This window comes from Cornus florida, unplaced genomic scaffold (genome assembly GCF_030987335.1).
Source record: "Cornus florida cultivar Cherokee Brave unplaced genomic scaffold, ASM3098733v1 CherokeeBrave_3.0.0_Hap2_Chr01, whole genome shotgun sequence".
NCBI classification, from domain to species: domain Eukaryota; kingdom Viridiplantae; phylum Streptophyta; class Magnoliopsida; order Cornales; family Cornaceae; genus Cornus; species Cornus florida.
In genome coordinates this window covers 100,295,982-100,368,070 of record NW_026775571.1, presented here as the reverse complement: position 1 = coordinate 100,368,070, position 72,089 = coordinate 100,295,982, and the positions used below count along the sequence as shown (strand labels likewise).

The 72,089-nt window shown below is 33.5% G+C and overlaps 4 protein-coding genes across 6 annotated transcripts in view; 2 read left to right on the top strand and 2 right to left on the bottom strand.

The window, feature by feature from the left end:
* Positions 1-2,075: 2,075 nt before the first annotated feature.
* LOC132309084 (U-box domain-containing protein 4) lies at positions 2,076-5,099 on the bottom strand. Its single transcript, XM_059807438.1, has 2 exons — positions 3,600-5,099; positions 2,076-2,627 (listed from the first exon to the last, which is right to left on the bottom strand). The coding sequence occupies exons 1-2, from the start codon at positions 4,887-4,889 to the stop codon at positions 2,565-2,567; spliced, it is 1,353 nt and encodes a 450-aa protein (XP_059663421.1). The 5' UTR covers positions 4,890-5,099; the 3' UTR covers positions 2,076-2,564.
* Positions 5,100-23,020: 17,921 nt separating this feature from the next.
* LOC132278820 (uncharacterized) lies at positions 23,021-26,584 on the bottom strand. Its single transcript, XM_059780721.1, has 9 exons — positions 26,300-26,584; positions 25,575-26,168; positions 25,354-25,448; positions 25,129-25,268; positions 25,016-25,080; positions 24,674-24,913; positions 24,127-24,508; positions 23,777-24,024; positions 23,021-23,563 (listed from the first exon to the last, which is right to left on the bottom strand). Exons 1-9 carry the CDS (start codon positions 26,582-26,584, stop codon positions 23,021-23,023), a joined length of 2,592 nt encoding a protein of 863 aa, XP_059636704.1.
* Positions 26,585-53,523: 26,939 nt separating this feature from the next.
* Positions 53,524-57,283, top strand: LOC132309073 (tonoplast dicarboxylate transporter). The gene is made up of 6 exons (XM_059807429.1): positions 53,524-54,130; positions 55,037-55,514; positions 55,776-55,819; positions 55,911-56,006; positions 56,280-56,793; positions 56,907-57,283. The coding sequence occupies exons 1-6, from the start codon at positions 53,699-53,701 to the stop codon at positions 56,942-56,944; spliced, it is 1,602 nt and encodes a 533-aa protein (XP_059663412.1). The 5' UTR covers positions 53,524-53,698; the 3' UTR covers positions 56,945-57,283.
* Positions 57,284-59,360: 2,077 nt separating this feature from the next.
* The window catches only part of LOC132309058 (uncharacterized), a 13,585-nt gene continuing 856 nt past the window's right edge, over positions 59,361-72,089 (top strand). The window contains exons 1-4 of one of the 3 annotated variants that reach the window (XM_059807424.1): positions 59,361-59,740; positions 59,899-60,039; positions 60,133-60,323; positions 68,579-68,746. In XM_059807424.1, coding sequence (XP_059663407.1) covers positions 59,447-59,740; positions 59,899-60,039; positions 60,133-60,321 — 624 coding nt within the window. In that variant the 5' untranslated portion in view covers positions 59,361-59,446 and the 3' untranslated portion in view covers positions 60,322-60,323; positions 68,579-68,746. Of the gene's footprint in view, positions 59,741-59,898; positions 60,040-60,132; positions 61,214-68,578; positions 68,747-72,089 lie in introns of those variants that run through there. The other 2 variants (XM_059807412.1, XM_059807417.1) reach the window with 2 other exon arrangements.

The window sequence follows — 72,089 nt, the reverse complement described above, 5'->3', positions numbered from 1 at the left end:
ACTTAGTGTTCCTATCACAACGTAATATCATCATTTTAGCTACATGGATGGATTGTGTTTGTATTTTTCTCAATTTCCAACACTCTGTTCTATTCAACATTGCCAAATCGTTCTAAAATTTTTGTTTTAGTTTATTTGATACTCCGTATTTATTTGTCACCAAGGAATCATGTTACACTAATATTTGTTTCCGTATCAGTGAAATTGTGTGTTGCGCTAGTTTGTGTCTGTATCGGTGATTCCTAGCAGTCCGTAAGTTTGTATCGGTATCAGTAATTCCTAATCTTAATTCTTATATATCAACTCATCTCCTAAATGTCCGTATCAATAATTCATAGTCTTAATTCTTATATATCAACTCATCCGTTTCTTTGTCCGTATCAGTGATTCATAGTCTTAATTTTTATATATCAACTCATTCATTTCTTTGTCCATATCCGTAATTCACAGTCTTATATGTCAACTCATCAGTTTCTGTGTTTATATCGTGTTGTACCAATTAGTCTTACATATCAACTCATCAACTTCTGTGTTTATACCGTGTCGTTCCAATTTTTTGTATTTATATCGTATCGTGTTGTACCAATTTTCTGTAATTATATAGTGTTGCCGCTGTCCGTATCGATGATTCGTAGCCATGTATCAAACCTTGATGGAGAAAGAAGGAGCACCGACACTCCCTCTCTAAGGAAAGTTCAAAAAAAAAAAATTGTTGCACAGTGGATAACTGGTGTATAGTTAGAATCATAGAAAGCAACCATGACCATCCAAATAGCAGGACAAGGCATACCTGCTCTGCCAGCTATTGCCACCAATAATAGAACCACGGGCAAAAATTTAAACAAAGATCCATTCATCAACTACCATAAATATTTGGTGGGGTTGGTAGGACCATTTGAAAATAATTATTAGATCATCTTACCCTACAGTTACGTGGACATTCTTTCACTAGAAAAAAAAAAATTAGTCTACACGAGCCCTCCCGCAAAGTTTGAAAATAATTAAATGTATACAATCCTATCTTTAAAAGTTTATTTTCTTATTTGGAACCACAATCTTATCTTTAAAAGTCTATTTTCTTATTTGGAACCACGACCTCCAATCTAATCATTTCTCTGCTACCGACTGTGTGCATGTATATGCATGCGGCTGCAGGTGGCGATGGGACTGGACGAGGTTCCACCGCCCACACCCGCCCGCTGGAACCCTTTACACCAACACTTTGCTTGTCAAGGGACCCTTACCATGCCATTATTATTATTATCTTTATTTATTGCTACTTTCAAATTAATAGTATATAACTATGCAAGAACTTTTAGTTTGAACTTTGAATATGAACCCACCCATCTTTCACAAGGGTCAGATATGAAATGGTTGGACCCTACTTCTAATTCTTGAAACATACATTTTGGACACATGCCACAAATATTCTGGAAGACATATCCTGCAGACTCTAACATGGTCAGCCTTGCACTGCTGCATTAAAAACAACTCGGATTCACAATTACTCCTTTATTATTTTCTAGAGTAAAAGAACAGTCAAAATAAACACAAAATCAGTTCACCAAACTCCTGCTTGCAATTGTACGGTTTGGTTTGGTTTGGATCAATGTATACAGTCTTACCTTCCAATGTAAGTCCTGCCATTGCAATTACAAATTGTAAGGTTTGGATCAAAAGCAAGCAGTCTCACCTCCCAATGACTGTTTCCCGGTCTTACCTCCCAATGTAGTCCTGTTGCAATTGCAATTGTAATCGTAACGTTCGAATCAGATGTACGCAATCTTATCTCCCAATGTAGGAAGACTGTATTCTTGTTTCGAAGGAGTCACAATATGGAGCAACCTTACTCTTACGCCAATCCCACACTCAAAAATCCAGTCAAAATTTTGGAATTTCTCAACACATTTCTCAACACGTTGACGAAGTATCTCAAGTTCAATATGCCAAATGGCCAAGGTTACACAAATTTGGAATCCATCTCCACCTGCCAACTTGTTTGGCTGATGAATGCTACTGCTTGCTAATCAAAAAAAATATCTTGGACGAATAAAAATATAACTACTATAGAGACAGAAAAGAAAGAGAACCTCTTGCTACATAATAATACACATAACAAACCTACCATTTCCTCTGTAATCACAAAGCATACAAAACCAAATCTAATAAACTACACAGGATTTCTCTGTTTTCACAAGGTAAAACCAGACAATTAGTACCCCTTTTAACATACATAATTTGGACCAGCCAAACAAAGCATAAGCAAGAAAATCCAAATCTTCACCAATCTAAAACCCCGCTAGGCAAAACAAGTATCCCTCCTCCACAAAAACAAAGGTTTAAGTGGAAAGTAAAAGCCCTCAAAACCCTAGTCAACAACCATACATCTAAAGGTCATATGCTTCTCACTAGTTTCTACAATTTTTTTTTTTCTTCACTACTACATAAGAATCTCTCAAGGTTCTCAAAGACTCTGTACAAACCATCTAACACACTTCCTATATACAGTCAACAACCAACCACTCAGCCTTACAATATAATAATCTAATAATACAGATACCTCTCTATGGACTAGAAGTGGAAGCTTCTTGCCTTGGTTCTCTCAAATACCCAAGAAGTGTTTCAGCCTGCAAAGCCAGAAAGAAAACCAAGCAAACACCATTAAAAGCCAGACCCACATAGACACCATAACTGGTGAACATAACATGCAAGTTTTTATGTATGCATATAAAATACAGGCAGTCAATACATCATAGTCAATGAAAGTTACACTGAGCAATATTTGCATCATCAATTATGTATAATCAAACTTCAAGTCAAAAACAATAATGTAATTGTCATTACAATATATGCATAATAAACGATCCAAGACAGTGTTGACTGTCAATCCTTTAGATTTTTCACCCAGGTATTATAAACTAAACAATTACTTCAACAAAATTAGTCAAACAATGTGTCCAATGTGCACAATTTATGTAGTTCATAAAAGTCAACACAGTGATTTGGTATTTTATATAAGTACATATAACTCAATTGGTAAAACTTAATCAAACAATGTGTCCAATGTGCACAATTTGTAGATCATAAAAGTCAACACAGTGATTTGATATGTTATACAAGTACATAACTCAATGCGTAAAACAGAACAAATCAAACAATGTGTTCACACTGCACAATTCGTAGTTCGTAGTTCATAAAAGTCAAAAAATTGACTGGGTATGTTATACAACTACATAACTCAATTGGGTAAAACAGTGTTACTTAATCAAACAATGTGTACACCAGTTGAAGTTCATAAAAGTCAACAAAGTGATTTGGTAGGTTAAACAAGTACATAACTCAATGGTAAGAGTCTACACTGATTTACTATGTTATACAAGTACATAATAGGTATGTATCTGACTTCATTCACTAGTCACTACAGATGAAATCTCGTTAGACCCACAAATTTAAATGCAAATTAAGATCAATCAATTGCATAATTAGGCCAATTTAACGAAAAATTATATCCATTAATCATTCAACTCACCACAGACTATACAAAATTTCACTGAGTAAAAAACTGGACTCATAACCAAAAAAAAAAAAAAAATACTCACCTTGTGTTTGGCTCTAGCAGTCCCAGACTGAGAGAGAGCAACAAGAGGAGGTATTCCACCTTCCCTCACAAGTAATCCTCTGTTCCTCACACTATCAGCACACAGTTGCAACAGAGTCAGCACTGCAAACTCCTTGCCCTTCACCGAACCGTCCTCGATCGCCTCGACAAGCGCCGGAATCCCCCCTTCCTCCACAATCGCCGCCCTCCCCTCATGAATCGCCGCCAAGCTGCTCAAAACCACCATCGCTTTCTCCGCCATTCCCGTACCCTGCTCCGCCACCAGCTCCACCAGCGGCTTCACCGCTCCGGCGCTCACCGCCCTCTCCTTGTTCAGCTTCACGGAACAGAGCTTGTAAAGCGTCGTGAGCGCGTCCTTCTTCCCCCGGTTCGACCCGTTGATTAGCAGCGACACCAGCGGCGGAATTGCGCCACACGCGCCGATCGACATCTTGTTGTCGTCGATCAAAGACAAGCTCAGCAAAGCGCACGCAGCATTTTGCTTCGACGTTTCCGTACCTGTTTTCAGTACATAAACAAGCGATTTTATAGCTCCGGCACCGGTGATCAGACTCTTGTTCTCTTCATGTAGTGAGAGATTGAGGAGAGCAGTCACGGCGTGTTCCTGCGTCCACGGATCGGTACACCGGAGGAGTGGAATCAGTGCCGGAACGGCACCTGATTCACCGATCAGAGCTCGATTATCGGACCGGTTCTTCGCCAGGAGTCGCAGTTTCGCCGCAGCCGATCTCTTTACCGCGATCGACGGCGATTGGAGACTGTCGATGCAAATCTTGACCGTCGGTTGGAGGTCCTCCGGCGATATGCTCTCGATTATCTCCGTCGAGAAGTTCTCGCGTTGGAGAAACCCCTGACAAGGCTCGGGTTCGTTCTCGGGTTTCGGATCGGGACCATTCTCTAACGCCGGAACACTCGCAAGCCTCTGTAACTCGCCGGAGATATCGCTGCTACAAGCCGAAAAGTCGCTGAAAGCTTGAGAGATGTCGAGAAATTCCTCGCCGGAAGTCGAGGACTTCACCGACTTGTTGACCCGAGACGCGAGCTCTCCGAGTCGCAAGTCGACGACCGAATCGGTTAGGTTTTCCGACAGGCATGTCGATTTTTCGACCGTAGAACCGGTAAATGAGCAGCTCAGGTCGGTTTGGTAGATGTTAGAGCGGATCGTCCTCATGGACCGGCCGATAGCCCTCTGAATCTTGGTGGAAGAGACTGAAGACCTTGGAGAATAGAAAGTTTGTGAACTAGTGTGAGAATTTTCCAGTGAGACCATTGCCGAAGTAAAGAGGAAAGCGATAAGCTTTGATGGGTTGTTTGGAAGCTAAGAGATTAGATTTAAGAAAATTTCATGGTGAGATGAGAGAGTGATAACAAAGAGTTTCACGGATTGTGATTTTTAGTGGCTTTATAGTGTAAGGTATCACTGAATAAAGATAGACGGATTGAATGGGTGGATTTGGTCTGTTCGGTGGCTTTGCTTTTGGTTTTGGTTTTGGTTTTGAAGATAAAGTCACAGTCCTCTACTACTTAATCAAGCTCACAGCCAATGTATTGTACGTGTGGGCTTCGTGTGCAGTGGAAGGGACCCTCGAACCAAAAATTATAGTACGGAATTCGACCATTACATGAATAAAATAAATAAATAAAAATAGCATAAAATTAATAATTTTTCTTACAATTCCGTTGTGAATGACCGAAAATTAATGATATCTGGAGAATGTAATTATTTTTTAAATAGTAAAATATAAAGTGGTGGACCTCTCACATTTTTCTCTCTCGCTGTGTAGGATTGCTTAAGAGGGTGTTTTGCAAGTGTCAAAATTTGGGACGGCATGTTTGAGAAGTTGACATGATTCGAATATGGTCAGAAGTGTTTGAAATTTAAATATTTTATTTTTTTTGATCAAAGACATTATGAATATTGTAAGAACATGACAAAGATATGATGAGTGATTTTTGTAATTATTTTTGAAAGAATACAATTTAAAATATATTATAGATTAATTAAAAAGTAATATAAAATTTAATAAAATAAAAATGTTAAAAATCTAACTATAAGTTTCAAATTATTGATTTGATTAATGATTAGTACATAGATAATATAATGTTTTGTATTATTATTATTCTTTTATGTGGTTTGTCTTATTTTATTTTATTTATTTATGGGTAGGGCATGTTATATTTGCAATGTACAGATATTGTATTGGAATTTCGTTATCCGTGCCTAGTAGGCAGTGTGCCCAAGTAAGTAGTGGTGTTGATTGTCTCAAACATAAAGAAAGCTGTCACATTAGCACTTACATTTTGGTGGTATTGGTTGGACCGTCGGCGGTGGAGGTGAACGGTGTCGTACTGTTAGTATTTGGTATAATTGGGGAAGTTACTGAATTGACCTTGATGAGTGGGGGCTTAAAATAAAGTGACCAGCTTGCACTTTGTGTTTTTTATGCAACTGAAAAAAAGTAAAAGGTAAGATTCCAACGAATTGATTTTGATCTTGGGGTTTACGACAAGAGTCGGGTCACAGGTCAGAAATGCAATAGGCAGACACGTGTCTGCAAACTCCCCAGTGTCATAAGCTCGTGACGGATTCATCCAGGAAGTTTCATGCAGCCCTACATTTTGCCGTTGGATCAAAGACATCCAACGGTCATTTGAATTTTGATTCTTGATCGAAAGTCAACTGTTTAGGTTACTTGAGCTGGTTTACCTTTTTTATTAGGAGTATTTATTTATTTATTTTTAATGAGTAAATTCACATTTTTGAGGGGATATTAAAAATTATTTGTCAATTTGGGAATTGAAATTAAAATCGATCAAGCCTTTTTATCATTAGTAAATTTCACATTTTTTAAGCTATTAAAAAATATTTATTAATTTGGAAATGAAATTGAAATCGAGCACAATGGTACTCTTTGCGATATTACGACAATGACTCTCTCGTATAAACTGTGACTCTCGGGATTTCATGACATTGTTATGTCAAAAGTAATGTGAAAAGAGTCGTCAACGGAATGTCATAATGTTCAGAATTCAATATAACATCGTAAGTTAGCGAAATGAGTCTCTCATGACTCCCTCGTATAAACTATGACTCTCGAGACCTCATGACATTGTTATGTCAAAGGTAATGTGGAAAAAGTCCTCAACGCAATGTCACAAAGTTTAGAGTTCAATGTAACATCATAAGTTAACGAAATGAGTCTCTCATGACATTGCTATGTCAAAGATAATGTGAAAGAGTTGTCAACTGAATGTCACAATGTTCAGAGTTCTATATAACATGACAAGTTAACGAAATGAGTCCGTGTAGCTTGAACAAAAAGATTAAAATAAAGTAAATATAAAAAATTGACTAAAACATATAATTTTATTTATCTTTCTTTTGTCTTTGCAAGAAATTTATATTTACTTTGTCCAATAAGAACATCAACTCTATACCTTTTACTCTAAAAAAAAACAGAAAATGCACTAAATTACAAACTTTATGTAATTATGGTAATGTTGTTTGTCAAATGGTCAAAATTTGTACCTAATAAAGGTTCACCTCATTAAATATAAAATAATGAAACTGGGTGAAATTCATGTGAATGTATCTTTATTTTTTATTTTTCATTACTTATTTTAATTTTACCTAACACAGTTCAATAAATGGGAAGATAATAGACTTGACTATGTCAATTCTAGAATAATTTATGTTTGATCAAAACTCCGAAGGAGACTCTCTTATAAATTCTCCATTGTCGGAAAGATGAGGTGAGTCATGACATGTAAAGAATTCCCTTCAATTATTTTATATTTGTGAATAACTCCCTTAAATTTTAAATATTTTTTACATAAATTATAAGATATTTGCAAATAACCTCTTCTTCAACATTTAACTCTGTCAATTACACAAGTAGGCTTAAAAAAAAATTTAATTCAACAAATTAATTTTGAAATTAAAAATTATTCAGAATTGAATTAAGATCCCATAATATTTTATTGCATTTTCCCATCCCAAAAATATATCTCTTCATAATTATTTACACGGGACTAATTTGATTCAAAGAGAAATGCGTATTGATGAAAACATATATCATTTTCCTCAATTTTTAACAAAAATAATAATGATAATGGCAACAACAATTTAGAGCTTTATTCGCCAAATTATAAATTATCCATGAAATTTATTTGCAGATATGAAAAAGTTGGAGTGATTTTTTCATATTTTTTCTAGAAAACAAATTAACATGCATCTTATTTGTACTTTAGGAGTATATGTGGATTAATCTATCCTTATACTCCATCATAACATTTGAAAGACAATAATTGATAGAAGTTTATTGAACAATATTAAATTAAATTCCTTCTTAAGTTTCTAAGATGTCACAACTATGTTTTTTTTTCATACAATATATGAAGACATTTATTGGGAAATATAAAAAAAAAAAAATATATATATATATATATATATATATATATTAGTCATATCAAACTTGGGCTTTATCTTTTAAGTGCAATGTTTTTTCTTTTCCTAATACAACATGCTGAGTTGTTTACCAACTCAATCAAATTTTCTGAAAAATAAATAAACATTTTTTGTGCTAAATTACTAAATATTATAAGATAGTTGGTAAACTGTATGACCAACTGTTTCTTTTATCTTTGACGCAAGTCCTTGAGTTGGTATTAATGCATGTTGTGTCATGTGTTCTGTTGTAGTAAATTATTATTAACTTCATTTAGTCAAAACATTATTATTTACTTATTAAAGATGTGTAACGCTCCTGATTTGCACCAAGTAATCATTTAATTGACTATCCACAATAGATTCCAATAAATGTTTGAAGATTGTTGGTGGTATGGAGGTGGTGATGATGGTCCATTATTGCCATCCAACAGTAGACACACACAAGTGTTAAACAAACACACACACGCATATATATATATATATATATGTACATTCGGAGTATATGTGTGAATATAAATTATGTGTAGGGTTGAAGTTTTAAAAAGAAGATTAGACTTTAATTAGACAGAAATGTAGTTTGTCATCAGTGTAGAAAACAAAGTGGCACTTTAAATCATTTGTAATACATTTCGGACACGCAAAAGTGTCTTCTTTTATATTTTATTATATGTATTAATTACGCTTATTTGATTTATATTAGGCTTTTAATAATTGGTTACTTATAAAGTGTGATTTTATGAGGATAATGATGGCTGCGTAGTAGACTTGCCTTGTTTATGATGACCCTTCTATTAATATTAATAAATGTTGCAAATTGGGGCCACCTATGGGCTGTAAAGCAGCTTCACTTAATTTAAATTATCTGTTTAAATAAAAAAACAGATTTTTTTTTTAATTTAAAAAATCCACAATTTTGATTTTAGGAAATTTCATTGTGTGTGGTGTATATATATAGATTGTGTATTGACCAATGTTGTTAGAAAACTTAGTTATTTATTTATTTTTATCTAATTTATATATATATATATATATATATATATATATATATATATTTGAACTTCTTTTATCCAAATTCACATATTGTCGTGAGCATATTATAGATAGAAGACTTAATTATAAAAAGCAAAATAATCATTCTTTATAACTAAAAAAATGAAAAAGAAATAAGTATATTAAAGAACAATATAACCCATATTATGCAAAGTAATGAGAAGGCTTACCCGATTTCTTGTTAAAAAAACAATATATTATCGTACTCATATTAGCGTCAAATAGTTGTGGAATCAAAGTGGCTCAAAAAAAAATTATAAAAGTATTGTACAAAATACAATTCACAGCTCTTACTTATCACTTATATGAAATCTATTTGTCTTTGTTGAAGACGAATTTCATCTTATTTTCTATTTCATAATTTCTTTTGTTAGCATATTCTTTTTACTTTCTTTTCCTTGTCCTTTGTTAGGCTTTTAGAAAAATGTATAGTATAATTTATAAGAGTTTGAATTCTACTACATCTGAGAATTCACAATAATCACGTGCGCGCGCAAATATACTTCTTACAAAAAGCTCAAACACAAAAAAAGGGTAAGGCCCATAACTCAGAAATGAAGTATGAAAAAAAAAAAAAAAAAGGGCCACAAGCACAAAAATAGGAATTAGACAAGAGACTGTTTATTAGTTTGTTTGTTTTTATCAATTTGAGAATTCTCTCCCATTCTTTTTTTTTTTATTGAAAAAAAAAAAAAAAATTCATAATTTATCACCATTCTTGACTTCATAAAACAATTCATATTTTATCACCCGATACATGTAGTCTCCCGTTTCACCTGCATCGAGTAATTATAAATAAAATTTTCTCAGGCAGTTGCAAGAGGATTCAAATTCCCATTAATTAGACAAGAAAACTGTTGAGCTCACACACACAGACATATATATATATATATATATATATATATATATATATATATATATATATATATATCAAATACTACCTATTAGAGAATTATTTTATATTGAAAATCTTAAAATGTTAATAATCTGGTTTGCTAGTAACTGAGGGTGCAGCCGAAGAGGCAAGCCAAACACCCCTAGTCCCTTAAATTATTTAAGATGGGCTCTTTGGACAATGAAAAATGCTTTACAAGGCCAAGACATCAACAGATGTGTTCATTAAATATAGCCCAGTCTCAATTACAGGCCCATAGTTTGGGGGCAATTTTGTTTTACAAAAAAAGAATTAAGTACTGTTAATATTGGTAGCTGTAATTTGTAAAGCCATAAACGTATCGAAGAAGAAGTTATAAAGAAAATTACAGTGCAGGGGAAGGAATACTATTGACATGAATAAGCCACCCTTTGTCTAAACCCTAGTCGCAACTGTAAGCTTTGAAAACATGGTTGATCTCTCGAACTGAATAACAATATTTATTATTTTGACCTTTTTTTAGATTTTACACATTTACTCAATGACACCCATAGCGCTTGTCTTTTTTTTTTTTTTTTCGACAAATCTGTTGACTAAATGTTTATAAAATAGCAATATTGTCCTTTCCTTATATAAAATATAATATAATTATAATATAAGAACATTATTGACTTTTCACACTTAATTTTATTTTTTGGTTGTTGACGAATAAGGGAGATTTAAATAATAAACGCTAAACGATTTACTTGTATGTAATTTGTCTAAACCTTAGGAGAAGTTAGTATAATTTGCCCTTCAATATAATCGTTGAACACTAACGATCAAAAGAAAGAATTAACCATGATCGTAGATGATATCATCTGTATATCTCGCTAATCAATCGAAAAAAGTTAATGTCCATTAAGTTGCCAGAGTAGCTGGTCTCTTCCCTTTTAATAATAATATTTTGTTTTTAACGGTATATAAAATGTTCTTTTAACTTGCTATAAGTTTTATTTTTGTTTTTTTAGTACCTATGATCTTACATTATAACCGCTGTACGAGTATGTCTTTTGCTTTGGTTAGAAGGAAAATCTCTCTCCAATTTTGCTATATATATAATATATCATATTTTGACTATTATATATATTTTTTTGTTTGCCAATTTGACACTCGAAGAACACCACTAGCAACTATCGAGGCCATACGTCTTTAGTACTACAACTCATACAACTTTAGTACTGCAGGCTAATGAATGTCAATTATAATTGTATTCTTCGAAAATATTACCAATTGATATATAAGTTCCTACACATCTGGGTTCTACCTTTATTTCTAAGCTAGGTTTTTCCTTTAAGGTACAAAAGTTCAAACTTTTCTTAGCTAATAATATTGCTAGTTCTCACAATTGTGGCCTAATTAGTATCAATTTTAATTTATAATTGTATTCAAAAAAAATATTACAGTACCAATCAATATTTACAGTTGTATATGTGTCCACAGTGTCATGTTATTTGATTTTTCATTTTTGGAATCATCTTCTCCTGAAAAATATTCAAAGAACATGCAAATAAAGTGTGCCAATCCCATAAGGCTAGCCATAAAGAGATGTTATAGATGTGGTTCAGCCACGTCACCAAGGGTCAAGTCAAGACAACCCCACGACAGGACCATCTTCGAGCAAGAAGACAAAAATGATTAACATTTAAACGAGACAATCCACCTCAATAAAAAAGCAATAATTAACCAGTGGGCCTCGAACCCTGGCCTAACTAAACAGTCGGTCGATAGGCCTTGAACTTCGATCCGACCTGGCTAACTGTCTATCAACAGGCCTTGAACCTTGATCCGACCTAGCCACCAACTGTCAATTGACGGGCCTTGAACCTTGATCCGACCTAGCCACAAACTGTCGATTAATGGGTCTTGAATCTCGATCTGACCCTGCCACAAACTGTCGATCGACGGGTCTTAAACCTCGAACCGACCTAGCCACAAACTGTCAATCGATGGACCTTGAACCTCGATCCGACCTGGCCACAAATTGTCGATCAACGAACTTTGAACCTCGATCCGACCTAGCCACAAATTATCGATCGATGGACCTTGAATCTCGATCCAACCCGACCACAAATTGTCGATCAACGGGCCTTGAACCTCAATCCGACCCAGTCATAAACTGTCGATCGACGGGCCTCGAACCTCTATTTGATCTAACCTTGAAGTTGCCAATTAGAGGACTTGAAGTCACGAGCGACAGACTCAACCTTATGCCAAAGCAATGAAGGGTTATGGTAAGACTCTTCAAGGTCGATGGGATGCAGAAGGGATTTTGGAATGGAGGATAGAAAATCGGTAATGTCTTGCTCACTAAGGCAAGGCCCAATTTGAGGATAAGAGCAAAAGACGGCTAGGATAGTACAATTGTCTTTACAGCTAGCCATGTTTGGGTCACTCAATAGGAAAGGTACACTTGGCGACAGCCCCAGAAATATTGGGATTAAGGCAACATGGCCCAAAAGAGGTATGACCCTAATCCGTTTTCAATCTGGAGGTCCAACAATATATCACTTGAGTGACCTAAGACTATAAAAGAAGGCAATGACAAAAGGCAAAGATTAAGAGAACTGACGGCAGCTTCTTCCCAACCATTGCTTCAATCCTCTCATTAGACTGGTTTTCTCTCCCTTCTTCCACCTTTCTGCATTCCTCATATTGTTTAGTGATATATTCCCAGACCCTTTGACTATTCTACGACCGACGAGAAACAGGTATCTACAGATGCATTATTCGGGTCTCCCAATATATATTCAAATAAAAATTTTCAGCAGGAAGTAAAACACGTCATAGTAAATGGATTGTACATTTGTTTTCCAATTAATAAACTATTTTTTTGGGTAAATAAATATATATATTTTTTGGAAGTTCAATTTTATTAATGGAAAAAGACATAAATACAAGTGGTCCACCGAAGGTTGGGCCGAAACAAAACAAGAAAATTAACCCTTGGCAAATAACTTTAGAGTAATGACTTTTCTATTTATTTTAATCGGTCTATTTATGCATAAATAAAGAAGTGGAGCCCTCCACTTACATGTACGATGCATAAATAACCAATCAGAAATATTCGGTGAAACAATTCGGTGCAAGTATCGTTACTCATAACTTTATTATATATTTATTCAACCTTTAGTTATTGCATGCTTGTAACCAGCAGTTCTTTGCTCCATCTTTCCAGTGATGAGAAGACCATGCTTTATTCTCGCTCCACCTTGCAGGCAAAATATGGAAGCCACATTTCAGCTGAATGAAATTCCAAATTAACTGTGAGAATTCGCATTCGAAGAACATATGAGATTGAGCCTTAGCTAAAATTGCACTGACCTTGCTTGCAAAAGGGCTGAGGTTCATCCAATGATCATGCCAAAAAGAGGTAGAGGTACCATTACCTATCTGATGTTTGACAAAAGGCCTAGCCACTACTCTCAGCTGCGACATCTTCCTTCATGTCCACGAGGCTTGGTTAGGTAAGTTCATTACCCAAAAGCTTCTCTCTTTGAGTAAATAGCAATGCACCCAGTCCACCCATAAATATTTATGCCCCTCACTGAACAATTTCCATGTTAGCTTGAGGAAAGCTGCTGTATTCCATGTTTCAATATTTGGTAAGCCTAATCCCCCCACCTATTTTGGTTAGCAAACACATTGCCAATTAACCTTGGCCTTGTGGTGATTCATATCAATCCCAAACCACTGGAAAGTTCCAAAAAATCCATTGATAATATTAATGGTCTTCTTTGGTAGTATAAAGATACTTATCCAGTAATGTAAAATGTCCAGTAGAGTTGATTTAATCAGTTGTAGTCTTGCAGCATAAGATAAAGCTTTAGTAATCCAATGATTGATTTTGTTCATGACTTTGTCCACCAACACTTGACAATCTGAAGGCACTCTAGATGCCTTATAGGAAGAAAACCCTTTTGGAATCCTAAAAATTGAAGGATTTGAAGCTCACTTGATGGACTGATCCCAGAGAGAAAAAATGTACTTTTACTTAAGTTTATAGTTAAACCAGAGAGTGAAGTAAAAATGTATAACTGAGATTGATGTAAGGTCACCATGTGATCGAAGTAAAAGGTCATCAGCAAAACTCAAATGCCTAATCCTTAATTCCTTGCATCTTCAGTAAAACTTGAAAAAACAGCTTGAGTCAATAGGTTTTTGGATGATGAGTGAAAGCACTTCCATAGTGATAACAAAAAGATAAGGTGAAAGAGGGTCACCTTGCCTTAGCCCTTTCATACCCTTGAATAAGGGCGGATCCAGGAATTATCAATGGGGGGGGCTAGTATTGAACATAAATTTAATAACACAATTTCATAAGCAAATTTTTTTTTTATAACATAATCTAGATAAACATTTTAAATCAAATATTACAAAATATCTATCTAAGTTGTGCTCGTCGAGTTTTTAAAGACTCGAATTCATCAATAATAGACTTCAAGTTAATTTTCCAAACAAGGTCCCATTCAAGGTTGACGGTCATGCAATCAGCAAGAAATTCATCTCCCATCGTGCTACGCATCACTGTTTTAACACGTTTCATGCCTGAAAATGCTCTCTCCGTAGTTGCTGTAGAAACGGGAAGAGTCAACACAAGACGGATCAATCTGTCAACCAAAGGGTAGCACTTGGATTTCCTTCTCACAACTAGTTTCCTACATAAATCTGTAAGAGAAAAAGTATTTTGAAACTCGTGATCACTAGGTACATCAAGTTGATAATGCATCAGCTGAATCTTCAATACTTTAAGATCTTGATGAGTGAAGTTCCAATGATATAATTTCTCAACAAGATTGCAAATATTGTGATACCTCTCGGATCCGATACGCGGGTTGATCAGACCCAGGCCCAAACCCGAGGGATATCAAATAATTAATATGTAATACGAACACAGATGACAAAATGAATTTAATAAATAAAGTTTAAGTTGAAAGAAAACTAAATATAAAAAAACCTTTAATATTAAATATACTTAAATCCCAATAATCCAAAACCTCCATAAGTTAATAACTCGGGAATCCATCTCCAGCGGATCCCTAAAAACCAAACTGAAATGAAAGTAAACTAAAGATAAAATCCAAATCAAAGATCTGGAAAGAAGTCCTACGTCGTCTGTAGAATGGAAGATCGTCTCTGCTCAGCACGAACAAACTCAAGCCTAGAACTGACGTACACCGGGAAAATAGGAGTGGGTCAGGCCCACGAACAAGTTCTAACCTACTACAATCCAAGCAGAGACTCGATACGCATATACACTCTAACTAACTCAACAATAACTATATAAGTCGTGTATATATATATATATATATATATATATATCCACACTATGGACTCTCGCTGGACTATGATACGGGTCTCAACCTGAGTAAAAGGCAACATGCAAAACGCACCTGAGTGGGTAAGACTACCTAAGCCTAACAGGGTACACCACAACCAGCATAGCCAGTTACGCATCCTACTGCATATACGCTCCCTAACCGTCGACTCTGAGACTCAAGCTCATGTCACGGTACCATAATAATATATTTAAAATCCGTTCATAACCATCCATAATAAATCTAGTAAGTCGTTCAATTTATTCAACTGCACAGACTTAACATAGATAACCAGTAATCCAGCCAGTCATTCAGCTTGTGCAGCTTCTTTGACTTAACCTAAATATAAGTAGGATTTATTTTTAATCCATTCCCTTATTCCGTATAGGTAGGATATAGCAATTTTGAGCTAATCCAAACCTAGTATGTCACCGTCCCATACCGGTGAATACAATCCAATCCATCCGGCCGTTGATAGAATAAATAAAAATATAACTATCAACCAGTCCATACATTCCACAATTGACAATAAAACATTAAGTACAAATATCAATTGTTCCATATTAAGCATGATAAAATAATTGTCAATTAACAAGCTTAATCCATACTACTCTGAAATGTCCATTAATTGATACTATAGGTTATACATGTAAACCAATTAATTCTAATCAACCAAAACAGAATGTAAATGTTCATAGGTTTATTTTTAGTAATTCTGGAACACGACTAACTGCAAATCATCACTAAGAATTTTAATACCAAAGCTTAAACATCTTACAGTTCCTCCCATCCAAACTGTAAACCAACTTAGGGCCAAATAAGCATACTAAACCATTTAAATCCACACGCTTATTTTATAACATTGGGATAGGTTTAATTTAGAATTTTATTGCTAAGAACCGCTATTCTAAGTGTTAAGCAATTCTGCATCCTTCCATAAAAAAAACACAGTAAACTGATTAATTAAACATTGTCCACTGTCGCATTAAAACAAAGTTGTTTTATTTTGCATAAATCTTCTCTCAAGGATTTTAATCAAGTTTAGACCACCTTTAAACACCTTAGTATAGCTTCCAACAGAAACTGAAAATTCCAAAATCCAAGTTCTGTAGCCCATACAGTCGCAGAAAAATAAAAAAAACGCACACCCGAGGGAAGAGCCTGCTCCACCAAAAGAAGAGCCTGCTCTTCCCATCTTGGAGCCGGCTCTACTAGAAGAAGAGCCTGCTCCAAGACCCCTAGAGCCGGCTCTACTTAAAAGTAGAGCCTGCTCTTCGTCCGGAAGAGCCTGCTCTTTAAAACAATAAGCCGTCTTTCACTCTGTTCTTCATCGTTTTCAATTCCGGTGAGTTTCTGATGAACTGACCTTCATACCTAGGGTTCCTAAGTGTTTAAATCAGGTTTCAACTTATTCCAGAATCCACTAAATTCATTGTTCAGTTACTAAAATCAATTAAAGCATGAATTTTGCATCAAGAGTTTAATACGAGCAGTTTATGCCTTCCCAAACCCCAATTGTTTTAACACATCAAACTTGCAAACTAAATTAATTCCAGTGGTTCCCAACATGGTATAAAACTAATAAAAATCATTACTCCTCAACTTATATGATTTAAAATAGAAATAACGCAACGAAGAATTTAATACAAACATTGCACAACTTGAACACACATCCAGTTTTAAGCATTTAAAAGATGCAATCCAGTTCAGTTTTTAATTCTTATTAAATCCTGGAATTGTATCAGTCGTGCAAAGAACACGAGCCTAAGGGAAAGAGATAGGTTTAGAACTTGCCTTTAGGTCTCAGTTTGAAACCTTGCACCGTTGCTTCTTAAATTCTCCAGCAAACTCCGACTACTGTAAGCCTTCCTCTGTTCTCTCTCTATGCCTCCACCGACGTGTTTAAGTTCTAAAACCCTAGGTAAAAACTTAATGTATATATTTGTAGGATTAAGGTTACCCTAATTCTAGTAATAATACCATACAGAAAACTAAGTCAGCTAAAGAAAAAAATAAAACAAAACCCTAAGTTCAATTAACGAAAAACAGAAAAATAAAATACAATTTAATAATAATTAATTAATTCACAAAACCACAACTAAACAAATAAAGTGACACTTAATCAACAAATTCACAACTAAATAAATAAAAACATAATTTAAATAATTAAATAAATTCCAGAACTATCCTTATTAAATTAGGGGTATTACAAATATTCTCTACATTAAAAGATTTAAAAGAATCACTAGAATCCAAAGCTGAGCTAAGAGTAAGAAGTTCCACTACTTCATTATTAAATCTATGGTCTGACTCCATCAGCTATAAATCTATTGCAGAGTTGAAAATGTCAAAGTGATAATGGTGCTCAAGTGTAATATTATCTTGTAGCTAACAATGACGACCAATACCCTCTACATAACGAGAAGTCAAATCAGGTATATTAATGTCATATCGATTGCAAAATGACACCACATTTGCAAGGAAAATATCCCAATCCTCTTATCTGAATTTTTGAAGCAGAGTTTTGGTTGTTGAGACTAATTTCAAAGCATTTAAAATGTCTTGAGATTTATGTTGCAAAGCCTGACAAAGTGCATCAGTGAATCCCATAATGCTATCCATTAGGTGCAAGATAAATATAAATTCAAAACTTCTCATTGCATTGTAAATACCTAAAGCTTGCCCACATATCTGTTGATTTCCCCACTCTTTCTAAGACTTTCAACAACTGTGCCGGATGTAGTATACATATCAATCAAGTTCCTAACAAAATCATAATGTGAACTCCAACGAGTAGCTCCAGCTCGATGCAAGGTGCCAATCTGATTAGCCCCTTTACTAGATTGACGTTCACCTGTGCTCAACATACGTGCAATCTCATCCCTTTGAGAAGATTTTAATTCACCAACACGCTTGGGAGAGGAAGTAACAAGATTGATAATACAAGTCAAGTCAATGGACATAATAAGTAAGTGGACAATCTTTAAGAAATAATGCTTATAGACCATTCCATTCGCCACGCATATTACTAGCACCATCGTACCCTTGACCTCTCAAATTTTGAATTGAAAGATCGAACCGAGCAAGAATACCAGATATTGCATCCTTAAACGTCACTGCTAATGTGTTTTTAACTCCCACAATGTCAAAAAAGCGTTCCATTAGCACACCATCATGCTTGACATATCTTAAAACAAGAGCCATTTGCTCCGTTTTAGACTCATCTTGTGCTTCATCAACAAGAACACAATATTTGCCTCCCGCAACTTCATCACAAATCATTTTTCTCACTCTATTTGCAAGAATATGAAGAATCTCCTTTTGAATCGATGGAGCAATGTATTGGGCTTTTTGTGGAGCATTGTCCAAGATAAAACTTGAGATTTCATCATTTCCTTTTGCTTTATACCTCAACGCTTCAATAAAATTCCCTCTATTTAATGAACTTGAACTTTCATCATGGCCTCTTAAAACCAATTCCTTGCAATGCTAGGAAGCGAACGGTTTCAATAGTTGCCTTAAGCCGCATTCGATTATTCAAAACATCTTCTCTTGATTGGGCATTCAACACTTTATTAATATGTTGTGCCGATTTATTTAAATTTTTATAAAGCATGGCACATATTCTATATGGTGAAGATTAAAGTCCCGTGTGTTTCAAGAATACACAATTATCTCCATCACCAACTTTCTTCCAATTCTTATATCCATCATCAATAAGTGAAGAATGGCACCCCGTTATATTTCTCTCTTCAAAAAGAAAGTATGGAAAACAATATGCTTTATCTTTTAAAGGAGAATATTCTAGCCAAGGAAATTGTTGGAACCATTCATACTTAAATCACCGATTCTGCCTTCCATCCCAAGAGTTAGGATAATTGGAAAGTTTAGGTTGATAAGGCCCCAAATTGATATAAGTTCGTCTAACCTCATCCCTTTGATTCACCGGGTATTCATGTATTTGAATATGTAACCCGGGATCTCTTTCAATATAAGTGGAGTGGAGTTGCTTGGGTTCAACAACTTGAGGTAGGGCAGGAGGTTATGAATTAAGATCATTGTCAATGTTAGATGCACTAGGTATATCCTTTTTCGATTGATAATCGTCGCTCATTTGGCCTTACTTTTGATAGAATGAGAGAATAGACATACTTTTTACTTTCTTGTTTGGCGGTTGATGTTGAGCCTATTATTTTTAACCTAATAAAATTAAAGAATGAGTTAAATTAAAAATACCTAAATCAAATTTAACAACCATGAGGAGTGAATAATGAATTGTAATAAACAAATACAGGTAATAAATTAGAAATATCAACATTGAAGTGACCCAAATTCTATTATCTACTAATCAATGGTAAAAGTTACCTATATTCACCAAATACAAAAATTATAAGCTGATCATTTATATGCTTTCAAACATTTATCTCTACACAAATATAATTATATATATATACACATATGAAAATGTATATAGTTGAATCTAAAGCAGTAAAGCTCACCTTTGTGGTGCCTGAAATTTGAGCGAGCTGAAACTTCGACGAGACTCGGCTTTTCTCAATTCCTCTAGACTATCTGTGTGGTTTTTTCAAGAGAAGGGTTAGGACAGAACAGAAGTGAAGAGAGAGAAAGAAACTAAATTACTCAAAATATGTATATCACTATATGTCTATATCAGTAATTCAGTGTACCTCTGCCTATATATACATGTGATAAAGTCATAAACAACTCAAATCAATGATTTTATTCAACAAAATTGTCAAATACACAAAATATTAAATATATAAAGGGTTTATAACTAAAGACCAAATTGAGTCAACTATCAGTCTATCACAGTACCAAAACCATAGTTCATAACCATTAACCTCTGTGGCTCTGCCTATATATATATTATATAAAGAATCTCAAATCGAAGACTTTATTCAACAAATTGTCAGAACAAAGAACAAAAAATTCAGCAGTATCAACGAACCCATCTGCTGTTTCAATGAATAAATTCCAAAGAGTAATAAAAATTAAAAATTCAATTGAGATTTAATCAAAGACATGCAATTGCAAAAGAACCTTATTGGATTTCTCAAAAAGAGGGGTTTAGTCTCAAAAGAGATATGTATCATGTGTGTGTGAGAATCAATTAGGAAAAAAAAAAAAATACCTGTAATGGAGTGTCTTCTGAGGTGAAAGTCATGAAATGCCAAACTTTACAGGATGAGTGAATCTTAGGCGATGAAGAATGGGAAATTGGGGATCGAAAGATTAAAGAGTTAGAAAATTTTAGAGGAACTAGGTTTAGACTTTAGAGGGAGAGAAAGAGTGAGCTCTCTGATTTGTTCGAAGATTAGGAATTTAGGAGTTTTCTTGCTTTGATATGTATAGGGCTTGTTTGGCTTGGGCTTATTTGGTTGGGCCTTTGTTTTAAAATTGTGGCTTAGATATTGAACTTATTTGGATGGGTTAAAAAGGGGGCTAGTTGTCACGCCCCGAATTCCACGACTCGGGTTACGAAGAAAAATAATAATAATAAAAATAGATACTTAAATAAATAATTAATTAATTATATTCACTTGAGTAAATAAATAATTAATTGGAGAAAACCGGTGTAATTCACCACATAAATAATAATAATAATAATAATAGTTTCATAAAATAAATAACAGCATGATTAATTAATCATTTATATTAGACTATCCAAATGAACTCACATATACACAACTTAAACAATAATTGTTCAATCCCACTATATAAGTCATGGCTACTATGGCCTCATTACAATCCATAAGGTGAGAATAATGTTAAGGGATTACATGAGTAAAGATAAGAGAGGAAATTCCATAAGAACTCCAAAAGATAGATGGGTGAGTTCCAATGTCATTTCCCTTCTCCAAAAGAATATTACAAACATGTCATCAAATATAATATCCAAAATACACTATGTGTCAAAATACAAGTCCAAAAGTAAACTACAGAATGGATATCACAATTATCACAAGTAACTCAAAAATGTTGTCAAGATCCCAATCAAGTTAGGGATGAGGAACCTCCTCTTAGGCAATGCCCTTTCCTGAAAAATATAAGAATCAACGGGGTGAGTAACGAATTGCTCCGTAGGAATGTCTCATGAATATAAACTAGGTTTCTCAAAATTCTACAAACATTACATGGTCATACAATACAAGGAACATGCTCCCTAACGTCTAGTCTCAAGGGGAACTTAAATAGGATCATCCTAATCTAGCATAAATAATATGAATTCATTCATCAAGACAAACATAAATAATATAGTGTAATGTACATAAATTCACAAGTTGCAATAACACATAAATGCCAACTTGAAAATAAAAGTCGAAATCAATTAACGGAATAACTGGAAACACACCCACACTCCCGGTCACATAGCCATGCTATGTGCCTAAATAAAAATTATCGTTTTTGGATTACTAGTCCGCCGGAAACTAACTGATTGGCCAATATAAAGTGGGGAAACTCATGTTTCACCTGCGAGCACCGAGCCCTCGCATTCTCAAAGTAACAATCTCCGAGTATCTCCCAAAATCAACAAACAAATCCACAAAATAATCCATATACCATGATATGCCCAAATTGCACTTCACATGCGCACATAAATTATACTAATCACACAATCCATGTCCTATAGTCCAAATCACTATAATGGCATACTCTTTCATGCAATGTCAACAAATTGGGTATTTTAAAGTCATTTAAATTCATGTTATCATTATATCAAATTTCAAGTTTGTAAAAGTTTAACATTATCATAGAAATATACATCTTCAAAATTAACCTTTACAAAATAATAAATACATGATATTTCCATGAATAAACACAAAATATAAGGCACTTTAATTACAAGAAATTGTACACATTAAGATCTAGGAATTTAATTAACATCCATAATATCAACAATGGAACAAATAACATATTACACATGAAAATTGATATAAAAATTTAATAAAACATTATGGACATGCAATTAAATTATTATATAAGCTCTCTAATTAAACCCACACATACAAGTATATGCATAACTCACACAATGGTCATAAAATTCCAAGAACTCCTAGGTTATAAGCACAATACACCCCTACCTCAAGCTAGGAGCAAACCCTAGCTACTCCAAAAGAAAAATGTGCTCCAAATCCAAAATTAATTAAGGGGTTTTGTTCCTCTCGTAGTCCCTGTCAATTTTCTTTCTATACAAGCTCAAATTTTCAAAGGTTGGAGGTGCAATGGTGGAGAAATTGTTGAAGTAAAATGAAAAATAAAAGAATGGGAGAGAGAAGAAAGTGTGTCGGTGAAGTAGGAGAGTGAGAGGATTTTTAGGCTTTTATTCCACTTTCTCTCTCTATACAAACACACATGTACATATCACATACATTCCCATCCACACATATCTTACCCATTAGTCAACCTAGGCCCCACAACAAAACAAAATGCAATAAAATAAAATAAAATAAAAAGGAAGAAAATAAAAATAAGACTTGGTCATCACAACCTCCCCAACTTAAAGGGATTTCGTCCCCGAAATCAGGTCATACCTCAAGTCGCGAACAAATCCGGGTACTTGGAGCGAACCTCCTCCTCCCGTTCCCAGGTAGCCTCCTCAACTCCGTGATGCCTCCATAAAACCTTGACCAATGGAATGGTTTTATTTCTCAACACTTGCTCCCTAGTGTCGAGAATCTACACTGGCCCTCTTCGTAAGTTGCATTCTCATCAACCTCAATGTCGACCCATCTCAAAATGTGTGAGGGATCTGGCTCATACTTCCTTAATATAAAAACATGGAATACATTGTGAACCTTCTCTAAATGTGGGGGTAACGCCAAGCGATACACAACCTCACCAATGCAATCCAAGATCTCGAATGGCCCAATGAACCTAGGAAACAACTTCCCACTTCGCCCAAAATGCATTAATCCCTTGCGTGGAACGATCTTAAGAAAAATATGGTCTCCCATCTCAAAGGACAAAGGTCTCATCCTCTTGTCAGCATAGCTTTTCTGCCTACTTTGAGCCTTGACCAACCGTTGTCGAATCAACTTAATTTTCTCCGTGGTCTCAATAACAATGTCGGGACCCAGGGTAGTTGTCTCTCCCACCTCGGCCCAACAAACTGGAGATCTATAAGGTCTGCCATATAATGCCTCGAAAGGTGTCATCTTAATGCTGGCCTGATAACTGTTGTTGTAGGCAAACTTCACCAAAGGCAAGTGATTTTCCTAACTGCTTCCAAAATCTAAGATGCAAGCTCGTAGCATATCCTTTAATGTCTGAATGGTATGTTCTGACTAACCATCAGTCTGAGGATGGAATGTCGTGCTAAAATGAAGCCCTGTGTCAAGAGCCTCCTGAAAACCCTGCCAAAAATGTGAAGTGAACTGTGGATCCCTGTATGAAATAATAGACACAGGAACCCCATAGAGCCCGACAATCTGCCCCACATACTGCTTACTGAGCTTCTCTGCATCATCAGATACTTGTATAGGCAAAAAGTGAGCTGTCTTTGTCAACCTGTCGACTATGACCCAAATGGCTTCATTCCCTTTCTTTAACCTCGGAGGTCCCGTCACAAAATCTATGGTAATGTGCTCCCATTTCCACTTCGCTACTGGCAATAGTTGCAACAAACCCGCTGGCCTCTGATGCTCGACCTTCACTTGTTGACAAGTAAGGCACTTGGCCACAAACTGTGCAACATCCCGTTTCATACCCTTCCACCAAAACTGACGTCTTAAATTGTGATACATCTTGGTACCACCTGGATAAACTGCAAGTCGAGAATGGTGAAAATCCTGAAGGACACTATCACGACAAGGCAAAGGGACATACATCTTTCCCTTGAACCTAAGACCTCCATCTGAATGTAATGTCCAACCATCCACAGACTCGCCACCTGAAATCCGTGTGCGAATGGACTCTATCTCGTTATCCTGCTTTTGTGCCTCAATTACCCCGCTAGCAAGGGTTGGTTGAGCTACAAGACTAAACAAAGTAGCTGGTGCATCATCATCACTGAAATACAGACCCATCTCTGCAAAATCCTCCATCATTTTCCATTCCCGAATGGCAATGCTAGCCAAGTTTCCATATGACTTCCTACTCAAGGCATCTGCCACAACGTTAGCCTTTCCTGGGTGATACTGCAAATCAAAATTATAGTCCTCCATATACTCCACCCATCGTTGTTGCCTCATGTTAATGTCCTTTTGTGAGAAAAGATACTTGAGACTCTTATGGTCGGAGAAAACCTCAAACTTCTCCTCGTACAAGTAATGTCTCCATCCTTTCAATGCGAAAATCACTACCGCCAACTCCAAATCATAACTCAGATAGTTCTGCTCATGAGTTTTCAACTGTCTAGACCCATAAGCAACCACCCGTTCTGTCTGTATCAAGACGCAACCCAAACCATCCCGTGAAGCGTCACAATAGATCACATAACCCAAACCACGTTCAGGAATCACCAAAACTGGAGCAGTAGTTAATCTAGTCTTCAACTCCCGAAAGGCTAGTTCACAAGCCTCATTCCATACAAACTTGATTCCCTTGAGAGTAAGTCAAGTCACAGGTGCCGCTAAATGAGAGAAATCCTGAACAAATCTTCGATAATAGCTAGATAGGCCAAGGAAACTCCGAATCTTAAATACACTCTTCGGACGCTCCCAATCCATCACTGCTTCAATTTTCGAAGGATCAACTGAAACTCCTCCTACTGAGACAACATGTCCAAGGAACTTTACTTCCGGTAGCCAAAACTCACACTTCTCGTACTTAGCATACAACCGGTTATCCCTAAGGGTCTGCAACACTGTTCTCAAGTGAGACTCATGCTCCTCTTCCAAAGATAAGTACACGAGTATGTCATCAACAAATACCACCACAAACTCATCAAGATAGGCACTAAACACGGTTCATCAAGTTCATAAAAGTTGCTAGAGCATTGGTTAAACCAAATGGCATCACAAGGAACTCGTAATGGCCATACCGTGTGCGAAAAACGGTCTTAGGGATATCCTCATCCCTGACTCTTAACTGATAGTAGCCCGACCTCAAGTCTATCTTCGAAAAACACTTAGCTCCCTTTAATTGATCAAACAAGTCATCTATCCTCGGCGAAAGATACTTGTTCTTGATCGTAGCATGGTTCAACTTGCGATAGTCGATGCAAAGTCTTAAAGACCCATCATTCTTCTTCACAAAAAGAACCGGTGCTCCCCACGGTGAAGCACTAGGGTGAATGAAGCCTTTTACTTTCAAATCATCCAACTGGCTCTTCAACTTATTCAACTCTGCCGGTGCCATGTGATACAGCGCCATAGAGATGGGCGCAGTACCGAGTATGACGTCAATCGCGAACACAACATCCCGTATGGGAGGCAACTCTGTCAACTCCTCCGGAAAGACATCAACGAACTCACCAACCAATGTTGGAAAACTATCACCCAGACTCCATTCTTCCTCGGCTAAAAGGCTGGCCAAGTAAAACCTGTGACGACCCCAATCACCAATACCATAAACGGTTAAAATGTGTGAATTACTCCGATTTCCCACAAAGTAAAAACAATCTCCATTGGGAGTACATATGGTCACCCTCCCTCGGAAGCAATCAATGGTGGCTCGAAAAAAGGACAACCAATCCATCCCAAGAATGACATCAAAACCCGTCATCTCAAGAGGAATGAAGTCGAACCACAATGTCCGCCCGGCAATTTCAATAGCACAACCCCGACAAATCCTATCCAACGTAACTGGTCCCCTAACCGGTGTGTCAACACAAAGAACCCCATCCAAGGATGTGATCTCCAACCCCAATGAATGTGCAAATGATGATGAAATGAATGAATGTGATGCACCTGAGTCAATTAAAACTCTAGCCCAAGAACTGAGCATAGGAAATATACTTCGAACAACTAAAGGTCCCACTGAAGTACCCGCTTGAGGAAGAGCAAAAGCTCTGCCCTGCACCCCTGAACCCTACTATCCACCACCCTGATACCCTGACTGCTGTGAAGACATACTAGATGTAGAGCCCCCAGCCGGTCGTGGGCCCTGAACTGAAGCTGCAGGCTGTGGTGTCCGAGGAACTCTGGATCCAGACCGGACAACGGATGACTGTGACTGCCTGTACTGTGATCCCGTACTACCACGTGATCCGCTCCCCCTCTGTGGGCACTCCCTCTTGAAATGTCTCTTCTGACCACAACTGAAGCAAGCATTCAGAAGTTCGGTCGAAGCAGTAAAAGACTGTGTGGTAGGTGTCTGAAGCTATGGGCAACGTGGCCTGATGTGTCCTGACTGATGACAATGGTGGCAGACGACCTCACGTGTGGATCCCAAAGATAAGGGAACTGTGGGTGCAGGACGTGACTGCTGTAGAGACCCCTGTGAGTATGAACTGCCCCCTCATCCTCTAAACTTCTTCGATTGACTCCCTAAAGATGAAGCCTCACCCCTGAAATGCTTCTTAGACTCCCTAATCCACTGTGAGTCCCTGTCCTCTGCCTCCACAAGCAATGCCCATCTCACCACTTCATAATAGACCCTCAAATCCAAGACTGAAACACGGGGCCTAATGTCAAGATGTAGGCCATCCTGAAACTTCAAGGCCTTTTCCTCATCGGTCCGTATCAAGTCTGATGCATAGCGAAAGAGAGACGTAAACTTGTTCTCATATTCCATGACACTCATATTCCCTTGGTAGAGGCTATCGAACTTCTTTCTCATTTCCCTCATTGCGGTCCTTGGGAAATACTTTTCATAAAAGAGCCCCTGGAAGACTTCCCAAGTCATCGTCTTAATATCATGAGTGTTGGTGATAGATCTCCACCGTACCTCGACATCACCTGTGAATGAGAAGGATGCTAGAGAGATCCTCAACCGATCTGTGGGCACCGCTATACCGTCAAGTTTCTTGACCGCCTGGTCAAGCCAAAACTCTACCACTAGTGAATCAAATCCCCCTGCAAATGGCTCAAGCTTGAGCCTCTGAAACGTCACAAGGTAGTCCATAGCTGGGTTAGCCACTACCGGCTCTGGAGGCCTCAATCCTGAGGTAACTCTCCGAACCATCTCTTCCATGGCCACTGTGAATCCACGTGTCATCTCCATCATCACTCGTGTGCCATCAAAAGAAGTAGGTGGTGGGTTAACACCCACGCCTCTGCTCCTATCCCTCCTGGGGTGAACCATATCCCTAAGAAGTTGTGTCTCATCCACATACTCCCCAAGGTTTGGACTCGAAGTCTCTCCAGTCTCACGTCTATGCAACTCACTCAATGGAAGCATGAACCGCAATGTATGATAATGCGAACAAACATGTAAATCATGTTAAGTCATAAAACAAAATGTCTTAAACAATTAAGCATATAAGCACGTAACAAATAATTATCATATAAACATAGAACACGAAATAAACCCAACCCGTCGTCCTTAGGTTTTCGAACCCGGACTCTCTGATACCACGTTGTCACGCCTCAAATTCCACAACTCGGGTCGTGAAGAAAAATAATAATAATAAAAATAGATAATGAAATAAATAATTAGTTAATTATATTCACTTGAATAAATAAATAATTAATTGGAGAAAACCGGTGTCATCCACCACATAAATAATAATAATAATAATAGTTTCATAAAATAAATAATAGCATGATTAATTAATCATTTATATTAGACTATCCAAATGAATCCACATGTACACAACTTAAATAATAATTGTTCAATCCCACTATATAAGTCATGGCCACCGTGGCCTCATTACAATTCATAAGGTGAGAAATAATGTTAAGGGATTACATGAGTAAAGATAAGAGAAAAAATTCCATAAGAACTCCAAAAGATAGATGGGTGAGTTCCTACGTCATTTCCCTCCTCCAAAAGAATATTACAAACATGTCATCAAATATAATATCCAAAATACACTATGTGTCAAAATACAAGTCCAAAAGTAAGCTACAGAATGGATGTCACAATTATCACAAGTAACTCAAAAATTTTGTCAAGATCCCAATCAAGCTAGAGATAAGGAACCTTCTCTTGGGCAATGCCATGTCCTAAAAAATATAAGAATCAACAGGGTGAGCAACGAGTTGCTCCGTAGGAATGTCTCATGAATATAAACTAGGTTTCTCAAAATTCTACAAACATTGCATGGTCATACAATATAAGGAACATACTCCCTAACGTCTAGTCTCAAGGGGAACCTAAATAGGATCATCCTAATCTAGTATAAATAATATTAATTCATTCATCAAGACAAATATAAATAATATAGTGTAATATACATAAATTCACAAGTTGCAATAACACATAAATGCCAATTTGAAAATAAAAGTCGAAATCAATTAACGGAATAACTCGAAACACACCCACACTCCCGGTCACATAGCCATGCTATGTGCCAAAATAAAAATAGTCGTTTTCGGATTACTAGTTCGCCAGAAACTAACCGATTGGCCAATATAAAGTGGGAAAACTCATGTTTCACCCGCGAGCGTCGAACCCTCGCATTCTCAAAGTAACAATCCCCGAGTATCTCCCAAAATCAACAAACAAGTCCACAAAATAATCCATATGCCCAAATTGCACTTCACATGCGCACATAAATTATACTAATCACACAATCCATGTCATATGGTCCAAATCACTATAATGGCATACTCTTTGATGCAATGTCAACAAATTGGGTATTTTAAAGTCATTTAAATTCATGCTATCATTATATCAAATTTCAAGTGTGTAAAAGTTTAACATTATCATAGAAATATACATCTTCAAAATTAACCTTTACAAAATAACAAATACATGATATTTCCATGACTAAACACAAAATATAAGGCACTTTAATTACAAGAAATTGTACACATTAAGATCTAGGATTTTAATTAACATTCATAATATCAACAATGGAACAAATAACATATTACACATGAAAATTGATATAAAAATTTAATAAAACATTATGGACATGCAATTAAATTATTATATAAGCTCTCTGATTAAACCCCCACACACAAGTATATGCATAACTCACACAATAGTCATAAAATTTCAAGAACTCCTAGATAATAAGCACAATACACCCCTACCTCAAGTTAGGAGCAAACCCTAGCTACTCCAAAAGAAAAATGTGCTCCAAATCCAAAATTGATTGAGGGGTTTTGTTCCTCTCGTAGTCCCTATCAATTTTCCTTCTATGCAAGCTCAAAATCTCAAAGGTTGGAGGTGAAATGGTAGAGAAATGGTTGAAGTAAAATGAAAAATAAAAGAATGGGAGAGAGAAGAAAGTGTGTCGGCGAAGGAGGAGAGAGAGGATTTTTGGGCTTTTATTCCACTTTCTCTCTCTATACAAACACACATATACATATCACTCACATTCTCATCCACACATATCTTACCCACTAGTCAACCTAAGCCCCACAACAAAACAAAATGCAATAAAATAAAATAAAAAAGGAAGAAAATAAAAATAAGACTTGGTCATCACACTAATAGTACTATTAAATTTTTTTTTTTTAAACATTGGCGGAACATACCTATACTAAAAAAAAAATTTTTTTTTTGGGGGGAGCTCAAGCCCACCTAAGCCCCCCTCTGTGTTCGCCATTGCCCTTGAAAAACCCATGTAGTTTTTTATTAATAGATATGGAAAATGATGGTGTGGAGATACATTCCTTAATCCAGTGAACTAGCATCCTAGGAACCCCAAACAGTTCAAGAACATCAACAATAAATCAAATGCCTTGAATAGGTTAATTTTGAGTACACACTTTGTTGGGACTGAGCCTGAGTGGCATCCGTGTAATAACTCCAGAGCCAATAAAACTTAATTAGTCAATTACACTTTATTACCTTATCAGACTTAACTATAGTTAATAATGTTAGCTTTAATAGTCAATTTATTCTATATATAAACACATGAATCAATTTTTATGCCATCTGTCATTTTCTAGACCAGTGAAAGGTAAGAAAGGAGTAAGAAAAAATAAATATATAGAGTAAAGGCATGTATTTTGGGAAAGGATTTAACATCAAACCCCTACAATGGTGGATTCAATTAGTAATATATATATATATATATGACGTTGCATTAGAAAAGGAACACAAAACGTACACCGCTGGCCTTGACAGACTGGCGGTATAAGTCCCACTCTTTGTTGGTCATTTCATGTTCAAGGTATTCAATTTCCTCATCCTCATAGCATAAAATTTCATCTTCTTCTCTGATCTCTGATTTCGTCGCTAGCAGGGTCATTAAGCCTCGGTTTCTTCTCTGGTGCTTCACAAACGCAAGAAGAAGAAGAAGCAGCCATATTCATTCACCCACATCCAGGGCCGGCTCGAGCCTTAGGTGAGTTAGGCGGTTGCCTAAAGCCTCAGCCAATAAGAAGGCCCCATACTTTTTTATTTCTTTATATATTATAATTTTCCTAAAACAATTATAATATTTCTTTTAATAATTAAACTTCAACGTATAGAGAAATTTGATAATTGTCTTAAAAAATTTATATTCTTTATCTTTTTTCTGAGGGCCCCCAAAATTTTTTTTCTTTATACATTATAACTTACCTAAATATTTTATTTTCTTATATCATTAAACCTCAACAAATATAAAATTTAATAGTGTGCGCAAAATATTTCTATTCTTGTATTATCTTCTTCTTCTTTCTTTCTCTCTCTCTCTCGTCCTCATTACATCACATTAAAATTAAATATTAAATATATATTTAAGTGAAAATTGATGGAACTTTCTATATTTTTCTAAGATTCCTGTTAATTTTATTTTCTCTTTTTTTTTTTTTTTTCTTATTCCTTAGTCTTCACATATATATATATATATTTTTCATCTTCTCCACTGTTACAATTTACAATTTCACAATCTCACTCCGGAAGAAGATTTTGAATACACTTATATTCTATTAAATAATTTATTGGAGCATTAGACCAAATTATTCGAAATCAGTTTTTATTATTCTATAACTTAAATGAGTTTATTTAATACCCATCTTTTTAAAAAGGCCAGCCCAATAAACAAGGCCGAAATGATTAATACCCATCTTTTTAAAAAGGCCAGCCCAATAATCAAGTCTCACAATTAATTAAATTACTTGAAAAAATATTCAATATTTATATAATATAATAATATTATTATTTGAAGTATATATGCCACTACAAAATCAGGATTGAATATCAATTGATAACTTTTTAAAAAGATATATAGGAACAGCGACAGAAAAAGAGAAGGAAAAAAAGGTCAAGGAAGGAATAAAAAAAAAAAGAAGAAAAAAAATGTTCTCCGCTGTATGAAATGATTAATACCCATCATTGACCACATCAGTTGGTCTGTCCATTTATTTATAGACAATTGTTTGGGTGAGTGATATAAAAGGCAAGAAATTTTAAATAGTATGTATGGAATATAATAGGTATAATTTAACATATATAATTTTTTTTTTCCTTTTTAAATATTTTTTTTAATTTTCTTTTGCTCTCTTAATAATCACTCTTTTGTGTTATGATCTTATATTTGAATTAGTACATAATTTTTTTAGTATTGCAAAATAAAGTTAAGCGGTTCCTAATTACCATAAATAAAATTATAAATAATGCAATCACAAACAAGAAAATTTAGATCATTAAATTTAGTGTTTGTTTGGTCACTTCATCATATGATTGTACAAGGAAGAACTAGGGTAGGTTATAGAAAAGAAAAAAAATGATAAAATAAATTAAAAAATTCTTGATTGGATCAGGAATCCAATTTGATTCAAGATGTTCGTACGCGTCTAGAATATATGAAGTCCTGACTATTTGCTCGTTAGTGCTTCAGAGTAAACTTGGATAATAATTGGATAACAACGCAAATGTACAGAATCAATAACACACACACACACACACGAAAAAGAACAAGAAAAAGAAAAAAGTAGTGTAGTAATTAAATTTGTATTTTAACTGAAACCCTAAAACATCATCAAACATAGAAAAGAACACCGTAAAAAACCTCAAATAAGGCTGGGATCCTTAGACTTACTTGGGAGTTACAAACTGATTCTAACGATAGACTGTGGATCAAGTGGTGTTTTACTCACCTTATCGAGAGAAGGAACCTGTGGGAGATCAACATTCCACAATCCTGCTCTTGGAGTTGAAGGAAATTATTGGAGCTCAGGCATCCAGCGAGGCTTCTCATTAAGCACAAAATAGGCAATGGCTCGAGCATTTAGATCGATAGGTGGTTGACCATCCCCCAGCAAAATTCATCATGGAAAGAAAATCGGGCAGACACTTCCTTCTGGTTGGACAACTGGGCTCCAAGTGGCCCTTTATGCACAAGATACTCGTTGTCAGTTCTTTCTTCTCATGGTCTTAATGTATTTACTACAGTGGAGGTCTTCATCACCAACAACACTTTGTCTTTTCCCGTCTCCCTTACGAGTGTAATCCCTGAATTATTGCACCTGCACCCTCCAGTCCCTTCTAGAGAAGATAAGAAGAGATGGATTGCATCTTCCTCAGGGGTTTTTAGTCTCATGCACACTGCTGCTTTCTTGACAGGGTACACTCACAGAGTGCAATGGTACAACTTAGTGTGGCAATCCCCAATCATTCCGAGAATGAAGCTAAACCTTTGGCTCGCAGTGCAGTCCAGACTACCAACATTGGATTGCAAATCAATGTCACGACATCAAAATGTTTGCCCTCTATGCCGTATTCACCCAGAATCACACAATCATTTGTTCTTCAATTGCTGTTTCACCTCTCTAATTTGGCGATTTATCAAGGACAAATGCCAATTTTACACATCAATTACAAATTGGGAAGAACTGGTTATGTACATCAGTGAGAGGTGGAAGACAAAATCTGCTCCAAATCTGCTTCGTAAAGTTTGCTTCTCTCTCGTCTACCATACATGGGACGGGAGAAATGAAATGATTTTTAAAACTAAAAGATCATCTCAGAAAATGGTCCTGGTTTGTTCAACCATTTCCTCCATCCTCAAACTGGGTTTCCTTCAAAACTGCAATACATCAAGAAGAATCCTTGAGGACTGGAACATCTCTCCTTCTTGTTGTCGTCCTCCTCCAAGGCATCCGGATCGATGATTTGCCATCGGATTTGTTGCCGACAAATTATTTGATGCAGTCACCGGATTGTTTCTGACTTATATCCTGCCATTAAAGGCATATTTGCTGTTACTAAAGGTTTTAGTCTTTGCAATGGGTTGGGCTTTTGCCATGTTCTGTTTCCCTCAATTGGGTTTGTCTCCATTTTTGGACTGTCTGGCCTATTGTCCCACAATGTACTTTCATTAAATCTAATATATATATATATATATATATATATATATATATATATTGCTTAAAATTCCAAAAAAAAAAAATGTTCACTTGACTTCGACATCATTTTGGTTCTGCATACTAATTAAATTTATTTGGCAAAATTAAGGTTTGCTTTGAATTCTCCAATAATATTTTCCAATAATTGAAACTTGGTTGATGAAATGGACACGCACATGAGGCTAGCTGATCCGTGACACTTCATCCTTTTGACATGGTTTATTATTCAACCACCTGATGAGTTAAAATTTACCAAGAACGGTAAATTTTGATTATGCATATTTTTTTTCTTTTAACAAATTAAATCCTCTTGATTTTGTGATACTAAAACATCTAAAATATTACTTTACTTAAACTTGTCTCAATGTTAATGCAAAATGTGGGTGTGTAAAAAAAACGATCAACTTGAAAAATTAAACTGGACATGATCGAATCGGGTGGTCTTGGCCGGTTTCATAGCGGTTCGGTTCGGTCACGGTTTTCGAACAATGAAACCTTGAATTTTTTGTTTGGTCCCATATTAGAGTCCTACAAGACCGGACCTGCCCAAACCGAACTATATATATATATATATATATATATATATATATATATATATATATATAGCTATGCCTATATACTACTCTTAACTTTGGAAATGATTTCGGCATAACGATCAAACGGGAACCAACATTCATCATTATTTGATTTATTTCTCATTGTTTTTCTTTGCTCACGTTACCTCATTCACTTCTTAGTTCTCATCGCCGCGAGATCTAGTTGCTAATCAATCTTTCTCAACCAGCTTTCGAAGTTCAGTCATCGTCGTCAATCTTTTATCGCTGCCAACGGCAGCATCCTCTTTCTCATACTCTCTCCCCTTCTCTCTCACTTTCAGTTCTCTAAGTCTCACGGCGTGTTTGCGCCTCAAGCACAACCAACAACCACAACGAATCAAGTTTCTTAGTTTTCAACCACGGATTTGTCATCCTTTTTAGTTTCAATAAAATTCAACTTTATTATAATTTCTAGGGTTTAACTTTTGAATCTATTTCACCCACTTTCCCTTGTCTTTTTCTCTCTCTATTTTAGTCTTGGATTCGGGAATGTGAATATTTTTATTGATATTTTTATTGTATATACAATTCAAAGGAAAAAAAAAAAAGGGAAATAAAATTCAACTAGATCCATGTAAACGAACCGAACAAAATTGTTTTTTCACGGTTTAGGCTGTTTTGGTTCCATGGCTCAAATGGTCTAGTTCGGTTTCAGATATTCAGGAACCTTAGGGAGCGGTTTGGTTCCAAAAATCCTCAAAACCGGATCAAACTGGACCGTGTACACCCTGAATGCAAAATATTACTTTACTCAAACTTCACTTGTATTTTACTTAAACTACTATCATAGATGTTAATGAGAAACATTATCTTAGTAAATCTTTACTAAAAAAAAGTGATGATTTTTATTTTTTTTAATTTTTTTATTTTTAATTTTTTTTTTCTAAGACAAGAAGTGTTAGAAGTTAGATTAGTATATGCTAAAAATCGAACTTTGACACTCCAAAGTCGATCGAGACACTAATTCACTGACATTGTTGCAAAAAAAAAAATATTGAAGAAGAAGAAATAATAATTAATGACAAAATAACATGTATTGTAAAACACCACGTTACATTCAAAAAATAAATTAAACTATCATTCCACCGTACCTAACAAATTGAAATGAATCATTTCATATAATACTTAAATAGATAGATAAATGTGTATACCTGTAATATATGTGTATTGTTTGTAGTACATTAACTTACCTTAAAGCTAGTTAAAAAGATAATATTGAAAAATATAATATATTTAAGGATTCGAGCTTTTTCAAACATTGAATATGGAATCTCATAAAGAAAGAAAAAATAGTAGTTACTTGCGATTAAAAAAAAATGATCATTCCGCCATACCTAACAAATTGAAATGATTCATTTCATATAATACTTACATAGATACATAAATGTGTATACCTGTAATATATGTGTATTGTTTGTAGTACAGTAACTTACCTTAAAGCCGGTTAAAAAGATAATATTGAAAAATTTAATATATTTAAAAATTCGAGCTTTTTCAAACATTGAATGTGGAATCTCATAAAGAAAGAAAAAATAATAGTTACTTGGGATTAAAAAATAATAATAATGATCAATGGAGGCTTTCAATTGGTTATATTCTTTTTCTTTTTTTTCCCCTCTCTCTCTCTTATCATATTTTAATAAGAAATACGTTCACACACTTTTGTTCGACTTGAATATTCGACTTTTTACTTTCAAAGTGAGAAAATATCAAGAAGGCCTTGGTAGCCTGCTGGTGGGCATCTCCCCATCCCCATTGGTGTTTCGGAATTAAATTCGTGCCTTCTCATCTATCCCACCTTTCAAAAAAAAAATAAAAAAGTACTAGATTACAAGGCCCTTAATCACCAAGCAAATGATGAGAGTTTGATTCTCCGGTAGGCAAAAGTGAATGTGTAAGTATTGTTCTCTTGCGGATAAATTCCTAAATTGTCATAGTCTTTATTAATCACAAATCTTTTTAATCAAGTTATTATCAAAACGATAGATTGAAAATATTATAAAATATAGTACATTTATTTTTTGAATGTGACATATTTTGGAATAAATTTTAGGACGTTGGATATGTAAATTTCTGAAAATTGTAATATGATAATTCAGTAAAAATAAAAAATGATTTTGAGGTGTGTCACACACTTCAGTGGATCCCACAAAATTATATATTACGCCAAACTTTTTGAAAAGTTTGATGGTGGTTGAGGATGTTTTAATGATCACCAGATTAAATGTAGGGTAAACTATTAATACATGGACTTAGTGGGTATATACTACATGTTTACGAGGTCAAAGTCATGGAGTTTTAATAATTGGATGGACCACTAAATTATTTCTATAAAATGAACTCTACTTTTTATTTTTTACCACATAACAAATTATATTACTATAATGACCCAAAACAACTACTATTATATCACAAGAACCTTAGAATATGAAATAAACTCAATAAAAGATCCTTGAACTAACTATTTAATATTTTTTAAGTTTTTCACAATAAATTAAAATTTCACAATAGTTTAATATGGACTTATAGACTTCTTTAGACAAAAGATCTTATATATAATTAAATTTAACGAAACAGTATAGGCTCTGATACCAAAATTAAATTCAATCGAACTGGATAGAAGCATACAAATAATATAGAGATAAAATTAATAATTAAATCACAGAAATGACATCCGAACCTGATAACGCTCTGTAAAAAACGTCTGAACACCGGCAAAAACGGCCAACAAGCCAACAGTTCGAGTCGATTCATAGAAGAAATTGTTAAATTAAAACTAAGGCTGTTTGTACTAGTTAGATTCAAGAAAATTCTAAGATCCACACTGTCTGGCTAAATAAAATCTATATATTTGATCTTTTGTCGACCGAAGTTATTTACCTGAAAGTACTGAAAATACTAAGGAAAATGAATTTTTGAATAAGAGCAAACTGGATGATTTATTTCATAGGAAATATATACATGGATACACACTGTTTATACATGATACACTCTCACACAATATTTTACAAAAAGAAGCACATTGAAAGAAATCACAAAAGAAAATACACTGGAAAGCTTGATGGCTCTATATTTGATTGCTCTAAATTCGATGATCTTCTCTTAAGCTGAAGGCCTCCTTTTATAGAGTAATCTAAAAGATGGATCAACGCTTGAGATTGCAGATGCGGCAAAGATGGTTAAAATGCAAGATGCCTTGGAGATAAGATTCATTAAATCATTGCAGGACATCCTTATCTTTACTTTTGTCTTTAGAATATACTTTCGGTGGATCTTGGCTACTTTTGGATATTGTTGCGAATCTGCTTTTGGACCTGCTTTTTATCTTGATACTATTGGAGAGTCTGTACACTGATGGGGAATTTGCTTTTATTTATTTATTTATATATATACTCTTTAGACTTCTACCATATTGGACAAATTTCTGTCGGTATCACTATCTAGTGAGATGTCTGGTGAGCTGGTTTCTTGATCTCTGTAGGCTAATTCGTACTGCTCAATCAACATTTTTTCTTCATTAATTATTTATTCAATTTCTGGAGATATCTCAATCTCTGGAGGAGTGCTGTGTATTTGAAGGAGAATTGGACTTTCTGGCATCAAATTTTGGGTTTGTTTTTGTTCGAAAATAATAGCTTGGTTTAATCGGTCAGGAAAGTTAAAAACTTCTAAAGGCACGTCTTTTGGTATGGTAATGCCATGAACCATTCCTAATTTTAAGAGTTTGCTTACGTAACATCTGGTGGTTCTTGTTGAGAAACAGGTTTTTTTAATAGGAGAATAATATACAAGGTCTATTTTTAACAGGTAAGTATGTAGGTGCTTGTTTGTATAAATTGGCATACTTGGTTTGTACATGTAGAAATTTAACTTTCTGAAGATTTTCATCTTCATTAGTCCTTTACTCAGAAAATGTTAGTTCAACTGTGGGGTTTGCTGTCATATTTTGATATGCTAAATTTAACTTTTTAAAATGAGATATAAGCGTCTCATGTTCTTGCTGAAGAGTATGATATGCTTTGTTAGATGTTACAAAATATTCACTTACAGTATTCAAATTTCTAACGAGGGTTCTATCGTGATTATTTCTAGAAAATCAAATATTATCTAAAATAAGTTTTTAGTCAGGGAAAAGATTATGTCTAGCGCGGAACTGTTGAGATAGGTTTTGGATAATTAAAAAAGGATTTGAAGTGCTTGGTATAAGGTCATAGCTGTTGTTGCTACTTTATTCCATTCCTGCATAGACATAAACAATCAATTAGTAACCGAGATAGAATATTAATTATCTTTTCATTTGACATGCTCAAATATGGGTTTAAAACCTCTTTCAGTAATACAGTCAATAAAGGAAATCCATCTTTTTGCAGACATCCCATGTTGCTTTGCTTTGTTTACAAATTTAACTATGTTATCAAAATATGTTCTAATAAGAAATTATTTATTAAAGATAATCTGAAATTTTTCAATAGAGTTTGTAACTCCAAAAATTTCTAGATCTGTTGATGATAAAGTAGATTGTGCTTTATTAAAGGTTCCACTAACATGGCGACAAATTTGTTCTTCTTCTCGAGATGATTCTTTTGTAGGTCTTTGAAGAAATAAACTTGTCTATCATTGTGCTGATGCATCTGTTTGAATTATTTTGTAACTATTTTCAAGTGGGAGTTGTAAGGATTCTAACTGAGTGACTAAAGATTTAATTTTTTTAACTAATTCTATGTCTTGAGTATTAAAATATTTTTGACCATTTTTTCCTAATTTAGAATATAATAGTCTTACTAATTGTCCTAATTTTGGAATAAAATTACGACCGTAATTTAATAATATTAAGAATGCTTGTAATAACTTGGTTTTTTCTAATTTATCAGGAAAATCTAAAATCTTTTGCACAATATGAGATTGTAATTCTACTTTTTCTTCTTTTATATACAAGCCTAAGAATTCAATATCTTATTTTTCTAATATCATCTTTTTACTACTTATAATGAGTTATTGAGTTATAAATTTGTTTAGTATAATTTCAATATGTTTTCTATGTTCTTCCTTAGTTTGACTGAAAACTAGAATATTATCTATGTAAACACAACAGAATTTTGAATATTTATTGAATATGGTATCCATTTTTCATTGAAACTCTTGTGGCGCATTCTTTAATCCAAAAGGTAGAACAAACCATTCATAATGTCTTTCTAGACATGTGAATGCGGTCCATTTAATGGATTCGTCAGCCATATTGATTTGCCAAAATCCTAATTTGTAGTTAAATTTAGAGAACTATTTTATATCTTGTATTCGATTTATTAAAACATCTTTATTAGGAATTTTATAGCTGTCATCAGAAGTATTATTGTTCAATCTTTTATAATTTATAACCATAAGAGTTTTTCCTCTTTTTATTTTTGCATGATTTCTAACCATAAAAGCTAGACTCCTATGTCTACTATTACTTTTTCGTATTACCTTTAGTAATAGAAGTTCTTTGATTTATTTTTGGAACTCTTCTTGATCGTCAAGGGTATGAGGATTATCTTGAGTTTTTATAATTATGAAAGGATTTATTATATTCAATTTTGCTTCGATTTTATTTTTATACCAGTGTTTCTGGGGATCTTCTCCTAAAATGTTAGTGGTTTCCGTTAATCTTAAAAGATTATCTATATTTAATTTAGCATTCTTTAATATAGCTTTATTATTAAGGAAAATCTTTAATTCATTTAGATGACTAAGAAACATTAATGTTTCAGAAACATTTTCTAAAAATTCGGTTACATCAAATAAATTTTTTGTAATTTCCTCTATCATATGTAAAGTATTGATATAAGTAATAACTCATTTTTCTTTCTGAGGAATATAAGGAGGGTTGGATAGAATAAATGTTTCTTTTTTAAAGAACTGTAAACCCGTAGGGGTATACACGAATCCTCTAGTGAGTAAATTTATAAAATTTAATTCTAAAATAAAATTAAAAGTACTAGAAATATTATTAACTACACAAGTCTGTGGTAAAATAAACTTTTTGTTGTTAATTAATATAGGAATATTTTGAACACAATGAGTTATTGGGAGTTTTTAATTATTATACTGACTCATATTAACATTATAGTTTAACTTTATCAATGGTTCTTCAGGCACTAAATGCTTTTGAATTATATTTTTAGATGCTCCAGTAATTAACATAGCTAAGGTTTAAACTAGTTTTTCTTTAAATTCTAATGTTACTGGAAATTGAATTAGACTAGATGGTTTATATATTGAATTTATAGATTCGACTATAACATCTTCTTACTTATCTTCATATTTTGTATAACAGTCATGACATAATAAAGTTTTATAATGGTCTTCACAATAATGACCTTCTTTGATAGATGTATTATATTGTTTACAATTCTAAGATGAAAAATAAAAATTAACTAAATTATATTGACATGATGGATTACTTATAGTGTATACGAAATCTTCCATTGAATGAAGACCTTACTCAAAGTCTTCCTCATTATCGCTGTCTATGCTTTCGATACTATATATACTTTCATTGTCATCTTCGGAATCATAAATACTTTCTAGTTCATATAATTCTTCTATCTGTTCTTCAATATCTTCAAGTATATTGATCTTTTCTTGTATACTTTTGATATGATTCTGTTTGTATCTATAAGGACAATTTGGTCTTATGTGTCCCGGATCTCCACAAATAAAGCATTTGTAATTTCATTCTTTAGTGGGTAATGTATTTATTTTATTATCTTTGTTATCTTTACTATCATTTTTATTATTATCTTTATTTTTTTTTTGCCTTTTATACCAAGGCCGCTTTCAGAATTTTCTGGGATTATTTTTAAAATAAGGTTTTTTTATTACGATAATTCTTGTGAGTTTTACTTTTGCATAGATTATACTTTTTAGATTTATTACGCTTATAATTAAAATTTTGCTGAGGCATACAACCATACTATGGTGGAAAGTCCATTTGCCTACAAGTATAATAAAATTATTTTTTTATTTGCTTAGATTCCTTACGTTGTCTACATTTACTTTTAACATATTATAAATATGATTAACTCTTTCTCCTATAGTTAACCCATGTCTTCTGGGATTTTCTAACCATTTTTCCCATATCTTAGTTCCTACACTTTCATGTAATTTCTAAAGATACCTATCGAGTAATGTTCTGTCTCCTATTTTACCAGTTGCTACGTAAAGCTTCATTTTGCTTTATAAGGGTTTCATCTAATAATCTATCCTCGCCAACTAACACATTTTTTATTAGGCTGGTAAAACCTTGAATTGTAAAATTATCATTGGGATAAGTTACTTTGTAAGATTGACACCATTCATGGATAGTTCCCCTTAATAAAGTTTCACAATAAGTTAGGACCTGAGTTTTATTATCAAAATTAGTTAGAATGGATTGTCTAATACAATCTTGTTCCTAATTTTTGATTATTTTCGCCCAATCTTGAGGATCATGTCGTGCTATGTCTAATATTGTTCCTACTTGTTGCGTTGGTATATTATCGTAATGTCTACGATTTTGTGTCCATGTGTACATATCTGGTATATTTCTATTTTCTAAGTAGGTTTCTTGTGTTGGATTTAACCTTTGTCCAGTGGTATAGTCATTATTTATGATATTAGTACTACCTATGGCATTAGTCTTTCTTTGGTTAGTCATTTCTTGGTCAACTGACTGAGACGTTGATCCTTCTAGTTCTTTTCCTTCTCTATGTTCTACTACATTCAACTCTTTTTTTAATGTGTTTAATTCAGATGCTGTATAGAAGGATTCAAATCCTACGTTTAGAATATTATTCTTAATATCATCGCTATTTCCTTATCCTAGGTAAATACTTTCTATAAGTTTGTATTTAGGTTCTGCATACTTGTCTTGCAAGACTTCTAATTCTAAATTATCAAAATCGTATATTATTTTATCTAGAATTTAATCTTCTAGTCTATCATAAAGGACATTTATTTCTTCGGGAGATTCTATTTCTACTAAAATAGTTAAGAATTCTTCTTTGATGTCATCAGTTAAATTATCTTGTCTTTTATAGTTACTATACCTTATACTAGCTTCTCCACTATGTTTTACATATATCATATTGTTTTCGGGAACTTTTTTGGTTGTTTTAGTAAGATTTGGCAATTCCCATTCTGTTCTTTCATGGGTTATACTGCTTACTTTTCTAGCTTCTATCATTTGGACATTTTTGTTACTAAAATGTTTAACTATTTCACTGAATTGAGCTTTGAACTTTAAGTTATATTGATTAACTGTTTTTCTATGAATAAAGTATTAATTAATAAGTTTTCATACTGTCCAGTCATATTATATCATTTTGTGGATATAGCTATTTTTATATGTTTACTAAATTCTAAAGTGGTCATCGTGAAATTAGGAATACATCTTACAATGGCTGTGTTGGCTGCTAGATCTATTTCAGCGCTAGTTATTTGTGCTTGTTGATGGTTATTCCATCGATCATCATAAATATATGCGAGTACTCTAATTCCTATTTCTGATATATTTAGTCCTACTATTCCGATCATTATTATACCTAAATGCATAAACTCTAAATTACTTTTTTCTAGTTCTTGACAAGCCTATGGCGTTATGAGATCTAAAATTACCTGGTTATTTACCACACTAAGTCCTTCGCTGGCTAAGATGATTGTATATCTTGCTCTGGAAATTTAATAAATTATTAGAATAAATATTAACTTTATTGGATACTTTTTTCATTCCTTTTTCGATATATTTTTTAGCATCGTGCTAATTATCATATAAATCTTCTACCCTCATTATTTCTTTGGCTTTTCTAAAGATAATGGCTATTCTCTATGTAGTTGTAAAAGATTTACACGCTTGGTTTTAGTTGGAAATGAATTGGTTGATAACTTTAAATCTTTTATTTTATCTGATAGTTCAGATAATTCTCTAGAGGATTCTCTAGGAATACTTTCTTATGTTACTTCTAATTTTTCTTCAAGCTTATTAACTTTTTCAAATAACTGGAGTAATAGCTGAATTGAAAAGTTGTTTTGCCTAATATTTATATTAGTTGAGTTTACGTCGGTCTTAAAACTTGAAAATCCTACAGGGTCTTTGTCAATTTTAAAAAGTTCGGCTAAAGCTGCTAGATAATCAGGATTACTAGTGGTCATAAAATTATTGTAATAACCTTTAGATATATATTTTCAAATATTTTAAATAATCTATAATTATTTTTTAATTTTCTGTAATATTTTTAATATCACTGTTTATGTCTTTAATTGCAACTAATATTATTTTATTGTCTAGATTATTTAGACTAAAATTCTGGTCTATTTGGTTTTTAATATAATCTAAATTTTCTCCTAATCGTTTTATAGAGTTATCTAAGTTATTAAATTTTATTCTACTCATAAACCTAATTAAAAACTTTGTCGTCTAATTTCTAGCATATTCTGTATAAGAATAATTTTAGATCTAAATTCTTCTATTCTTCGACGAAGGCTACGTGTTATATTACCGATCTCTAATGGAGTGTAATAGTTTCTTAATGTTATTTGGCAAAATTCTAGAATTTTTAAAAGTTGTTCTTTAGTAAATTATGCATAAAATAAACCTAAAGGTAGAAATATAAAATTAACTCATTAGAGAGCCTTAAATAAAAATTGATTAATGTATTTGTAAATATTAAAACTACGCTCGCCAGATGGTGATATACTTTAGTTCTACTCAATTATATGTAAGAATCCCTTAAATGTATCACACGGAACACGTGATGGTCCCCATGAATGAATTATTGGATCCACTCCTTTTTCTACACGTTTCTTCAATTGATAGATTCCAATTTTGACGGAACTATTACATTTTTTTTTAAGGTTGTCGTTCATTACTAAATTTTCTTTGAGTTTGAAATGACAATTTTATCCTAAATTACAGGATTGACCCGTTTTGCTTGTTAGGCACATTAATGTTTGTATCCATGTATCATTAAAATATGTGTCACAAAATTCGAAACTACAACTCTGTTGGATTAAATTATATTAGTTTTGAAATTTTAGTCTAGAATGTGATTGACTGATTTGTTTTAAAATCTTAATGGACGCTCAAGTGACTCAACTTGAATTAAGTTTAAATACAGATATATTATAACAGCTTTTTTTTTTTTTTTTTTTAAGTATTACCCCGTATTAGATATATCAGAAATTCAGAATTATATTCACACGTATATATTTTATTTAACTCTACCGAATATTTGAAAAGAAAAAGAAATATTACTATATTGTACAAGGAAGAGGTAGGATAGGTTATAGAAAAGAAAAAAGAATGATAAGATAAATAAAAAATAGTCAGAATCCAATTTGCTTCTCACTGGCTCGATTTAGTGCCCTTGCTAATTTGTTTGCGTAGCAGTTAGATTCTTCAAGACGTGAGTACGTACGCGTCTAGAATATATAAAGCTCGACACACACGAACACCAAAAAAAAAAAAAAAAACCGAAAAAGAAGAAGAAAAAAAAAGGTAATAATTAAATTTGTATTTAACTGAAACCCTAAAACATGATCAAACCGAGAAAAAAAAGACCGAAAAAAACGAGCATCGCAGCTGGAAATTTTGTTGATTCCATATTTAGCTTCACTATCAAAAGGACACCATACACAATAAACCCCACGAGTACGCAGCATTAAATCTCCCCTCACCATCATTCTTGCTGCTTCTTTTGGTTGAGTAGATTAAGTATGGCAACTCAGAGAGCATCCCTATTGCAAAAGCCACACACATCTCCAACAAAACCCTCAGGATAAACACCCACTCACTACTACTAGCAATACAACTATTATCCTCCATCACCGCCATCCTTCATTCCTTCTCTACACCACAATCACACAACCCTAACACCCCGCCCCTTACCAAATACATATTAGGCAAATTTTCAAATTCTTAGTTAATAGAATATTTGAATCTCAATTTGAAATCTTTTATATTTTATTTTTGGAAATTCAAATCTATAGGTATATATAGGGTAAAATGCAAGATCCCTGAACTATTGTGGTTTTGCAAGAAATTGTCTGAACTACAAGAAACTCTTCAACTATTTCGTTTTAGTAAGGGTTTATTATTTTGTTGCATTTTACCCCATTCCAGCGGATGGCTACATTGATTTGAAAAATCAAAAGAGAAATATACCTTTACTAAAAAGACGTAGTTTCCAATTCTTTCAGTAGTTTCTTAGCTAGATAATTGAGGTGGCAAATTGTAACCCCTCCTCTACCAATTGGGAAGTACCATATTATTATTATTTGACATGTCTATGTTGATAATGTTTAATTACTCACCGGTGAGTAGTTTCACCTTATTCACCCCTTATGTATTTATGTGTTTCAATAATAAAATAACACATCAGCTTCAATAAAAAAAATAACTCAGAACTTTTTTAAAGCTCATGTGTTATTTTGTTATTGAAACACATAAGTGGTGAGTATTAGAATACATATATGTTCTTTTGTTATTGGAACACATGAGTGGTGAGTGTTAGAACACATAAAGGGTAAGTAAGGTGTAACTAATCATGGGTGAGTAATTTATGCCGTACTAATCAAGTCTCACAATTAATTAAATATTATTAGAAAGAATAAAAGCCCAGCCCAGCCCAATAATCAAGTCTCACAATTAATTAAATTACTTGAAAAAACATTCAATATATATATAATATAATAATATTATTATTTGATATATCTATGCCGTTGTGTGTATATATATATATATATATTTCTTTTCATATCTGTCCCATATTCATATCGTGCTTCTTATCTTTCAAAACTGGATTTGCTGCAAGGGAAAGAGAGACTTTGGGTTAAATATTGTGCAGGTCTTGTGTTCCTAAAGTCAACCATTCAATGTTCTGGAAACATGTCTTGAATCTGAAGTATCCCCTCAATCAGTAATATCTCTTTTTTCAAATATATATAGAACACAGAGAGAGAAAATGGTCTAACATGTAAGAAATGGTTAATGCCCATCATTGACCACATCAGTTGGTCATCCTCCCAAGGGAATAACCCAAAGGATTGTCCATTTATTTATAGACAAAAAAATGGGAGTAAAAGGCAATTGTTTAGGTGAGTGATATAAAAGGTAAGAAATTTTAAATGATATGTATGGAATATAATAGGTATAATTTAACATATATAATTTTTTTTTTTCCTAAGTACGTTTTTTAAAAAAAAATTAACTTTCTTTCGCTCTCTTAATATCTTATATTTGAATTAGTACATAATGTTTTTTAGTATTGCAAAATAAAGTTAAGCACTTCGTAATTACCATAAATAAAATGCAATCACACACAAGAAAATTAGATCATTAAATTTAGTGTTTTTTTGGTCACTTCATCATATGATTGTACCAAGAGATGATTGTACAAGGAAGAGGTAGGGTAGGTTATAAAAAATAAATAAATAAATAAAGAGAAAAGAATGATAAAATAAATTAAAAAATTATTGATTGGATCAGGAATCCAATTTGATTCAAGATGTTCGTACGCGTCTAAAATATATAAAGCCCTGATTATTTGCTCGTTAAGTGTTTCAGAGTAAACTCCCCTCCTCAAAATAACACAACACAACACCACACACAAAAACGAAAAAGAACAAGAAAAAAAAAAGTAGTAATTAAATTTGTATTTAACTGAAACCCTAAAACATCATCAAATATAGTAAAAAAAACCAGTACGGAATTGCAAATCTCCCCTCACCATCGTTCTTGCTGCTTCTATTGGTCTCGAGAGAGCATCCCCACTGCAAAAGCCACACACATCTCCAACAAAACCCTCAGGATAAACAATCACACAACCCTGACACCCCCCTATATATATACACACACTTACCAAACATATTAGGCAAAAATTCAAAATAAAAAAACAATATTGCATAGTTTGCTTTGTGTGCGAATAATAAATAATAAAAATAAAAATACGAATTCGTAGTCAAGACATAAGTTGCATAGTATATATATTCGTACGAAAAAAGGGTTCAGTGTCATTTCTTTATTTAATCAGTTTTTTTTTTTTTTTTTAGCACGGTCATGAATTTTTTTATTTAATTACTAATTATGAGATTTTTATAAAAATTATTAAAAATTAAATCAATAATTTAATACATCATTTAATGTAATGATTAAACATGGAGAGTGATTAAGCATGGAGAGTTCTTTGCTCTTATGGGTCTTATGGATTGTCACTTGCAGCATTTTTAACCGTTTGTTAAAATTCTGTATAAAATATATACGGTCACGTATGATATGTAATTTTTTTTTTTTTTTATCTCCAGTAGTTTGTTAAGATAGACAGTCACGTTACTAATGTGTAAAATTGTTATGTATTTTACACACACATCAGCATATTTCCTTTTAAGATACACGGCCACGTCACTAATGTGCAAAATTATTGTGTATTTTACACAAGTACATCAGCATATTTCCTTTTAAGATACACGACTACGTCACTAATGTGTAAAATTATTGTATATTTTATATAAGAACATTAGCATATTTCTTTTTTCTTCTCTTTTTCTTATTCCATTAATAAATAAATTTTATATTAAATACGTTTGTTAAAATTATGTTGGGGTCCAAACATGACATTGATTCCCTTTACGAGTAGAAAATATTATATTATTTTGAATTTTTACAATATTTTACGAGATTTGGATTTGATCATCTGATGGCAAATTGTATTCTCATCTACCGATAGAAAATATTATATTATTATTATTATTTGATGTATCTATGTTGTACTTATATTTTATTTTTATTTTTAATTACCATATATGTCGTACTTGTGCATTCGTACTTCTTATCCTTCAATGGATGAAAGTTCGATGAGGACTACTAAAAATATGTGTCAATTCCAACTATTATAAATAAAATTTTTATTTTTATTATTTATTATTTATGATTGCCTCCACTAATTGAATTTCTTACTCTGTGTGTCCCTCTCTATCCCATTCGTTTGTCAATTAATGATAAACTTATTAGGCAAAATTAAAATTTGCTTTGTGTGCCCACATGTTCACTTGACTTCTTCTTAGTTAGACTTCGACATCATTTTGGTTTTGCATACTAATTAAATTTATTTGGCAAAATTAACGTTTGCTTTCAATACTCAAATAATTTTTTCCAATAATTGAAATTTGGTAGATGAAACGGACACGCTCATGAGGCTAGCTGATGCGTGACACTTCATCTTCCGACAAGGTGTACTATTCAACCACCTAATAATGAGTTAAAACTGGGAGTAATAAAATGAGTCATAACCCATCAAATCATTCATATTAGTTCGTTTTTTAATAATTTTAGATGAATCATATTTAAGATGGATCAAAAATGAGTTGGATAATTTTAACTACTTAATTTGAGGGTCAAAATAGCCATATTCAAACACCAATATTTTACTCATCACATAATAGATACACAATACATATTTATTCTATATTACACTTAACTTATGTCTATTTCTAAAATTTTCACTCACAATTAGTGTTGCAAGTTGGGCTGGCCCAACCTAACCCAGTCCCAACCCAACCTCAACCCGAAATCGGGTTGGGTTGGGCCAGTCTGAATTATATCCAAAATGGTTATGTCCATAACCCAGTTCGAATTTTTTGGATGGGTTGGGCAAGTTTCACGGGTCAAAATTTTTATTTTATTTTATTTTATTATTATTATTTTTTTAGACATCAATATTTTTAAACATCAATATTTTTGGCTATTAGGTTTCATTGGTTATTTATTTATTTTTTTTTTCAAATATGCAAATTACATTTCCTTTTCCATGTTTGTAAACATTAAAATTTTTTGGCAAATTTTATTTTTAAAATATCAATGTTTTTGGCGAGTCGGTCAAGTTTCACGGATCAATTTTTTATTATTTATTTATTTATTTTTTAAATATACAAATTACATTTTCCTTTTCCAAGTTTGTAAACATCAATTTTTTATTTTTTATTTTATAAATATAAAAATTACATTCTCCTTTTCCATGTTTATAAACATCAAAATTAATTTTATTTTTTAAACATCAATATTTTTGTCGGGTCGGTCAGATTTCACGGGTCTATTTTAGTTTATTTTTTTACAAATTACATTTTCCTTTTTCATGTTTGTAAACATAAAAATTTTTAAGGAAATTCTATTTTTTAAACATCAATATTTTGGGCAGGTCGATCGGGTTTCACGGGTCTTTTTTTTTTTTTTTTTTTTTTCAAATATGCAAATTACATTTTTTTTTTTTACATGTTTGTAAACATCAAAAAAAATTTAAAAATTTTATTTTAAAACATCAATATTTCTTCTATTTTCTCCATTTCTCTCTCTAAAACGAGTTGATAAATATTGTTGAGTTTGAGATTTTTTTTTATTTGTTATTAAATAAAATTTTCAAATGTTCCTGAAAAAAAATAATAATAATAATTAATGGGTTCACGGGTTATAACTAGTTAACCTTATGCATTTTTTACTCGTCTATTTTTAAGCCATTCTGAACGAGGTTGAACATGGGTTTTGACCCATATTTAACCCGTCCTTTTTTAACCCAACACAAATCCGACCCAACCCGCCTATTTGCCACTCCTAATTAAAACTTACCAAGAAAAGTAAGTTTTGATTATGCATATTTTTTTTCTTTTAACAAATTAAATCCTCTTTGATTCTGAGATACTAAACGTCTAAAATCCGATATAGTAAAAATAAAATATTTCTTTACTTAAACTTGTGTCTATGTTATTGTAAAATATTACTTTACTTATATTTTACTAAACTTAATGTTAATGAGAAAATTACCTTTAGTAAATCTTTACTAAGAAAAAGTGAAACTTTTTTTTTTTTAAGCTAAGAAATGTTAACACACTTTTGTTCAACTTGAATACTCCACTTTTTACTTCAAAAGTGAGAAAATATCGAAACAGCCTTGATAGCCTAGTAATGGGCATCTCCCCATCCCAATGTTTATGAATTAAATTCGTGCTAAGAAATGTTAACACACTTCTATTCCACTTGAATACACCACTTTTTACTTTAAAAGTGAAAAAATATCAAAAAAAAACCTTGATAGCCTAATAGTGGCCATCTCCCATCCCGGTGCCTAGGAATCAACTCCATGCCTTCTCATCTAACCCAACTTTCACAAGAAGGAAAAAAACAAAAAAAAAAAAAAAAAGTGAATAAAAAAAAACTATAAGGCCCTTAATCACCAAAGCAAATGATGAGAGTTTTAATAAACTAAAGCAAGTGTGTAAGTTGTGTTTCTTTGCGGACAAATTCCTAAATTGTCCTAGTTTCCATTAATCACAAATCATTTTAATTAAGCCCTTATCAAAAGGATTGATTGAAAATTTTATAAAACATAGTATATTTATTTTTTGAATGTAACATATTTTGGAATAAATTTTAAGACATTAGATATGTAAATTTCTGAAAATTGTAATATGAAAATTCAGTAAAAATAAAAAAAAAATGATTTTGGCGTGAGTCACGCACTTCAGTGAGCCCGGAGGGAGTGTTATTATGCCAGGCTTTTTTAAAAGTTTGATGGTGATTGCCGTTTCTTTTATAGCAATGATCACCAGATTAAATGAATCACATGGAACCCGTGGTCCCCATGACTGAATTGTTGGATCCACTCCTTTTTCTACACGTTTCTTCAATTGTTTATTCACAACACCTTTCATAGTTTCCAAGTTCGACGGAACTACACATTTAACACATTTTTTTTTAAGGTTGTCGTACATTAATAATTTTTTATTTTTTTTTTGAAATGACAATTTTATCCTATTTGTCAATTACAGGATTGACCCGTTTTGTTTGAATATTCATTCGAGCTCGGCGACCGAGATATTATTATTTTTTTATTATCATGTTGTGAAGTCTGGTGACTTGTGATTGATTGAAATTTTAGTCAAGAATATGTCACAAAATTCGATACTACAACTCTGTTGGATTATATTAAATTAGTTTTGAAATTTTAGTCTAGAATGTGATTGATTGATTGATTTGTTTTTAAAATCGTAATCGACGCTCAAGTGACTCAACTTGAATTAAGTTTAAATATAGATATATTATAGTAACATTTTTTTTTGTTTTTTTTGTTTTTTTTAAGTATTACTTCGTAGTAGATATATTATAATTATAATATTTTTACACATATATATTTTATTTAACTTTATTTGAGAAAAAAAAAGAAAGAAATATTACTATAACATGTTCAGATGCTAAATAATAATATTTTTATAACTTAAAAGGTTGGTGTTATTTAATTACTTAATTCAACATTTATTTAAATTAGTACGTTTAATAACACATTTTAAATATCGCTAAAAAGGATAAAAACTACTTAAAAAGCGATAAAATTTTAAGTAACAGGTACATCATTTATTATTGAATGTTAAATGTTGAAAATTAAAAAATATTTTAAAAAATTATTTATTTTTCAATTAGCACTTAAAAACATTAGTGTTAAAAATTCATCTCTTAATATTTTCAATACTTAATTTTTAATTTTATGGAACAGTTTATTAAATTAGACGTGACTATTTTAAATTATAAGGGATATTATATTTTGCTCACTTACTGAAATTTTATTTAATTATATTTTTTTGTTTTGCACTTAGAAGTTCTGAAGTTGGAACTCTTGAAAATTAAAATATAAAAATATAAAAACTACTGTAAAAGAGGAAAATAAAAGTCAGCAAAACATAATTGCTTGTCCCGTTTGTTAATAATGGTAGCAATTAGTTATTTGATGTCACCTTCTTAATTTGACAAGAAAAAAAAAAAAAAAAAAAATTTGAAAAGTCAATTCTATCAAATTATTGGTTTTCTGAGTTGGCCTCTGACGTGGCAGATGAGCAAAGGATAAGAGATAAGAAACACCCACGTGTCAGTCATCTTTATCCATTACTCTGTCGACCAGGCTACATGATTCATCCTGGCATCAGTGTCCTCGACTTATAATATCCAGCAATTATTATGGAAAAATAAAGAAAGTAAAATACTATCCACTTCTCTTTTTTTAGAAAATATGTTTTTATTTTTTGATATTTGATTATCGTACAATATTTATGAAGAAAAAAAATAAAATAAAATCTAATAATAATAATTTACTCATTAATTTTAAACAAAAAAATTTTACATGTTTCGTTCGATGGACTTGACCTCAATTTTGATCTAAACCTTTGTAAAACATCGAAAAAGTTAAAGTAAAAAATATATTTTACCTTGAAAAAAAATAAAAATCTTTTGTGAGAAAAATATTTTATATCGAAACAAATGGAATCTTATTTTTTTGGGGTTTGAATTCAATCATGATTAGTAATTTGAGACCGGTGCATATATACATTTAAAGTATTGATGTAACAAATTAAATATATTTGGTGAACCTGGTGACATCCGTGATAAGTCCCGACACTTCTTATGAGTATGGACAGTATAGATCCAAAAAGTTGTGCAAGAGGGGAAATTCACTTTGAATTGGCTTTGGGTATGGAACAAGTTCAAGTATGCATGAGATACGATCCGAACATTTATTCAACACGATTAAAGTATATTGAAATTTGAAAATTTGACACAATTGAAATATGGCATAAATAGGATAAAAACACGTTTAAGATAGAAGCCCGTAATTTGCACTTTTATAAGTTCTCTTTCGGTTTCAGAATTCTTATCATTTTTCTATCTTAAAATATTTCAAAATACGTTTTTCATTCAAAAAAATGATTGTGCTCTTTTATGTGACATTTCCATTTTACCCCTTGCTTAAATAAGTGCATTGACTACTAGTATTATTTTGTTTTTAATAATGATTGAAAATTTATTTTTATTAATACAAAAAAAATTAAAAACTCATTACTATAAAAGTAAATTTTTTTAAAAAGCCCAAAAATGTTTGAACAGAGGGAGTATATTTATTTAGCATATAAAAAGATTGAGAAACACAGTTACAGTTGGGTCTTCATCACTTAATTTAGCAACCTCCTGTAATCTTTAACTTTTACAGTAATTTTCTTTCAATGGAATGAACAATACAAAGGAAACCGTTTATCCTCTAATGTCAATTCACCACCACCTACCACCACGTGGCTCACTAATGATTTTTGGACCGACCCGAACCAAACCACGGTTCACAAAAAACACTCAGAATTTTAAAAATAATCCATTCCAGTCATGTGTGACTCATGTTCCTATTAGTATTCATGAGCTACATCCAAAAATCATAAGAAGAAAAACTACAAAACTTGTCTACCCACTTTTCCCCCAAAAGTATATACAATATATATATACACACACAGTTGCACACACATATACATATATACAACCTCTGTGAATCTCCATTTCTGATTCTCTCTCAACCCCTCCAAAATGAACGGTGACCAGACAACAGATATCTCAGATGAAAACAAAACCCCTCTGCTTCCAACCCACGACCCAATCAAACGGCCACAGAGCTTCAATTCATTGGTCAAATCAGTGTTCACACTCAGCCATTTCTTCATTCTCTTGGGACCACTTTTGAGCACCATTATATGCCTGTGGGTTAAGGTAGATGGTCCGGCGACTAGCCGGAACATGCTGGCCGTCATGACTTGGGTCTTCGCCTGGTGGCTCACCGACGCTGTGCCCATGCCTATAACATCAATTTCGCCCCTCTTTCTCTTTCCTTTGTTCGGCATATCATCTGCTGATCATGTTGCCAAATCTTATATGGACGATGTGATTGTGCTGCTCCTTGGAAGCTTCATACTCGTTCTTGCAGTGGAGCATTACAACATCCACAGAAGATTGGCCTTGAATGTAAGTTCCTATTATGGGTTGTTTCTTTTCTAAATAATTAGAGGTGAACATTATTTGTGTGATTGAATCAAATTTGATCAAATTGTACCGTTTAATTTAGTTTTATGTGGTTAATGGTTCGGTTTTGATTCCAAAAACAGTTGAACTGTGATGATTGGTCTTGATTTTTGATTTAGAGATTAACAAAACTAGACCCTTTTTAGTGGAACTCGTGTCTGTATTTGAATGGTCGGTGACTTTGGCTATAAAGTTTGATTTTGTGATTAGACCATAGTAGTAATTGGACTATAAATAGACCGATGGGTATGATAAAATTGATAGAATATACATTTTGGAGGGTTTTATTGGTTCTAATCGATTCATTTTTTTTATTATTTTTTTTAACGAACAAACTATTTTTTATTTAGTTGGAATTTTTTATTTTAACACATTTTTTCACGTGAATTACTGCCTTAATTATTAGAACAAATTAAGACGCCCATCTCAATCTAACCACCTACAATTAGCGAGAACGACCCTCATGACTCTTCTCTTAGTTATTGGAACAAATTAAAAAAAATGAATTGGAATCTTACGTAAATGCCAATCCTTGTTGCTATTTTATATGCTTTTCTAGTAAAATACTTTTTGCTCTTCTCTTAATTATTGGAACAAATTAAAAAATGAATTCCAATCTTATGTAAATGTCAATACTTGTAGGCTACTTATATCTTTTATGGTAAAATATTTTTTTGCTCTTTAAAAGAAATAATTATTTTTATTTTTATTTTTTCTTTGTAAATTAAAAAATTGTTTGAAAATGACATTTGGCCACCCTCTCTCATGCATGATTGGTAGTAATAATTGATGTCACAGCATGTATAACATGTTGCAATAATTTTGTGTGTATGTGGACCATATATGCAGATAACACTACTATTCTGTGGTGATCCACTCAATCCACCACTTCTCCTACTAGGAATATGCGCAACGACGGCGTTTGTGAGCATGTGGATGCACAACACTGCAGCAGCAGTGATGATGATGCCTGTGGCCACTGGAATTTTACATCGATTGCCATCTGGGCCCAACCAATCGGAGGTGGTGGGTAAATTCTGCAGAGCCGTGGTGCTGGGGGTGATATACTGTGCGCCAATAGGAGGGTTGAGCACGCTCACCGGGACAGGTGTCAACCTGATATTGGCGGGAATGTGGAAGAGGTCCTATCCAGAAGCAGACCCCATAAGCTTCAACACATGGTTCTTCTTTGGCTTTCCTTTGGCTCTATTGATTTTCTTTGCTCTGTGGGGTATACTTTGTTTGTTGTATTGCTCAAAGGGCACTTCTCAGGCTCTCTCTGCTTATTTGGACAAAGCCCATTTGAGGAGGGAGCTTCAAACCTTAGGTAAGCCCCCCAAATTTGTCGAACCCCTACTTTTGTTTTCGAGAATTTTAGTTCCATTCGTCAATATTCGGCCATCAATGTATAGATATTGTCCAATTTATACTACATAAGCATTCAAAACACGTTTACGTATGTAGGAGGCATCCTCTTGTAAATGTCATGAACTTCTCCTCCAAGTGATATGACACTTCACATTTACATTTAATCTCTAAAATTTCATGTTCTGTTGATTACATTGTAACTTGAATGTGGTGTGGGCAGGTCCAATGGCTTTTGCTGAGAAGATGATATTGGCTGTGTTTTCGGTGTGTGCCAAACTCTACTTATATATTGCAAAACATTGATAGGAAAGTTAATTGGTATATGTAAGTTAATTGACGTGAGAGTTTGATGCAGATGCTAATAGTTTTGTGGATGACAAGGAGCATAGCTGATGATATTCCCGGTTGGGGAGCTCTCTTTAACGGGCGTGCTGGGGACGGAACTGTTAGTGTAAGTACTATTATATAGGTGTATATGATTTCGGATCCTTTGCTCTAGTGTATTTCAATGCATTTAAATCCATTTTCAACACATTTCTTTTATTTCTCAATTACTTTGTGTTTGACTAGCGTTGAAAATGTGTTGAAATGTAAAATAAATGTGTTGAAAATGAGGGCTTTTACAGTGGATCCCGACACGTGTGGGGGTGTGTATATATGTACACACAGACTACACAGTGTGACTTAGGTGAAGGAAAAAATAATAATGTTTCAATCTATGTAGGTGATGATGGCAACCTTATTGTTCATAATTCCAAACAAGAAGCAAAAGGGAGAGAAGATAATGGATTGGAACAAATGCAAGAAGTTGCCATGGAACATCATTCTGCTGTTAGGTGGTGGTTTTGCAATAGCTGATGGAGTCCAGTCGAGTGGCCTGGCCCATGTGCTATCAAAAACCCTAGATTTCTTGGAGAATGCCCCATACTTAGCCATAGCCCCTGCAGTGTGTCTCATAAGCGGGACCATAACTGAATTGATCACATCAAATGATGCCACCGCCACGCTCGTCCTGCCACTACTCATCCAAATTGCTCAGACCATGCACGTGCACCCGTTGCTTCTTATGCTCCCCGGAGCCATTGGAGCACAATTTGCTTTCTTGCTTCCAACAGGAACCCCTTCAAATCTCGTAGGGTTCGCAACTGGTCACATTGAAATCAAAGATATGATCAAGACAGGGTTGCCACTTAAGATTGTTGGAACTGCTATTCTTTCTATTCTAATGCCTACTCTTGGTAAATGATTCTTTTTCTTACACAAAATCTTTTTTTTTTTTTTTTTTAAATTTAATTCAGTTTGGAATTAGCAGTGTAGCTGCATGTCTAATTATACGTTTATGTTCTTGCAGGAGCCTTTGTTTTTGGGACAGGCAAACCAGTACAATAGGCTTAATTGCAAAAGGTTTGGGCACATACAATGAAGTGCCAGCATTACATGTCTTGGGGGAAGAAAAATAACATATATCACTGCAAAAAAAAGTAATTATATATGATTTTCCGGGTCTTTAATATATATATTTTTTTCATTTTTTTTTTTTTTGGGGGGGGAGGAGGGGTGGGTGTTTATTGATAATTTGTGAGTTGATTTTTCCTTCTTTCTTATAGCAATTTATTTGTAAATTTGATGAGTGCTGTGGGTTGGAATCAACTTAATTTATTCAAAATATCCCTATTTTCTGTGTATTTGTAGCATTTAATAAGCATATAGTATTTTTTTTCCTGGGTTTGAGCTCTGTTTTAGGTCATAATTTGTGTTGAAAAAAAAAAAAAAAGTTTTTGTATAAACAAAAGAGCACGGACGGAGTACCAACCTACTCAAAAATCAAAGTTTCAAAAGAGGAGTTTCATCTTTGACATTAATTTTCACATAATTTCTCACCTAGATGACATAATGGACATTGTTACATGTGATACACTATTCTACAAAATTTTGAGATATTATTCCATTGCTTGAAAATTCTAGATTAAATAGTTTTAGATGTGTTCAAAATGTCAACATATCAATAAAAAAATAAAAAGTAATGACAGGAAATAGAATAGTAGTCTCTGAATGATGGCCTGATGGGTGACATGTCTTTTGAAGAAATTGAATAATAGTTCCCAAATGAAAGGTGATCTGTTTTGGCCACGTCATTTACGCAAGCAATTTTTCAAAAAACAAAATTTTGAAAAAATCACTTTTCAAGAAACTAAATTGATCAGCAAATATAAAGATAAATGTATTCTCAATATTCAACATTATTTTCATTTCATACTCTTCATATTTTCTCTCTCTATCAGACTACAATTACTCAACTCTGCTAAATTTTCATTCACCTTTTCTCTTAAATTAACCCATATCTCTCTCCCTCCTTCTCAAATTCTCATCATTTTCTCTAAGATTTGAAATCAATTAAAAAAGACCTTAATTTAATAATGGTGAACTTAAAATGTTGGGAAGCAAGCACCTTCCCCTGTTTAGGTTGTGGTGTTGTGTTTCTAATTCAGAAATGATGTTTGTGATAACGAACAAAATTCTTATATCCACCAATTTACTGAGGTTTTGGGGTGATCATTTGATTGGATCAGATGCAACACCCAATGACTACAACTTAGTCATGAAATGGCATGACTGTAAATCCTCATCAACTGCCTCTTTGAATCAATTCTAAATTGAAAAGGCTTTTTAAAACAATCTCAAACCATGGTGCAAATTTTATGACATCACACCATACTTTTATGTTACTAATTAATTTTAAATTAACGCTTAATATACTAACTAAGACATGTCCCTGAATACAGTTAAACATATACAGTGCTACGGTGTGTTTTCAAGTATGGTCAGCGGTAATGTAAGGGGTCTTTTTTATCTCCTTACCAGTTACCACCATGAAAAGGTTGCAAGATTTAATTTTGCTATTTCATGTACTGGAGTCAGAATTTTTTTTAGAGGGGCACAGTAAAAAACAAAAAATTAAAGAGGTGAAAGAGAAAACGCAAAACTCGGGAATCTAATTTGGCTAAGCCAAATCAGTGTTAAATCTAAAAAAAAAAAATCTAAAAGAAAGAGTCATATCTTAAGTGGGTACAACAAATCTAATTAAAGAAGAAAAAAAATAAAATTGAAATTTAGTAAAAGGAAATCTAATTACATAAGGAAATATATGATATTAAAAAAATTAAAATACTGAAATTCAATAAAAGGAACTATACTTAATCTATTTAAATAAATTATCAAAAAAAAATCATACTGTTTTGATGACATATTTTCTATTAAATTTTCATAAATTTACCATTAATTTTTGAGATAAAATATTTAAATAAAAATCTTTAGTAGAAATTTTTTAAGAAAATAAATTAATTATTTTAAATTTTAATGAATATATTACATGAAAATAAGGTTATTTTTTTAATTTATTAATTAATCATCAATATATTGTATGAAAAAAAAGATATTTTTCTACGATAATATTTTTTTAAACTGGTTACGATAAATTTTATTATAAATAATATAATTTTAATAACAAATTAGTCATATTAGAAATTAGTAGTTACAAATCTTTATATATATATATATTTATGATAAATTGATACTAATAATATAATTAAGGTAAATATTATAATTAATATTTATATAAGAGGAAATATAATAAAAATAATTTAATAAGAAATAAAAATTTTAATAAGGAAGGGTAAAATAGTCTTTTGTGATCGATTTATCCTTAATTATAATAAATCAATAGTTTAGGGGTAATTTGTGAAGGGGGAATAGTTCAATATTTTATCACCGCATGAAATATAAATGCAGAGGAACGGTGGCGGAGAAATAATAAATACTCATCAATTCGCGAGAAAGCAATATTAAATATTATATAATACCTGCGGCGGTGTTAGGGTTTTTCCTTTAGGTATGGCTTGTTTTTGTGCTGCTGGTTCTGATTTTGGTTCTGTTCCTGGTTCTGTTCCAATCGTTTTTGAATCACCAATAGAGGAGAAACAGAAGCTCAATGAATATGATTGCAAGAAGGATGTGAGGTTCGATGATTCTTTTGATTATGTCTCCGGTGATGATAGTGATAGTGATGGCGAAGAAAAGGAAGTTTTACACTATGAAGATGAGGAAGTCGAATACGGTGATGATGGCTATCACGAAATCACCAGGAAAGAGTCCCACATTTACAACGCAAGGGCTAAAGCCACCGATGTATGTGTCTCCTCTCCTTTCGATCTCTACTCAATTCCATTCTTCTAATACATTGGATTTAGCATTTGTATTTTGATTTTTATGTATATATACATGCATATATATATATATATATATATATATATATATAATCTAATCTAACACATTCTATCGTATAGGGCTTTTCTGTTCCGTACTTCCCCAAAGCCTTCGCATTATGTATGATAACGCCAGTTCGCGGACTCAGCAAGGATAAGGAAACCCTCGAGAGGATCAGCAACCACTCAAAGAGAGCTTTGCAATCCTACAATAAAGCAAAAGTATGAGGCACTTTTTTTTTGGTCACCTTTAATGTTCATTTTTCATTTCTTCTTCTTTTAATTTCTTCTTATTTATTTATTTATTTTTTGTAGGAGTCAGATTATGAGTTTGTGAGGGTTATCAAGGCAAATACAGAGATCCTTACTGGTATTCTTTATTATATAACCTTTGAGGCAAAGGATGGTAAAAGTGGCGAGCCTCAAATCTTTCAAGCTAAAGTGTTGAGGGGAATTACAGATGTAGAGGTCCTCTCTTGTATCCCTAAACGCGCTATTGTATGAAGGTAAAATTAATTTTCCAAAATTGATAACAATTCCACTTTGATTTACTTACTAAACTTGGGGACTTTAATGAGCTTTTGGTGTAGAATCACATAACTTGCTTTGTAGCTATTGCATTGATAGTTGAGCTTACCGGTACCAATAAATCAGGCAACTGAGTCCACTTTAATTTTGTAATCATTGTTGTGTTTAGTGGTGCATTAGGCTTGGTTACCCATGTGAGAGAGAGAGAGAATGGAGAATTTTATTTGAATACATAATTTCACCGCCAAATTGACCACTGACACTAATAATTTACCATAATTGTAACCCCATATCAACCTTCAAACCAGTAGCGAAGGCATCGTTGCTGCTTCCATCAGTCCACGGTTGTTGTTCGTTGTTGGTCCCCAAAACCCAAGCGAAGAGCCCTATAGTCACACAGCCACCGATATTCGCACATTAACCGCTAACATCAAAACATTCTCACCATAGGGTGGCTGTGAATATAGCCCACATGCTAGTTGGCCCAAACTAGTCTTACCTTTGAATGTAGTTCACATGCTACTTGGTTGCCTTTGGATATATGATAAATGTGACTCACCGTAGGGTGACAACTCCGAGTCTTGTATTAGTAACTCATTATGTCAACCAATAATAGAAGGCATGGGAAACATCCTTGTTTCAACATATCAAATGATATTTTTTTCATTTTTGACATTATGTGTTACCTACCAACAGTAGAACACATTACTTAGAAAGGTTTTTGGGTCTTGCAATTGTTCTTTCTTTCTACTTGGAAAACACTTCAATATGTTACTTATAAATAAATATCAATCAATCTCTATTTAAAAGAAAGAACACAACACTACTTAGCAAAGAAAAAAAAAAAAAATAAATAAAAGAAAAGAAAGGAAGAACACAACACTCAAATTCGTGTCTTTTCATAACCTTTTTTTTTCAACACATCCATTCTATGACATTTCAAACGTCTTTCGTAATCGGATCCCCATTATTCTACTTCTCAGCTTTCATTGACTTCCTCTTTCTAGAAATCCCTCTTCTACTATTTGAAACTGATTTACTAAGTTGTCTTTACTATAATATCAATTAAGCCAGCCTCAGATACATCAATTAACTCTCTCCCTCACATACCCTGCACGTATCATCCAGAGCCATTCCTCTGCCCTGCAGTAGATCATGCACTGGTAGTTCTTTATTGCTGCCCTTCATAGGAAGTGTTCAATTTTTTCCTTCATTTTTAATCCCAGACTCTCTTCTGAAACCAACAAAATTATGCTTAATGCTACGGTGCTCCGTACTACTAGAACTTTATATTTTCTTGTACTGCACTGAGGTTTACTTGATAACAGAGTATTTTCTATCTGTAGAATAGCCCAAACTCCAATGGTCCTCTTTACTGCTCTTACTTAAAAGGGATCTTCAAATTCTTTTCACTAATTATGCAATTGGTTAGTCTGTTCACCAAAATTTCCTTCCAAGTCATAGTATCAGTGTTTATAAAATCAGCCAGAAAGCTAACAGAATCCAGATTATCAGTTTTTTAAAGCAATCTGAGTTCACCTTCATCATGTACCCATTTATGACTGACACCCAGTCCTCTTGTTAGCTATCTTCCAAATTATCCCCTTCTCCAATACCTTTCTATTAGCAAGAATACTTGCATGCCATAGGAGTTGTACCCTTGGCCTCCATATAACTGGAATTTGGGAAATATTTGCTTCTATAAATGTATATAATAAACCTTTGCTTTCAACTTGCAACCTCCAGCCTCGTTTACCTAGAATAGCGAATTTGAATTGCTTTCAGATCCCTAAACTAGACCTGTCAATGGATCGGATTTTGATCCGAATCCGAACCAATAACTCGGTTATGGATTGAAGATTTAATCCGATAGCCCGTTAACAATCCGAATCTGATAACCCATTACCTAAACAAATCAGATATGGATTATAATACATTAAGCATATATAATTTAATCTTATAATTTATAATATTTATATATTATCAAAATATTTCATTATTTTCTCCTATCTTTCTTCACTCTCTTTATTTTTTCTTATTTCGAAATTTTTATTCTTTAACAAAGAATAAAAGATATAATTTTCTTTTTCATGTTTTATTTATTATTTTTATTCTCTTTTGACATAATATATATATATTTTAAAAAAATTGTACACACACCCCCTTATTGGATCGGATTGAATTATCGGATTGGATATCCGTTTATTAACAAATCGGATATGAATTGATTTACAAAATATCCGTTGGATTATCGGATCGGATTGGATCGAACATAGCCTTATCGGATCGGATCAGTACTAATCCGGTCCGAATCTGACCCGTTTACAGGTCTACCCTAAACCCCACTCCTCGATAATAGGGATGGCAAAATGATCAGACCAGTTGGGTTCCGTCAAACCCCACCCCTAAAGGGGCGGGTATGGAAAGCTTTTGAATGGAATAGGAGTGGGTTTAGGTAAATGGAGGGTAACCCTGGGCCTACTAGGTTTGGGGTAGGATCGGTTTTAGTAGTAGTCCGCCCCACCATGCCTTGTTTATATTACGGAAGTACTTAGTTGCACTTATGCTATGCCTTGTGTGTGTGTGTGTGTGTGTATCTCTGGGTTTTCGTTACAAAATTTAAGCTCATATGACCTTGCCTTTTACTCAAGCCTCTCCTCTTAACGATTCACATTTCATGATCTCTGACTCCCTCTCTCTCCATCTTCTCTTTCCTCATGGTCATTTTTTTTCCCTCTTGGGCTCTACATCTGTATGCCAACTATTTGCCTCCCTTCAACATATCTGTCTCTAGATCTACGAGTTCAGCAAAATCTATCTAAGGTATTGTGTTTCAATTTTCTTCCCCTGTTATATGATGACTTGTTCATTTTTTTTGATGATAACCCGGGATTGGGGCGGGCTGCTGTATTTTCAAATGGAACAGGATAGGGTTCAGGGAAGCGTGTCCCATAGCTGCCTCTTTTGCAATTCCTAATCAAGAACCTTTGAGAGCATAGTTGTCCCATGCCATCCAATGTGTTTTCCAATTTCCATCATTGCTACTCTACAAAAACTTGTTCATCAAAGCTTTTAATAAACTTTGTATTTGAGTTGGAAGTTTGAATTGCTAATACAAATTTTAGTAGCGCTACCCTGCCCAAGATGACATGATGTTTTCCTTTCAACCTTTTATGTAGGAAGCCATTGTTATGTGGTATCTCAAAATCTCTATATTTTTCCTTTAAATAACAAAATGTAAGCCAATGTACTTCTCAGACAACCCCTCTTGTGAAATACCAAAAACTTTCATCAGTTTCTGTCTTTCCCTTTCATTAGATTGGGTTTGAAGTGCATTGATGATTTGTCAAAATGATTTGTTGTCCAGAAGTAGTACCATACTCCTCCAATATTTTCTTCAAGTTTATTATTTTATCCCTTCCACAGATTTGCAAAATAGTAAACTATTATCAGCAATTCTGATGATCCACTGTTTGAGCTCCCATTCAAATTGTCATTCCAGTCATCATGTTCTTGTGGTTAGCTTTTGAAAGAGCTAATAATAAATTATCTGCAATCATTAAGAAAAGGAATGGAAACGAGGGGTCACCTGCTTCAGACCTCTAGTAGGAGTAATTTGCATGGTTCCTGAACTATAGTGGATACACAGGATAAATTTTTATTTTTTAATTTTTTTTATAAGTAATAATTTATTAGAAAAGTGTTCAAAAGGGGAATGCGTCCCTAATACACAAAACGAAGAATGAACCCAAGGACCAATAGATAGGGCTGCAAGTTGGGTTGGCCCAACCCATCCCAGTCCCAACCCAACCTCAACTCGAATCAGGTTGGGTTGGGTCAGCCCGAATTGTACAAAACATGGGTTATGGTCAAAACCCAGCTCGAATATTTTCGGGCCGGTCGGGTTGGGCGGGTTGAGTTTTTTTTTTTTAAATAATATTTTTTTTTGAAAATTTATATATATATATATATATATATATATATTTTATTTGATTATGTTATTATTAAAAAAAAAAAAAAAAAATTTAGGGCAAATCATTTCAGCCTCCCCAATTGCCTCCAGGTCTCATTCTCAACTCTCCCTCTTTCTCTGCAACTACAAACTACAAAATCGTCAAGAATCAGAAGTTCAAAACTCATATATTTCAGATATATCTGCAAGAATCAAAAGTTCAAAACCCATATATTTCAGATATATAATTTTCATATATCATGGAAACAAAGGAGAGAAATTTTCTCAATGTCAGATGTCCATGAAAGAAAAAATCGTCACGATGTGACTTGTCCTCCTTCCCCAAACCTATTTTTGCACAATATAGTGATTGGCGTATATTTTAAAGATAATAATAATAATAATAATATTATGTAGATACTGGAAATGGAAAAGGAGAAAAAAGTGAAGAAATGTTATTCAATAATATATATATTCTCCAAAGAATTACAAATATATACAGTTACCTGTAGCAAGAACTGGGTCCATAAACAGGACATGCTGTTCTAGAATATCTTTCGGAAGTTTTTCACATATAAACTGCTAAGTTGGAGACCATAAAGTAGGGTTACAAATTAACAGTCTGATCCGTGAGGCAATAAAAAACCAAAGTTTTTTTTTTTTTTTTTTTTAATTTTCTCTTAAATAAGAAGTGACAGAGAGATGGCGGTGGATTAGTGGCTGAGGGACTACGGCGGCGGCTGATCAGCGGCTGAGGCCGAGGGACGACGGCAGCGGCAGTGGCGTGGACGGCGGCTGAGAGAGAAAGAGAAAGAAGAGAGAGGAGAGAGAGGAGAAAAGAAAAAAAAAAAAAAGAATTTTTAATTTTTGGTTTTGGGTTGGGTTTGGGTTGAGCCCGAGCCCAACCCGAACATGTATAGGTTTTGACGAAATCCAATCCAAAGATGAACCCGATTTGTCATCAGTTGAGGAGCAAATGTTTCCTCTTACATAACAGAAAAGAGAACGGAGAATATGGATTTTTAAATTAGCCAATAACGATTCTTTTCCTTCAAAATTTCTGCTATTTCTCTCTCTCCATATACACCACCAAACACAATATGGAACAATCCTCCAATAGTCACGAACATGACCTTTGACTGGGCATCTTCTCCATGCGTTAATTAGTCGTATGGAGGATTGAGGAATTACCCACTGAACGCCAAAAATGCTGAAGATGAGATTTCAACAATCGTATGCCACATGATAGTGCATAAGAATGTGATCCATCGACTCACCATCTGTTTTTCAAAGACAGCACCAATTAACAATAGTGTTACCTCTCTTTCTCAGATTATCCAACATCAAAATCTTTCCCTAGGTGGCTGTCGAAACAAAAATGCGACTCTGAGTGGAGCCTTAGAGCGCCAAATAGTTTTCCATGGGAAGTCATGACCAACGAAATTGGATAAACACAAGAACATGGATCTTACACCATATCTACCATAGGCGGAAGGGACACACAAAATGTCATTACAACCTTTGCCAACATCTTTCTGTTGATATAGCACTTCCAAAAAAACGCATGCTTCTTCCATCTCCCAATCCTAAAAAGAACGTCTAAAACGCACATCCCACGTAACCCCATTGCTATTAAGCTAATAATAGTCAACTACGCAAACATGCTTATTTTCGGCAATATTGTAAAGTCTGGGAAAGGAATAAGACAACAATTGATCTCCACACCATAAATCTTCCCAAAATTGTACACGCCTACCATCACGAACCTTGAATCTAATGTGTGAGGAAAAAACATCCCACCCCTTCCGAATGAATTTCCATACGCCAACGCCTCCCGTGACAGAAATTGGACAAGAGGACCAGCCACCACTCTCCTCCCTAAAGCGACACTAGACAACCCTTCTCCACTGACGATGTCTTTCTCTGCCAAATCTCCATAACCATTTTCCTAATAAAGCTCTATTAAAAGGGACCAACTTTCGAATGCCTAAACCGCCTTAGCTTAAGAGGTTTGCAAACTTGCTCTCAATTAACAACATGGTAATTGAACTCCTCTCCTCTTCCACCCTATAGAAAGTCCCTTTGAATTTTTTCAATCCTTTTCAGCAATAGAGCATGGGATTTGAAACAAGGATAAAAAATAAGCGGGAATGGACGAGAGAGTACTCTTAATAAGAGTGACCTTCCCCCTTTTTGAAAGATACTATTTTTTTCATCCTGCCAATCTCTTCTCATACCCTATTAATCACCGGGTCCTAACTGCCTACCCTCCTAGAGGAAACTCCCAAAGGCAGTCCCAACTAAGGAAGAGGAGACCACAATCGCCCTAAACCACTCCCACTCAAACCACCCAAAACTCTTCACCATCTCGCAACTCAAATCAGCCATCAAACTGAAAAATAAAATAAAATAAGTAAGCTTTGCCAGAAGCTTAATCACTCCCCACAACTGCTAATTCCCAACCTGAAGCCCGACTTCTTTCCATTTCAAAGATGGAGAATTGTCCTTTGGAAGTTAAAAAACACATGTACATCCCAAGCATCAACAATGCTGATCCACGCCCCTCTAAATCCAAACCAAAACCATCCCACCTTGGTGGAGGAAGAGGGAAATTTTGAATCCAATAATGAAGAGAGTACGTACTTCTATGAATTCCACTGAGTCATCCCCGAATTTTGAAATTCCTAGTAGGACAACAAGAATTCAACCAAAAAAAATAAAGAAAATCCAATAAGAAGGCCAAGAAATCTAAGCAGAAGAGAAATGGGGGAAGAAAAATCACAGGCTAACCTTTTCAGAATTTATGCAAAGCATGAAATAGAAGGGGTTTGAATGACCTCTCTGAGAAAATAGAAATAAAAAGTTTGTTAAAGTAAATACACTCGTTATATACAATATGTTCTTAGTGGGCCAAAAAAAAAAAAAAAAAAAAAAAAAGAAAAAAGAATAAAGAAAAGAAGAAGAGATATGGATGTGTTTGAGAACACAATTGAAAATAACTTTTGTTATGTTTGGTGGTACCGAATCGGTGTTTTAAAATTTGGGATTGAAGAAAATTTAGTATAATTTTGAACTCAACTTCCTCCAATTTCAAATTAAAGACACCGATTCAGTGCTCCCAAACATAACATTTGAATAAACCAAAATGTTTGTGAAATCAAGGCATTCATGCTACCTATAAAATCTGCAATATACATGTGTGTTTGTGTGTGTTAATGTATATAACATATAGAGTGATTTTCCGAGAGAGTTGAGATTAGACTAAGATTAGACATACTGGCAATATGGTCATTATTACTATTGAATATATAACAAACTATGTCCAAGAATAAAACAAATGAGAGCCTCAGTTGAACGAACAGAGAATTAAAAAAATCAGATATCAGGGTTCAATATTGATGTAATAGTGCTTTTTTGTTAATCGTGAACATATAATAGAGTTGTGAAATGGAGATGATGGTATAAACATGATCGGTAGTGTTGTGGTGGCGGCGGTGCTGTCTGGGTGTTGTGGTGGCGGTGGTCGTGGTGTCTGTTTGGTGTGCGTATATGATTTGGCCTGTAAATGTGTGTTATGTCTGGTGTTGTGGCGATGGTGTCGGGTGTTGTGGTGGTGGTTGTGGTGGCTTTTGGTTCCCAAGTGAAATGGGATTTAGTTAGATGGTTAAATGGGTCATTTCACGAGTGCATGTTGACAAGTCAAAGGGCAAGCTGGTCATTATTTGATACCAGTAGTCTGAAGGGGTGTCAATGCACTTTTATGGTAAAAAAATCCGTTGACGTCCGTGGAGTGGCGTTGACCGAAACCTCTGGGGGTACCCTAACAACTGTCCAATAGAAACACTTACTCGTAGTTCACTGTGCATGTAAAAGTCACCTGTTTCCAATGTGGGGTTGTATTATAATCTAATTAACAATAATACCAATAAATAACTACCTCAGGTACACAAAAAGTGTATATATTTTACTTTTAATTGTGTTAAAATAATTGTTCCAATTCAAAATTTAATGTACTAATTTTTTTAATATTCCTAATCTACCCTCCTTGTCTCAAAATTGTAAAAGCAAATTAAGTGCAATCCAAAACCAAATGTAAATTACTTGCCTATTTTTAATTTGTAAAAGCAAATTAAGTGCATTATTTTTGTGGTCTGATGCCTCTTTGGTGGTGTTTTTTCTGCTTTATTTTGGCCCTCGCGTTCTTTGCAGTCTTTACAGTTTTCCTCTCTTCTGTTTTTTTTTTTCTCCCTTTGGTCCTTGTTTGGTGTATGGCCCCTTCAGGATGCCTCTTGTTACTCTTGTAGAGAAGAGCAGTCATCCAAGCGCGTATACGCCTATGGTTTAGAAGATAAGGCAATTGGGCACAATTATCTATCTATTTCATATCTTTCCTGTCTGCAAGGCTTATAGACATCTTTTATGCAAATTTTTATTTGTAACAAGAAACATGGAGTACTAGAACTTTACAAAAATTTAATTGTTTGGTTTCTTATTACTTCAGACCGATTTAACCTCACAAAGAAAGATTGATATGTGTAGAGCAAAGAGATACAGCTTCTTCCTTGAAAAGTAAAGAGATTGTCCCTCCAAAAAGGGAGAATCAAATCTGGAAGCTTCCTATTCGGCGCTTCCCTTTTGACTAAATATTATCACTTACTAGTTAAATGCTGATGCTAAGTACCAAATCAAATAAATGCATTTTTATTTATATCCGCCATACCATGTGACATGGCAGGGGTGCATCTAACTCACCTTCCCACTCATCGATAGGGTTGCAAGTTGGGCTTGCCCAGCCCAGTCCAGTTTCAACCCAACAACCTCAACCCGAATCTGAGTGGGTTGGGCCAACTCGAATTGTACCTAATATGGGTTATGGTCATAATCAAGTTCGAATATTTTTGGACGGGTTGGGTCGGGTTGACGGGTTGCGATTTTTTTAAATTTTCTTTATTTTTTGGAAATATATATATATATATATATATATATATATATTATTTTTAGGGCAAATCATTTTAGCCTCCCCAATCACCTCCATCTCTGTTCTCTCTGAACTTGCTCTCTCTCTCTCTCCCTCTGCAAATTACAAAATCTACAAGAATTAGAACTTCAAAACCTATATATTTCAAAACCCATCTGTCTGCAAGAATCAAAAGTTCAAAACCCATATCGGCATATAATTTCAAATTAGTCAAAAAATCAAAACCCAGATCTTTCAGTTTACATGGGATGACGGAAGAGAGAGGAGAGAAAAAAATGAAAAAAAAAATATATATATATATATATTTATTTTGGGTTCGGGTTGAGCCCGAACCCAATCCGAATATGTTTGGGTTTTGACAAAATACAACCCGAACATAAGCCCGATTTGGGAACTTAAAGTCCAAATTTCAAATTTTCGGATTGGGCTTGGGTTGGGCTGGGTTAGCCCGCCCAAGTTGCAGCCCTACTATCATCAATCAATCATTGCGTCTTATGTTTGTCTTGTATTTTTTTAGATGATAGTATATAAAAAAATCCCTCTAATTTTTTTATAGACTTTAATCTTTTCTCTAACTGACAGATTATTATTTGGCAAATTGGGGTCTGATCTTTGACTATGGAGGAAGTTAAGGGCCATTCACTAAATTTTTTTTTGGATTAGCATAAATATAATTGATTTGGTAACTTCTTTTTAATAGTATTGTTTTTAATCCTTTTTATTATAGTGATAGTGAATGATTGAATGGAATTTTCAAATATACATTTTTATGGTAGTTCACGTGAGGTCTTATTTTAAGCTATTTTGAGACACTTAAAAGTAAAAATGTATACTTTTTTTTTTTTTTTTGTGAGACTCAGGTAGTTATTAATTGGTATTATTGTTAATTAGATTATAATACAACACACTGTTGGAAGCAGGTGACTTTTATACGCACACACTCAACTGTGAACTAGGAGTAATTATTTCCTTTGGACAGTCGTTAATATAGTGGTCACTAATTAATTCTCTCCCTCTCCGAAAAAAAAATTTCCAGTAGAAATTTTTAAGAGACACGTAAGTCACGTATTATCTCATTGAAAAAGTTATTGATTTGTTTTTTTTTTTTTTTTTTTTTTTTTTTTTTAACTCACACGGGTTTTTACTCCTGATTTTTCTTTAGTAAGTAGAAGTTTGGTATCGTTAAGTCACTGATTGTTAATTACTAAGTTTTGAATATTCAAATTTAAAATTTTAAACTCATAAGATACATATATAAAGATGTAAAATATATTGTTTGAGAAAGGAGAGTGAATATTTATTTTGGAAAAGTCCAAAAGAGAGATGAATTTTTTTTTTTGGAAACGAGGAGTACGTAATATCCACTGTTGGTAAGCACACCATGCATATTCCCCACGCGCACACATTGTACGCGTACCATCACACTCAGGCATACACACAAACCGTTTTCCTCCTACTACGTCTCCTCTTTCTTTTGCTAATTCTGTTTTTAGGAGTTGGCTCTCATCCAAACAACTAATTAACTAAAATTGGTATGGCTAATACTTTTTTTATATTTATATTTATATTTTATTAAGCATGGTCATTTCATCAAAATTTAAACCACCTCCTTGTTTGAAATAATTGTTGTAAGATTATGTTTAGTAATAATTTTCTAAAAAAAATAACTCTTTGTTCCCTATTCTCTAGAGGGTGCATAAAAAAACCATGGAATTGAATCGAACTGAGGTTTCGATATTGATTTTAAAAATCTGGAACTGACTAGAACCGCAGACTTACTGTTCGATTCTAATTCTAAACCCGTGGGAACCGAGCCGTATATATGTATATTATTAACTACGTAATGCTGTTGTCATACTTCAATAACACTTGGTCCACCTTGGTAATGATTACTGCTTTAAAACTTCTACTTTACTACTGCTTTTCATTTACTTGATGTTTTAAAACTTCTGCTTGACTCTGTTGTTGAGCCTTCCATGTGGATTCTTAATTAAAACTTCTACAATTTGGCTGTCTGTATGTTTGAACCTTCCTTTGGTAGGCTTGTAAATTAAAAAAGAAAAAATATGACTTCTTTTGGACTTTTTATATTTGAACTCAAATGTGCAATATCTTGCATTTTTTATAAGTTGATTGTTAATTTTTTATTTTTTGAAACATTAAACATATCTCCATAGAGGTTCGAACACCTGGCCTTTCATTTGGAATGAGAGTTTGTACCAACTCCATTATTGCCCATTTGATAATTTGTTATTAATGTTGAGTTAACATATCAATTTGTATGAAGTTCTTTATTTTTTATTTTATTTTTTTATCTTTCTAATTACCGATAATATTAAAAAATAATCCACTGGTGAGCCCAACGTGTGTGTGTGTATATATATATATATATTATATTATATTATATTTTTTTTGGAATTTAACTCAAAAATAATAACAAATCAACTTATATATATTAAAAAAGTAACTTTTGACATATTGACTCATGCAAAGACATGTTCATCTTAACTCAAGATTAACAACAAATCACTTATATAAAAAAAAATGACCAAATGCTTTTAGTGGAATGGTATAATTTTCCCATCTTTAAATAGTGTGTTTTAATTATAAAAAAAAATATTTATGAAAAAATGCAAGATATTGCACATTTGAGCTCAAATATAAAAAGTCCAAAAAACTTATAGTTGGTCATATTTTTTTACAAGGGACCATTAAACAAAAAGTTAATTTCTTATTTATATATTACTGAACACAATTTTACTATACCTGGACTCAGGATAGAGATTATGTTATTGGGGCAGATACCCTTTGAAA

Bases quoted from the DNA above. Each gene is read 5' to 3' on its own strand.
- LOC132309084 (XM_059807438.1), bottom strand. From the start codon at position 4,889: ATGGTCTCACTGGAAAATTCTCACACTAGTTCACAAACTTTCTATTCT. The intron at 2,628-3,599 runs GTGAGTATTTTT...CTGGCTTTGCAG, and splicing joins CTGCTAGAGCCAAACACAAG to GCTGAAACACTTCTTGGGTA.
- LOC132278820 (XM_059780721.1), bottom strand. From the start codon at position 26,584: ATGCTTGCTTCAGTTGTGGTCAGAAGAGACATTTCAAGAGGGAGTGCC. The intron at 26,169-26,299 runs GTACTTCAGTGG...TTGGGGTTGGAG, and splicing joins TTTTGCTCTTCCTCAAGCGG to ATCACATCCTTGGATGGGGT. The intron at 23,564-23,776 runs GTGTCTATTATT...CCTTTGGTGAAG, and splicing joins TCGGGCTCTATGGGGTTCCT to TTTGCCTACAACAACAGTTA.
- LOC132309073 (XM_059807429.1), top strand. From the start codon at position 53,699: ATGAACGGTGACCAGACAACAGATATCTCAGATGAAAACAAAACCCCT. The intron at 55,515-55,775 runs GTAAGCCCCCCA...TGGTGTGGGCAG, and splicing joins GAGGGAGCTTCAAACCTTAG to GTCCAATGGCTTTTGCTGAG. The intron at 56,007-56,279 runs GTAAGTACTATT...CAATCTATGTAG, and splicing joins CTGGGGACGGAACTGTTAGT to GTGATGATGGCAACCTTATT.